Source organism: Trachemys scripta, chromosome 10, assembly GCF_013100865.1.
Source record: "Trachemys scripta elegans isolate TJP31775 chromosome 10, CAS_Tse_1.0, whole genome shotgun sequence".
Classification (NCBI taxonomy): Eukaryota; Metazoa; Chordata; order Testudines; family Emydidae; genus Trachemys; species Trachemys scripta.
In genome coordinates, this window is record NC_048307.1 from 17,351,177 (window position 1) to 17,422,484 (window position 71,308).

The 71,308-nt window shown below is 41.3% G+C and overlaps 3 protein-coding genes across 5 annotated transcripts; 2 read left to right on the top strand and 1 right to left on the bottom strand.

Annotated features, from left to right (window-relative positions):
- The first annotated feature begins 3,171 nt into the window (after positions 1–3,171).
- TMC7 (transmembrane channel like 7) lies at positions 3,172–27,644 on the top strand. 2 transcript variants are annotated; one of them, XM_034782881.1, is made up of 16 exons: positions 3,173–3,537; positions 6,768–7,023; positions 12,093–12,241; positions 13,394–13,564; positions 13,725–13,810; positions 14,331–14,476; positions 15,354–15,501; positions 17,532–17,705; positions 18,602–18,759; positions 19,843–19,957; positions 20,612–20,709; positions 21,041–21,224; positions 22,085–22,215; positions 23,237–23,392; positions 24,778–24,856; positions 26,263–27,644. In XM_034782881.1, the coding sequence occupies exons 1-16, from the start codon at positions 3,480–3,482 to the stop codon at positions 26,320–26,322; spliced, it is 2,169 nt and encodes a 722-aa protein (XP_034638772.1). In that variant the 5' UTR covers positions 3,173–3,479; the 3' UTR covers positions 26,323–27,644. The 2 variants fall into 2 exon arrangements, with proteins under 2 accessions (XP_034638771.1, XP_034638772.1); XM_034782880.1 differs by lacking the exon at positions 26,263–27,644 and having other exon boundaries at positions 3,172–3,537; positions 24,778–26,235.
- Positions 27,645–32,058: 4,414 nt separating this feature from the next.
- LOC117883532 lies at positions 32,059–49,489 on the bottom strand. 2 transcript variants are annotated; one of them, XM_034782884.1, is made up of 9 exons: positions 49,283–49,489; positions 47,305–47,395; positions 43,547–43,726; positions 43,126–43,175; positions 42,101–42,218; positions 39,117–39,274; positions 37,006–37,082; positions 34,542–35,950; positions 32,059–32,737 (listed from the first exon to the last, which is right to left on the bottom strand). In XM_034782884.1, exons 1-9 carry the CDS (start codon positions 49,375–49,377, stop codon positions 32,591–32,593), a joined length of 2,325 nt encoding a protein of 774 aa, XP_034638775.1. In that variant the 5' UTR covers positions 49,378–49,489; the 3' UTR covers positions 32,059–32,590. The 2 variants fall into 2 exon arrangements, with proteins under 2 accessions (XP_034638775.1, XP_034638773.1); XM_034782882.1 differs by having other exon boundaries at positions 37,006–37,106.
- A 2-nt stretch (positions 49,490–49,491) lies between these two features.
- COQ7 (coenzyme Q7, hydroxylase) lies at positions 49,492–57,492 on the top strand. The gene is made up of 6 exons (XM_034782885.1): positions 49,492–49,633; positions 50,672–50,871; positions 52,402–52,516; positions 52,600–52,739; positions 56,011–56,079; positions 56,879–57,492. The coding sequence occupies exons 1-6, from the start codon at positions 49,564–49,566 to the stop codon at positions 56,954–56,956; spliced, it is 672 nt and encodes a 223-aa protein (XP_034638776.1). The 5' UTR covers positions 49,492–49,563; the 3' UTR covers positions 56,957–57,492.
- The last annotated feature ends 13,816 nt before the right edge of the window (positions 57,493–71,308 follow it).

Genomic DNA, 71,308 nt, shown 5'->3' on the forward strand with positions numbered 1-71,308 from the left:
ACCTCATCATCCTGAAAGCCTATAGCATTACCCAGTGGTGACTCACTCATGTCTGCTACAGAGAATCAATCAGAAAGATGTGTTTAGCTATTAGAATGCAGTCAGTACAATTAGAAAGTCTCTGACTAGAATCTCTTTCACAAATGATATGGCGGGATTTAGCACAAGTTTCATTTTACTTTAAATTAATATATTTTTCTTTTCCTCTTCCAGGTAACTTTCGTAAATCTAATTATGAAGTATTCCAGAAAATAAGTCCTCTGTGCAAAGCTGAGCACAGGATTAAAGGAAAACTTTCAGGTCAAACATAATATAAACATTTCTTTACCTCTGCTACCAACTCTAGTTTACATTAAAGCTAAAAGATCAAATATTATTTTCAAGGTTTGTTTCCTTGTACCTTTCCATCAACTGAGACAGAAAAACTGTCTCACTTCTGTTTTATAAAGTTTTCACTCAGTTTCACAGACAGATACTTTTATTTAAACCCAATGCTGCACTGTTTCCATTGTAACTCTGCAGGAGAATACTTTAAAGGGTCCACCTGGTTAGAGTAAATTGTAGAATTAAGGACTCATTGTTTGATAAAATTTGACCTAGAATTTAGGGTTTGCAAGAATAAGTTTTACAAAACCTAAGATCAATACACTGAAAACACTGACTTCAATGGGGTTCTGTCTGGGTGCACAGACAGTCCACACTGACAGTCAAAGGATCTAGGCCTTTGTATTTGTTAGGTTGTGCTACTGCAGAATGAATTTTTTTTCTGCTCTTTGTTAAAAAATCTGTTTGGCCTATTCTAAGTTTAATGTTTATACTATCTGCTTCTTTGCAGTCATGAAAGCATAAATAGATCAGGTACAGTACACCCTTACTGAGACAGTGATCACAAGCATTTGCTAGTGCCTATAAAATACTAGACATTCTTTATAAACGCACAGCTGAACAAGAAGGAAGTTGTTACATCAGATTAATATTTAAAAATACAGTCTGTGGGGTTGTTACTGCTATACAAACATAAAAAAAGTTTTCAAGGACAAAAGTTTGCAGCTATCCCTGAATACTTTTCAGTGTCCAGGTTAATTTAGAACAATTCTGAAGTCAAGATAGTTCACTAGAGTTTAGTCATTATTTTTTCTTTCCTTATACTGTTAAAAGTTAATGCACTGGTACTGTTTATACAAGTCCAGGGGTCATAGAATCATAGAAAGGGGTTGAAAGGGACTTCAGGAGGTCATCTAGTCCAATCCACTGCTCAAAAGCAGGACCAATCCCCAACTAAATCATCCCAGCCAGGGTTTTATCAAGCCTGCTCTTAAAAACCTCTAAGGAAGGAGATTCCACCACCTCCCTAGGTAACACATTCCAGTGCTTCACCACCCTCCTAGTGAAAAAGTTTTTCCTAATATCCAACTTAAACCTCTCCCACTGCAACTTGAGACCATTACTCCTTGTTCTGTCAGTGTCCTTCACTATTAGGAACAATCTTCTTAAAACAGGCTATTTTGTCCAGTATAATAAATTAAATGAACGGTAACAAAATAAACAATTCCTTACAGTGCTTAGGATTCTCTAATCACATTTACCTATTCCTTAAGTCAGCTGGGTCAAGCCCCTTCCAGAGGCTTTTTGGGCCTTCCCCACAAATGTGTTCTCTGGATGATGTAATTTCATTGGCCGTTACTGGGGATTTTAATACCTTAGGTAGGTCCCAGAAACCACCTTTTTAAAGGTACACTGTCCTTATTTCCCTATAAGACAAAAATCATTAATAAAAACTCATCAGAGAAAAGCCTCTCATGTTCCAAAGCTTGAGTCAGTGAGTTTATTCCAGCTGTGTCCAGCTGGCAGCCCTAGTGAGCTAGCTACCTGGGGCCAGCTATCACTTTGTTGTTCCCCTGGATTTCTGGCAGGTCACTCCACTCTGCTGACTTCTAACTCCCTGCTCTGATGGGTTTTAGGAGCTGAAGGCCCACTATCCACCCTAACTATCCCTTATGTGAGCTGGCATGAGCTGGCTTTCTCTTTGGAGGAGAATATACCCAGAGAGAGACCCAAATTCTCAGAAGGAAAGAGAAAAAGAGAGAGAGAGCTGGAGATGAAATGCTGGAAGCTGAGTATCTCATGACACAGGCAAGATTCCTCCACTAGCACTAGACAGTGCTATGCTGCCCATTTAGGCATTACTGACCTCTGGGACAAGGGAAATAAGGGCTGAGATCTAATCCGCCTCCCTTCCTTCAAAAACCTCCACTCTGAGCTCCCTTAAGAGTCCCAAAGATCCATATTAGAGCCTCAGTTTTGACCCAGATAACTTTGTTTTCCCACCCATCCCCAATTCCAGCTGAACTCCTAACAAAACTCTTAGATCTCAAGATAAGGAAAGGTGCCAGATACTAGTCTGTTAAACAGGAAGGTTATGTTTGGTACAATGAATAGGAATTTGCTGGGAAAGGTACAGTTTGCTGCTCCAGTGACTATGGGATTTCCTTGTGACCTCTTCCAAGTAGGCAAGGCACTGCAGGAGAGAGTGAACTTTCTCTGGGTCTGAAGTAATTCAGTCCAGCCTGATTTTTCACATGGTTTTGAATTTCATAATTGGGCAGGGCGCCTCTCAGTCTGTACAGACAGACAGAGACTGTAGGGGCAGGACACCTCTCAGGCTGTACAGACAGACACACACTGGGCAGCATGAGCACGCTCCTCGGTCTGTACAGACAGACACACACTGTATGGGTAGCACACCCCTCGGTCTGTACAGACAGACACACACTGTATGGGTAGCACACCTCTTGGTCTGTACAGACAGACACACACTGCCTGGACAGGACGCCCCTCGGTCTGTACAGACAGACCCACACTGTATGGGCAGGATGCCCCTCAGGCTGTAGAGACAGACACGCTGCATGGGCAGGATGCCCCTTGGGCTGTACAGACAGACACACACTGTACGGGCAGGACGCCTCTCAGGCTGTACAGAGAGACACTCTGTGCGGGCAGCACGCCCCATGGTCTGTACAGACAGACACGTTGTACAGGTAGGACTCCCCTCCGTCTGTACAGACAGACAGACACACTGTATTGGCAGCACGCCCTTCGGTCTGTGCAGACTCAGAAATGAGAGACCCAGCGCACGGGGGGTGGGGGAAATGCAAGCCTAGGACTAGCTTTATTTCCTCTTCCTGCCTAGGGGCCCCCTACGCTGCACAGGTACCTCTTTCCAGCCTTGCCCGTGGAGGGGGGCCCTTGCTGGGGCAGCCCCTGCTGGGGGCCTGGCCGCCCGTGTAGACTAGGCAAGTGCCCTGCTGCTGAGGGGCGCGGGGGCGAGCGGGACGGGGCTCGTCCCTCCGCACTGACTGCACAATGCACTCGGCTGCGCGCGTCTCATTGGCTCTGTGACGGCCGGAAATTAGAACCCTGGCCCGGGCCGCGGCTCCTGCTTCTCCGGCGGCGGGCAGAGGGGCTGACCCCTGTCCAGCATGAGCGAGCCCCTGGGGCCGGGGGCCCGGGGGCCGCCCGACAGCCCCGACGATGAAGGTAAGCGGGTTGGCGGGGGGAGCCAGGCCGAGCGGGGGGACCCTGCAGCCAGGTGCCCGGCTGCGGCGCTGGGAGGGGAGTCGGGGGGACACCGGTCTCGGATCGTCGCCTGCCCGGAGCCGGGCGCGCCAGGCTGGCTGCGGAGCAGCCTGCGAGACCCGCGCCGCGGGGGCCTGGCGGGGCAGAGGCTGGGGCGGGCGGCGCCGCAGGGCCCGGGGATTGCGCTTGGCCGTGGGAACAGCTTGGGCCGGGCGCTCCCTGGCGGACGCTCAGCCTGACGGGCGAGGGTGAGAGCCGGGCTGGGACACGCGTGGACCGGTTAACGCTGGCCCCGGGCGGCCTCTCGGCTCCAGTCTCTCACGCTTCGGATTCTTCATTTAAGCAGCTTGAAAAGAGGGAGACTCCGAGCCGGGCAGGCGGGAGGAGAAGGATTATTCTGGGCAACACAGTGGGGCTGGGGCTTCTCCCACCTGTACCGCAGAGGGAAGTGGGTGTCAAGTGCAGCGGAGGGTGCGTTTGTACAGCGCCTAGCACCGCGGGGCCCTGGGCCAGGAGTGGGGCTCCTAGGTTCTGCGATACTGCTCTACAACCACTAATGAATCAGCATGGTGGTGTTTTACACCCCTGGGTGTTGTACTGGTGTGAAGGACTGCAGGCGGCAAGGAAGAGCCAGGTCCTTTGTTTCTTTCACTAGGACTCTGGAGGTGCCTCTTCGCCATGGAGAATATTTACGGAAATTCTCAATAAAAGGGAGTGTTCAAGGAGCCGTGATTGTCTGCTGTTTGTCGTGAAAGGTGCACGTGTAAATCTGAGAGCAGAATTTAACCTCAAGAAAGAGGGGACAGTCACAGTTCAGGGCAATTGCATCTCTATTCCCTCTCTGGTCTACCAGTGGCACCCATTTAAACGTTTCTGGCTCCCAGCTGTCACCTCTCTGGGGCAGAGACCGGCATCTCTCCTCCTCTTGCCAGGTTTATTTCCAGATTACATGGTCCCTTGCCCTACAGTTTCCTATCCCAAGGAAGCCAGACTGCCTAAACAAGCCAGTGTCTGCAGTGGCCTTTCTCTCCAGTGGCTATGAACATATTAATAGCTAGCGGTTGAAAGTTACCACACAGCTCATTCTAAGCAAACACCGTTATTCTTAAGGTGAAAAAAAACAGTACAGAGAAAACATAATGCAACAATAAATGCATGCAAAAAAGCTTACCGGAGATCACCCTTTCCCCCTCCCCCAGGTGTCAATCCTTCAAAACCCACAACTGGGTTTTCCCCAGGCTTACAAATTCATAGCTGTCTCCAGCAGAATCCAGACTGGGCAGATCAGCCTGTTTCTGTATAGAGCTCAGGCCAGTTATCTCCAGCCTCCAGGAGCTGGTAATCAGCAGACAATCACCCTCTCCTCAGGCTTAGCTTCAAAGGGCTGGGTTTTTGCATTACCAGAGGTGGGGAGTTTGCATTAACTTCTCCCTTGATATGCCCAGGAAATCCACTTCACATTTATTGTTTCAAAAGCCCACTCTTGTCTAGTACCATTTTAATATAGTCCTTTGAACTTCCAAGCTTTGCATCTCATCTGCCCCCTAGAGATGTTGCATACAATCCTGGCCCACAATATATAAACTTTGCAATTGATACACTAGGGCTTTTAAGGACATTGCAGGAAATTGCCATATCTGGTACACTGTCTACCCTATGGAAAGCTACCATGTTGCAGTCAAGTACAATACTGTTGCCTGGTCTGTTGGTTGATTGATTGATTAGAATCCCTAATTTAACATTTGGTGGTTTGGCAAGGTCTTGTCTCAAGATCAGAACCAGAGTTATTAGTTGGAAGCCTGATGTGCATGGAAGAGACACTCACACTTAGGAAAGGCCTTTTTAATTAGCAATAGTTTTATTAGCACAATTAACAAAATCACAAACACTCCAATCCAGCAAAGTAGATAGAAGTAATACAGAATGGTCCAGATGTTTGAGATCTAATTCATTTGTTTACGCAGACCATCCCTAATGTAAAAACCCAAAGTACTAGTCATCATTTACATCATCACCACCACCACCAGTGGTCATCACCCTGGCATCTCCCCCAGCATGCAGGCCAGGATACATCTTTTATATTGTGTTATGCTGACTCCCACTATGCCTAATGCAGGGGTAAGCAACCTATGGCACGCGTGCCGAAGGTGGCACGTGATGATTTTCAGTGGCACTCACACTGCCCGGGTCCTGGCCACCGGTCCGGGGGGCTCTGCATTTTAATTTAATTTTAAATGAAGCTTCTTAAATATTTTAAAAACCTTATTTACTTTACATACAACAATAGTTTAGTTATATATTATAGACTTATAGAAAGAGACCTTCTAAAAACGTTAAAGTGTATGACTGGCACACGAAACCTTAAATTAGAGTGAATAAATGAAGACTCGACACACCACTTCTGAAAGGTTGCCGACCCCTGGCCTAATGCATACCCAGTAGGGGTTTCAGCCCCTTTTCCTCATCTGTATTTCCTCACCCTGGGGTGCCCTTCTCCCGTTACTAGGCCTTTTACCTCAATCTTATCAGAGTATATGTCAGTTAGTTACCATGTCATTCTTGTGGTCAGACATCTGCTGATATCAGCTGGCATCTTGTGGTCCTGTCAACAATTTAATCCTATTTGTTTATTGCAGCATTCTAGCTTGTGATATCTTATGGTCTAGGGAGACTCCTGGTTAGCTACTTATGCTATGGCTTTTTGGGCCTTATGCCTCAATTAGTTTTGCTAAGCTATTGTCTTACAGGCGATGAGGTTTGTAGGCTTATTGTGTTGCTTCCTTAACTTATACTTACGCCTTACCTAGCAAATGCCTATATCTATAGGCTACAGACCAGTAGGTCCTGATGTGGCTAAAATACAGTTTGGTCTTGAAGTGTAGATGGGACCAAATTATGCTGCTGAATCTTGCTGTGGAGCTGGACTTTGCAGGGCTGTAGCATGATTTGTAGCATCCTTGCTCTTTTCAAACTCCTTGCACCAGCTGTACTTTCACTGTCTAGGGCATCCATTTAACACCTTTCCACCCTCATGACGCTGAAAGGATTTTTGTAATTCGCAGCAGTACTCTTTCTCCCTATGGGTTATTGTACGTTTCATACAAATTCCCTACCCCTGGTATCATCAGTTGTATTTTGACCATATTTTACATTTAAGTTCATTTGCTTCCTCTTTTTTTTTTTTTTGGCAGAAGTCTTCCTTCCTGATGCAAATTATACATTGCCATCTGTTACCTTTCTGCAAGAATTGCCTAGTTATCAGTCCATTTTGAGGCGGAGAACTTCTGCTGGAGGAACACAAGATAGACGACAAAACAATCATGGCTTTGCGAGACCCCCTGCTGCAGAGAAAAGAAATCTTGTAGAAAGAACAGAAGTGGAAAATGAGGCTGTGGTTCGATCAATAAGAGAGTATGCATTAACTATTCCGGAGAAGAGAAGACTAAGGTTGGATCAGTAGACTGTTTTGTTTTGTTTTTTTAAATGTTATTTTTTTCTAAATCTGTGCAGTGTACGTGCCAGGGAGAGCTGAAATGGTGTAAGACTCAAGTCCACTTCCTAGATTCTTGCACCATACCAAATATTGCATCAAAAAGGAGCTGTCCAGCCTTTTTTTTTTTTTTTTTTTTTTTTTTGCCAAAATGTAGTATATTCAAATCCATTCTATCAAATAGAAATTTGCAAAGATCACTGTGGGTCTAATTGTGAACTCCTGGCTTACTCTGGTGAGCAGTTATTCACAAGAGAAGTCCCAATGACTTCATTCTGGCCTGAGGTGAGGAATAATTGCAGGGAATTAAAGAAGGGGGTGGGTGAATCAAAGAGCAGGTTAACGATCATTACTGCTAAGTCTGGCTCCCCCTGCTCCATCTCATCAAACACAAAAATACTATTCTTAAGGCCCTTCATGGCTTATATCTATCCTGCCCATCATCTCTTATGCACTGTTGAGATGTTCACTCCCCGCTGCTCTGCCAACGGTATCAGTCTCAATTGCCACTTTATCACATTGTCCAATAAGCCCCTTTGTGCTTTCTCACATGCTGCCCCCTGTGCTTGTGGACAGAGCTCTCCATAAACATCTGCAAAGCCACCTCATTGTCTTCCTTCAAACCCCTCCTCAAACTCTACTCTGTGATGAAGCCTACAAAAAGCTTGGCAGCTGGTGGGAGGTGACGTTGCTTATCGTGCTGTTTGTAATCATTTCTTGTTTTCTTGTGTGTCCCCTCACCTCCGTTGTCTCTTGTCTTTCTATGTAGTTTGTAAGCTCTTTAGGTCAGGGACCACTTTTTTGTCATGTGCTTGTAAAGAACTGTCACCAGATGGCTGGCCATTTAAGGGGAGTTGCGCCCTTGTCCCATCTGTGACTAATTAATAAGCTGCTTCCCAGCTGAGGCTGAGAGACCAGGGATCAGCTGATAGATCCCTGATCCTCACAAAGACCAGCGAGAGCTACAGGGAGTAGGAAGGTTTTTGCAGGAGTCCCTAGACAGGACCTAGTTTAGATATGACTCTCAGGTGGCTGGCCTGCAGAGTGTGGGGAGCAGCCCAGGAAGTAGAAGGGAGCAGAGAGGTCCACCTTGACTCCCAGGTATTTGGCCTGTGGAGTGTAATTCTATAGGGAATAGGTAGGCCTCTGCAGGAGAGCCTGGGTTAAGGAGAAAAGGGCATGTGTGATGCTCTTCTCAAGGCTCTCAGAACCATAAGCCACAGTGTTACCCCTCTGCCTTAGCAAGAGTGAGCTTTGCTGGAGCTTAGAGTGTGTGTCTGCTGCCAGCCACATCAATCTGTCCATTTCACCAGCAAACTCCTCGAGACTCTGCTAGTCTTAACCTTGCCTCGCAGGTAACAATCAGTGCATCCCAGCTCCTGAGTTACCCAGAGATGTTTCTCTGTGGTGGTCAGTCCCTCTCACTGGACACACACAGAATTAAGTTTGCTGTCTCCAAAGAGACAGTGTACACGCAGCCTGTTACAGTCACCAAAGACTCACACTATACAGCAAAGTAACAGCACTGAGATAATTTATACTAAAACTAAGAATGTTTATTAATAAAGAACAGATTTAAGTGATACTAATCAAGAAAAAGAGAGACAGGTATAGTACAATAATATCGTATACGCTCATTTGATTCAATTGCTCATTCTTTGAGGTTCAGACCTCCTGTTCTCCCCCTAGGCACTTGTGCAATTTGTAGTTACATGTGATTGATATGGCAGAACAGCTGCCAAGCCAGGATGCTCAGTAATGATAAGTGATGTTCCTGTTGTTAAGTGCCCCAAAAAACTGGACATCAAACTTTCATAGTGTTGAGAACTGCATAGCCTCATCTCCATCTAAAATGGAGGCCAAACGTGGCCTATGTCATTTTCCAGAGTGCCTGTTGGAACGCTACTTGCTGGGGCCTGTAGTCTCTGCAAGCTGCCGTCCTTTGAGAGTAGCTGGAGCTACAGTTAGAGATGAGATCAGCTGTAGTCTATTCATTTAATGCAAGTTAGGTTCAGCTCTTGGTTTCCTGCCAAACTACCAATTCAGCTTCCAGCTGCGTAGAGCAAGGAAACTGTACTGACTACAGAACATGTGGGACTGTGTGTTGCTATCTTTGGTCTATAAAATCATGTACAGAGGTCTATAAAATCATGACTGGTGTGGAGGGAGTAAATAACACTTCCTTATATACTTTTTCTCATAACCCAAGAACTAGAGGTCACCAAATGAAATTAATGGGCAGCAGGTTTAAAACAAACAAAAGGCAGTATTTCTTCACACAATGCACAGTCAACTTGTGGAACTCCGTGCCAGAGTATGTTGTAAAGGCCAAGCAGGGCCGGCTTTAGGAAGTGCGGGGCCCGATTCGAACAGTTTCGACGGGGCCCCGGCAGGGATGACTAAAAAAAAAACCACGTAAAAAAAACACGTGGGGCTTGTACTTACCGGGCGGCGCTCCTAGTCTTCGGGTCTTTCACTCGCTCCGGGTCTTCGGCGGCACTGAAGGACCTGCTGCCGAAGACCCGGAGCGAGTGAAGGGCCCGCTGCCGAAGTGCCGCCGAAGACCCGGAGCGCCACCGGGTGAGTAAAAATTAAAAAGGAGCCTCTAGCCAGGGAAGGGATTCTCGGCCACTTCTTTCTCCCCTCCCCCCCGGCGGCCCTGCCACTGGGCGCGGGGCCCTCTTGGGCGCGGGGCCCGATTCGGGGGAATTGGTGGAATTGGCCTAAAGCCGGCCCTGAGGCCAAGACTATGACAGGGTTCAAAAAAGAAATACATACGTTCATGGAGGATAGGACCATCAATGGCTATTAGCCAGGATGGACAGGGGTGGTGTCCCTAGCCTCTGTTTGCCAGAAGCTAGATACGGGCAACGGGATGGATCACTTGGTGATTACCTGTTAAATTCACTCCCTCTGGGGCACCTGGCATTGGCCACTGTCGGCAGACAGGATACTGGGCTAGATGGACCTTTGGTCTGACCCAGCATGGCCGTTCTTATGACCCTGATACTACAAATGAGCCTGTGAGTAATTCAGTGGGGCTACTTGTGAACAAAGCCACTCACAAGCATATATATTTGGAAGCTCAGAGCCTTTATTTGCTACTCTTGCATAGCGTTCTTGTGAATGCTGTATGCTGCCTTTGCTCCATGAGAGCATAGGTTGAGGGGATACAAGGCTTTTGAATTTCAGTGGGGGGGGTTTGTGCCAAGCCTTAACTTTTTGTATTTAGGTTTCTTCATTGCCAGTTGTTGTGAATATATAAATGTATATTTTTTAAAAAATCATATCTCAATCCGTTACATTTAGAATGTTTTTCTTGCTGCTCAGAGTTCCCAATGCTCCAGCCATTGCTAGCCATGGTATTGTTCTGCCACGGCAAATTTTCACTTATGGTGCCAAAAGCTGAGTCTCTGAAAAAGGTTTAAATGTTATAGAATAGCTTGTGTATACTACTTGGTTTTGATACTGGGCTGGAGCATATAACTAGAGCTGGTCAGTTGTCCAGTGGAATAGTTTTCTGTTGGAAAATGCTGATTTGACAACTTCAAAATGTTGGGTGGAAATCAATCTTGTCCAAATTTTTGTGGGAAATTACTGAAGTATTTCATTTTGACTATTATATAATTTATGATAAAGTGAAAATATTTTGATCTCATTGAAAATAAATGTTTTTGGAATATTTCATTTGGCAAAAATAGCTTTGGGGTGGAGAGAACGTTCTCTTTTACTGACAGTAAGAAAGAGATCACTTGACCCTCTGAATTATTAACCCCCTGTACCAGCTCACTTGGTCACTAAATCTGGCACCAATATTTTTAAATTTTCAGTAATGCCTGAAGAGAGCTGCTGTCTTCAAATGGCAATCTCTCTTTGTTTACGCAACCCTGGGAAATGATTCCTCCTTCATGGCGCTTTCATTTCACTGTTAATTTAAAATTGTTTTGAGGTGAATGCAGTCCTAGAAGATGAATTACGAATATGCACTCTTTTCGACAGAGAGGCTACAGATGGCAGCCCTGATACTGTCTGTGTTAGGAAAACTGTTTCAACTAAACTGCTTTTAAGACTGGTTAGAGACACAGTTATACCAATTATTAAACAATATAAAGCGGCCTGACCCATTTTTACTGACTCCGATTTAAGATAGGTCATGACGGTCACTTAAAACCAAGTCCTCACGAGGGTTATGTCTACACGTCAGGCTGGAGGTGTAAATTCCAGCTTGAGGAGACATACTTGCACTAGCTCTGACTGAGCTAGTGTGCTAAAAATAGTATGTAGCTGTGGCAGTGGGAGGGACTAGCTGCGCTGAATATGATCCTGTCCAAGACTCTAGACATGTACTCAGGGCAGCTAGCCCTCATGCTGCCATGGCTACACTCCGTTTTTAGCACCCTAGTCAATCAGAGCTAGCATGGGTATGTCTCATTTGGGTGAAATTTAGGCTTCAGGCTTGAAGTGTAGATGTACCCTAAGTGTTCTAACCTGGTTTTGCAGAACCATTTTGAAACCGGTTTAGTAAAAACAGGATAGGCTGCCTTAAATTGTCTAATAATGGGTCTGTACTGTGGCTCTAACCAGTTTTAAAAGTGGTTAAAATATGTAGACAGGCCTCAAGTGGTATTAATGATGAGAAAGATTAAGAAGTCAGGTTGCTGGACCGTTGGAATGTTCCTACTCCAGTTATTTGCCCTGTCTCACAAGGTGGCACTAGTTGTCATTGGATTGTTCTATTTTTAGTTTACAGTAAGGGAGACAAATTATTCTGAAGCTGAACAGGAGAGATTTTTTTTAGCCATTTTTGTTTTATTTTAAATGAAGGGTACAGTACCAGAGCCTTTGGTTGGAACCTGACCTGTTCCAATATAGCTTAGGTGGGACCTGTGTACATTACTATTATTTATTTGTATTGTGGTGCTAGGGTGTGTGTGTGTGTGTGTGTGTGTGTGTATACACACTCCACCCACTCCCCAAAAGACTGTCTCTATGACTAGGAGTTTATTTTAATTTATATTTTTACTAGGGACATCCAGGAGGCTAATGTAAAATATTTATCTGGATGGGATCAGTGGAAGCAGACCAGGAATAAATCATGGAAAAAATTCCTAGATGAAACCAAGGAGCTGTCATCTTACTTGGAACTTTGGAGAAATGACATTCATAACATTGAGGGTATTACCCCTTTTATACTTCCATTTTCTGTTTTATCCTGCTATTAAGTGTGCAGTATTGTTAGTATGTAGATCAGTGTATGTAGATCATGTGTGCGTTTTGCTCAGAAAATAAGTTTGTATGTCCCGAAGACTGAAGTCTCCAGAATAGCTACATCATGGCACAATCGACATCAGTGCAAATGTCCCTACACTGCCCTGATAAGGTTTCTTAGCCTTGACTCCATGCCAATTCAAACCTTTGCACCTTACATGAGTCTAAGCTGGTGCAACTTTCACCTTCTACTGGCCCCCTTGGTGTAAATTATCCTGCCTGAGTCTTGCAACCCCTTACTGTCATTTATTGTGCACCTTTCCCTCACACATTACCTTTAAATTTGGCACATTGAGTTTGAGGGAGTAAATTACATGTTAAGGGACTGGAAGAGAGAGGTGTTAGGGTTGTACTAGGAAAAGCAAGTAATTGGGATAAGTTAAAGTTCCCCCTACCCTATTTACACCTCTGGATAGCTCCCTGGAGTGTAAATTAGTCTAAATTAGATTTCCATATGCTCACTCAGACTCAAGAGCATGTTCAGAAGTGATATGTAAGGGAATGTAAATGGCACCTCAGTAAGTGAGTGTGAGTCTGAATGGAAAAGAGTCTAAATTGTTGTAATTTTATGTTGACTGACCCAGAAGAATGTGTAAATGACACCAGTTTAGATTCCCTTAAATGTACGTGGATTTGAATTCAAATTCAAAGGGGAATCTGTGTTTGTCCCTTTTTTTTTTTTTTTTGTTTTTTGTGCAGGTTGCTGTGTTGTGTGGACACAGTTAATAGTTAAAGGTATAGAGTAACGTCTCTAGTCAGCCTTTTAAATATATATATATATATATATATATATATATATATACTAGTATTTATAAATTCCCTGACAGATCAGTAGAAATGTGTCAGATGAAAACTGGTTGAAAAGAGACACTGAGTCAGATTCTCATTTAATTTACATCATTGGAAATCTAGAGTAACAATACTAGCTTCAGTGGCATGCCTCCAGATTTCCCCTGGTGTAACTGAGATCAGATTCTGGACCCTTTGCCTTTAATGTTGTTTCATATTCACAGTGATTTTTTTCATTATGATTGGTGACATTTTCTTTTCTGTTCCCAGGGAAGTTTGGCACTGGTATCAAGTCCTATTTCTCCTTCCTGCGTTTCCTGGTCCTGTTAAATTTTATAATCTTTGTTCTGATGTTCAGTTTTATAACACTTCCAAGCATCATTTCTCAATACGGAGTTCTCAACAGTAGCTATGATAAACTGCTTCCTCCAAAAGGCATAGGTAAACATCCTTACAATAGTCTACTATTGGTTTATGTCAAACGTTTTAAAGGGGAGATAAGTGTTTGCCTGTAGAAGTTATGTCTGAACTACCTTGGTCTCAAGGTAAAGTGGAAAATTACTACTTTCCCAGTGACTTTTATTCTGTCTTCCTTTTGCAGAGCCGCAATGCACAATTTATACAATTAGTGATACTAAAGGACTCGTTTACTTCTATACTTACATAATAGATCTGCTGTCTGGCACGGTGAGTAATTAGATTGAATTGTTTTACTTTTCTAAATCCAAAGTTAACACATGTAAAATACAAAAGGGTTTTGCTAGGAGAGTAATTTTTCACATCTGTTTTGAAAATGATGCTGCATATTCACCAGTGGAGATAAAGTTTTAATCTTTGTATGCAACAAGCAGCTGCTTGCTGGTGGGTCGGGAGACCTGGCTGGTCACATGCTGCAGTCACTCATCCTCATTGCCAACTGCTATTTTGCACTGAATGAAGCTTTAAAAATATTACTTCTGCCATAATGGCTTACAGGAAGCTCCCAGCGGGCTGTATTGTGAGTGGAAGGGGAAGTGGGTCCATAAGATAGGTAATCTCTCTAACAAAACGTGGTTCACGCTGTGCAAAACCTTGGGAACCACAAACTTGTTGCAGCTTGTTTGGGGCCCTATATAGCAATCTTTGTTTCATTGTACTAAGCTCTTTGCAAAACCATGTTTACTAGCTGAGTGATTAATATTGTTATGTGCATTTCATCCTGTCACAGGGTTTCCTTGAAATGACGAGTCTGTTTTATGGATATTACAGAATAGATACGGTACTTTTCAATAACATTAGATACAATGTACCACTTGCATACTTGCTGACTACACTTGTGTATCTCTCATTAAGTCTTCTCTGGATAGTGAAAAGGTAAAGACAACTTTTGGTATCTTCTATTTACTGCTTGATATTGTACAGTTCACATTCTATCCCAGTATATAGGAAACACAGTGAATTATTCTTGGACTTCCATTGATATGGAAATGGTGTAGCATCAGCTAAATCCCTTCTGATAACTCATGGTGTTTTCTTCCTCCAAAAACTTATTGATACAGAGGAAGTGGAATAAAACATTAATTTTATTGGCTGCTTTCCAGGAGATCATTCAGCCTTTGATGGGGGCTGAAGCAAAAACTTTAGGTCTGTAATGCAGACCCAGGTAAACTAATAAAGCTGAATATTGGCTAGGCTTGAATAAATCTAGCTTCTGGGTCTATGATCTTACATGGAGGTCTTAAGTCCTTATCTGTGTAGTCTTGAGCTATTAGGATTTTTTTAAATATAATGCACTGGGAGCTAAGAATTTTTAATATTTTTAATAAAGTTGAAATAAGTTTTTGTGCAGAGGTAGTGTGAGTTAGAGAGGGAGGAAAACTGGCAAAACAGAAGACCTCATGGACACTATGTGACCGGAGTCTCAGTGTATTTCTGGAAGTATATGTGGTTGCTAAGAGTTGAGGGGACTCTGAAATCCATTTTTGAACTACACAAAACCTTAGTTTTCATGGGTTGCAATGACTTCGAGCTGATTTTTTTTTTCTTATCTTAGGCCTTACTGAGAGAGCTTGGATGAAAAAATTGGTAACAGATGCTTGTGCTGATTAATGTGTGTCAACTAGTAGAGATTTTGCTTTCTGCTATATAGATTTTGAAAGGGCAGAAAGAAAAAAATATAGAAATTGTGGTTGCTCAAGTTTTTGGTAACACTGTTAATGAATGAACAAGGGTCTATAATATGTTTTATTAGGTCCGTGGAAGGATTTAAACAAAGCTTTGTACGTGAGGAAGATCCATTTCAGAGTTATTGCAACAAAATCTTTGCAGGCTGGGACTTCTGCATTACAGACCTGAATGCTTCACAGCTAAAACATAATAGTTTAAAATATGAACTAAAAGTAAGTAACTGGTTTTTTTTTCTCCTTTGTATACTATTTCACCTTGCTGCACTTCAGGGTGGCTAATAAGATATGTATATAACTTTGCAGATATTTGGGATAGGGCTAGGAAGATTAAAGAAGCATGCACACAGTGTGTGTGTGTGTGTGTGTGTGTGTGTGTGTGTGTGTGTGTGTGTGTGAGAGAGAGATAGATAGATAGATAGATAGATAGATAGCCCACATCCTATTGCATGCTCTTCCGGACTACATAGGGGTCTGTTACAACGCTGGCAAGATCAGTACTGAGGTTCAGGGCCTTCCCCCATCCAGCCCATGCTTCTCTTGTCTTCTTGCTCACATTCCAGTCATTCTTCCTGTGCTAGTCTCTACTTAGCCCAACAGGAAAGCTATTGATTGTGGGGTTATAAGGTAGCAACACTGTAGGAAGCTGCTTGGTCAGAATAAAGAGCAGCAGCAGTTTCACCTTACAATTTATCTGCCAACTGTGACACTGCTGCTTTTAAATAACAACCCATTTTCAATCAGGTGTTTCAGTGACGCATGCACATGTGCAGAAAATAGGATTCAAACCTCCAAATAGGTTCTCAACAGTAGAAGAGGTTTTCTACAGACAACTGGGGGCTATCAGGCATTTCTGATTAAAATTAGTATTGTTCTGCCGTCTTCCCACACACATTTGCTGCTGACATTTGTGTGGTAAAATGACCTTTGGAGAGAAATCTACCACTTATCGCCTTACTCCTCCTCTTTCTTATCCATTTTGAATACTGAGACTGCGTGTGTAATGCCATTAAACAATAGCTATTGTTTGTCTGTACATCACAAAATATAACACCCATCTTTTTCGTCTCTTTTAAGACCAGATTAATGTGTTACCATAAATCCAGGGCCTCAATTAGTTTTATTCCAGTGTTGAGAAAATAAGATGGCTGCCACTCAGGTCACAAATCAAAGCTTCCTTCATCCTAATGGTGATGTAATTTCCAATGAAAGTCTTGATTCTAGTCTCGAACATATGAGGGTGCAATGTCACGTGTCTCTGCATGTTACCATTATTCCATCAGTCTAGCAGAGCACACAGTGTGAACAGAACCAGCCCCTCCCTTGCTTCCCATGTCCTGGGTCTCATGCTGAATGAGCCTGGTGGCTGGATTAACATCTCCCTTAGAGGTGGCCTTTTCAGATCATCCTTGATGTGCAATAATGGGATAATGTGTGAATGCCGTACTTGTTCTGGGGATGGAAAGTGAACTTCACTAAGGTTATCTGCCTTAAATTCCCTTTGAGTTTTAATATATTACATTAAGTATAAATGAAAATGTCCTTGTTAGGGTGAGTTATCTTTTATAGTCAGTACATGAGAATAACTCCCATTGATATTAACGGTGATAAGATTATTACTATGTTTGTTTTTGCAGTGCCCAAAAGTTTGCCAGGGGTTTTCATAGAACAAATTAAAAACCCAGTTCCTTGCCCCAAAGAGCTTACCATTTAATTATCTGATGAGATGGTGTAGATGAGTGTTTCACATCCAGTGGGTTCGGACCCCCAAGCGGGGTCACAAGGCATTGAAAATGTTATTGCAATCTAAAGCAAGGAATTTCATTCCCCCACTCTCCACACAGCCTGACTTTTAAAAGTCAAGTATTCTTGTCAACCTCTTGAAACCCACACAGAAATAAATTATATAGGCTTATCCTTGTTATCATTGGTACATATTTTACTCTTATAATAAATGTAAAAAGGTCACAAAGATTTTTGACTTTGAAGAAGGGGTTGCCAATCTGAAAAGGATGAAAAACACTGGGTTAGGGGATTTACATTGGGATATAGACCTGTTCAGAACCCGTTGAAGTCAATGGAAAAACTTCAATATGTTTTGGATCAGGCTGCAAATGTGTGCACCTCAAGAACAAGATATACCTCTTTGTCTTAATCAGATGTTCCAGGTGCTGATGACACATGGACACATTTCCCTCTGTATTAGAGGACTGTACATTTCAATATGAATTTTCTTTGATTTATAGATGGACTTGGAGGAAGAAAGACTAAGGCAAAAAAAAGCTTGCAGGACAACAGAAGAAAAGCTGCGCATCTACTGTCTAAGACTATTTTTAAATATCTTTGTTCTTGCACTTTTGTCAGGATGCTTTTACTCTATCTATAGAGCAACAATCTACTCACAAGACATTATTTCCAGTGTAAGTCTTAGACAGGACATGAGAATAAATCCTGGTAGTGTGCTGATGATCAAAGTATGCTTGGCAAATAAGGTGAAGAATTGTAAAGGAATGGAGTGGTTTGGTCTGATGCAACTTTCTCTTGTATGGCATCTTCCATACAAAGGGGATCCCCAAGCACTCTTCAGTTCATTGATTAGTTGGCAGCAAATGGGGAGCAGAATCAAGAGGTATATGCAAGAAAGAACAGCGATGTCTTCAAATGAGACAGTTACTAATGTGGGGAGATACAGGAAAGTTGTTCGAGGGGTGGGCACTCCACAGAGAAGAAAAAGGGTCTTGCACCAACAGTGGCCAGATTTTTTTTGACACGACAGAGAGAAGGCCAGTGCTCGACAAACCGGAAGAGGCGGGAAAGAGGGCCCATATAGACAAAAGGCCATGAAAGGTTTTAAATACAAAGGGTGAAATCCTGGCAGGAGTTTTGCCTTTGTCTTCATTAGGGCCAAGATTTCACCCAAGGAGTTCAGGATCCTAGAATGATTGGGAAGGCAGGGGAAGGGAAAGAGCTGAGACACAGCTGTGCTTTTTATGCATCAGTATAAAAGCTGGCAGTGGCATTCTGAATGTACTTGGATTTAGGGAGGCCTTGGGGGAGCAGTCATAGTGTTCCAAGTACGCAGGGATGACGGCTTGGATGCACATTTGGGAAGGGATGGGGACAAGGCAATGCTGTGTATTGACAGAGGTGCCAGTAGGCAAATTTGTAGTCCCAGGAGATGTGAGTGGAGAAAGAGAGATCAGGGTGAAAGATGATGCCAGAGTTCTGGACAGCTGAGGCCAATGGGAAGCCTGAGCAGAGAACTGGAACAGAGAAGTTTGTGTGTGTTACACTTCTCACCTCTCATCCCATGTAGGTCAGCAGCAAGATGACGTTTGAGGGTAATCTCTTCGTGCAATACTTGCCTTCTATGGTGATCACCCTGGCCAACTTTATTGCGCCTCTGTTTTTTTCATATCTAATCAGATTTGAAGAGTATTCACCAGCCTTTGAGATCAGGTTAACACTTATGCGGTAAGTGTGTTTGTTATTATCGTCACAAGCTTTTCTAAGGCGCTGATCGTGGTGGTACATGGGTGCTCTTTTCATAGGTTAAAATGGTCCCAAGCAGCCAGGGCCGGCTTTAGGGCGATTCAGCCGATTCCCCGGAATCGGGCCTCGCAAAGTCCCGAAGGAACTGCTGCTGAAGTCTCGCCGCTGTCTTCGGCGGCAGCTCCTTCGAATCGGGCCCCGCGGTGCCTAAAGCTGGCCCTGCGAGCAGCAACATCCCAAATCAGGGAGCAGCTATGTTGTGGCTCCCCACAGCAGCCAACCTGGCTTCCTTGGGAGGGCCCAGGATAGCAGAGAGCAGCCGCTGCTGGACTTCTATGACTGCATTTTTTCATTTCTGGAAACAATCCACGACTGTGTCTGTGGATGTAAGGACAATGTAGTCATTTCCTCATCTTACCTCCCCTCTTCCCCCCCCAGCTGGGTGGTCTGTGGCGGGATTGGTTCTGGGGGCTCACCCTGATATAAATGGGTGGTGGGACAAAGATACAGTCTTGGCACAGTTCTCAGTAGTGCAGGAGAAATGTTCACACTGTCCTTCTGTACAGCAGCTATTCCACAGGACAGCAACAGAGTGTGCAGTCATCAGCTTCACTTATGTTACTGTCTTGCATTAATAGAGCTAGAGCAGGACAAGGCCCAGCACAAAGTGGAAGTTAAGTACTTTGTGCCAAAAGATACTGCAGGATAAGCGCGCAAAGAGCTGGGAGTTGATGAAGCAGTTAGAGAGTGGCAGCCCTAGGACTGGCTGTCCCAAGCCTACATTTGAAATTACTGTGGTCTAGGACATAACGTAAGCAAAACACTGACATACTGTAATCTAAAGTGGGGAAGAGTCAAAGAAGCTTAATGTTACTGAAACTGAAATAAAACCTATGTTAACTCATTGGCTTATTCTTCAGTTAAAGCTGTGTGAAATGCTTTTGTATTAAGGGCCTGATCCAACACCCTGTTACACTTAATAGACTCCCATTGCCAGTTGGATCAGGCTCTTACACTTGTGACTTTTCTGAGGGGTTAGAGCATGAGGTTTTGTCATTTCTCCAGGTGTGTCTTTGTGCGGCTGGCCAACATTGGTGTTCTCTTGTTTTCACTGCGGAATCGAATCCTATGTGATAGGAAAAAGTGTGAGGCCTGTGGATACAATTACGAACTCTACCCAGTAAGCAGATTTTGCGTTTAATCAGTCGCAACGTCCAAATAAAGATACCTTTGTACATGCTTTGCTTGCGTGTCAGGTACTCAGAATTGATATTCACTTTGAGACATGCTTATTTTTAATGTCCTCCAAGAGAGGCATTAGTTTTCTTTGCTATATATCTCCTGCATCTACTGGGAGCTGACAATCGGCTGCCTCCTCTTTAGTTGTGGGCTGTGAATCAGGACTTGAGTTGCTGTGCAGGGTTGGGGGAGAGATACAGTTAGCACTACATATTCTTGCTCCATGTAAATCAGTGAAGTTCTTAAATCTGTGTATGGCTTGTTTTCCTTTTAGGGCAACATTGCGATTCCATTGGAGCCAGTGGGACAGATCCTCAGCTGGTGTAGATCTCTCATTGGAGCTATGAAAATTAACACCAGCTAAGGCTCAGACCCAACAGCATTATTGCGTTTGATACCAATGGGACCAAGGTTTGGTCCTTTAAAATGTTTATGGGTTATAGGGCAATAATAATAATAATAATAAAAAACATTGGAAACATGGCTAGGAGTTCACTATTATGGCAGTGATTTTGAAGTTAGTTGTGTTTTCTGACAGATTTCTGTAGTTGCTGTTTGTTCTTCTAATCCTGTTTTCCCTCGTAATTTTTTTCAGTGCTGGGAATCTCGAGTTGGGCAGGAGATGTATAAGCTGATGATTTTTGATTTCATAATAATTTTTGCTGTGGCAGTGTTTGTTGACTTTCCTAGAAAGTGAGTATTCGCTCCCATTGAGCATGCTTTTGAAGAACAATTTAAGATGTTCCCTTTTCCTGTTACTCCTGTTTCTCTACTTTTCTCACCAGCTTTTCCATTTTAAAATAAGTCCGCAATTATAAAATTACCAGATTGTGCAATTGAGCAGGTATTTTATTTAGCACTTGCCTGCCAATGGAATTCGGTTTCTTCAGACGTCATTGTGTTACAAGTTTTGTCTAATGCTTTTAATGTTACATTTCTCTTTACTCTGACTATATATTTAAAAGGTTGTGGAGTTCAATTCAGTCTCACTGCTTGAGAACTAGTGTTTTGTTTTGTTTTTTAGGTTGTTAGTTACCTATTGCTCTTATAAACCGATTCAGAGGTGCGGGCTGCAGAAATTTAAAATTCCTGAAAATGTACTGGAAATGGTATACGGGCAGACAATCTGCTGGATTGGAGCCTTTTATTCACCACTTCTTCCTGCTATAGCAACTGTAAAATATTTTATTGTCTTTTACATAAAAAAGGTAATGAAGGTTTGTGGTAAGCGGAAGTAAATTGTGTACTTCTCTGTGGCTTTTGTACTTACAGAAGATAGAAATAGTATTGATTTTTTTGATTACTAAGGGTGCAGCTTACTAGAAATGAAATAACATGGTGTCCTCTTTGGGGGGGTTTAAAAAAAAAGTAGATATTTAACTTTGAAAGGATCTAGAAAATGTCATGCTCATCAGTTAATTTGTCCATTTTATAAGAAACTGTTGCTTCGTGAGGCAGTTAATTTACACCTTCTTGTCAGTGGTTTATTTACCAAAATGAGACTTCAGAGCAAGGAAAGGATTTTGCCAAGATGGCATATATTCAGTTCAATCAACAAAATGGAAATCCAAGACTTTGCTTAAGAAGTGTCAGTTCTATGGGCCTTTTGTCTCAGAAGTTGTGAAATCTGACCAGACCAGTTTAGATTCATTCCTTTTGAGCAGCAAATCCCTGCTGGCATTTTAATATTTTGCAAAGGTTTATGTGACTTGTTGGGACTTTAGGATTCAAAACCTAAGGCCCCGATCCTGCAATATACTCCGCACAGGCAAAACTCCACTGCAGTCAGTGGGCCTGTATGCAGTCATAGGATTGGGGCCAAGGTCTAAAAGCAACTGTAGGGACTTCCTCTTGAGAAGATGCAAACCCAAGATGGTGGATGGTATTTGGCTTCTTCTGAAATGTAAAACATTCTGACCTCAGCTTCAGGGAGGGAGCAGGATTGAGCCCTTAATATTTGGGGCCAGAGGAGGGGGATGGGCTAGGCTAGGATAGACATCGACCTACTGGAAAAATAAAATGGTTGAGATCTGTTTCTCCCTCACCCCCCCCCCCACTTCTGCTCCAGATAAGTTTGATGCATACGTGTAAACCTTCAAAGAGGTCTGTCAGAGCATCAAGCTCTAATTTCTTCTTCCTGGTGGTGCTGTTGATTGGGCTTATATTGGCTTTTATTCCTTTGGGACTCAGCATGACACGGTAAATAATGGTTTAATATTTATAAAGTTTATTATTTTGCTTTAATTTAAAGGGATTTTTTTAACTCGAGTAGGGATGCCTCAAGTGGTGGGTCTGGTTTTCATAAAACAAGTCACGGTTGCTTGATCTCTCTCCTTCCCTCCCTTCAGGGGAGAGGGGACGAGAAGGAGAAGAGTAAAAGTTTAATTTGTCCTCCCCTGTGCTGGGAAAGGACATGCACCCAAACATTCCAAACACAAATACCCCGAAGTCAAAATTCAGGTTTCCCAGCCTGGCTTCCAGTCCTCCAAGGTTTAGCCTCAACTCAGGAAACTTAACTGTGCCAGAACTTGGGTTCAGGAGGCGGGTAGCTTTTAGTGTTTGAATTACACCCCTTTCTCCCAAACCACAAGAGAGCTTTTTAAAAAATGTTTTGGCTTTTGTCTGGTTCTGATTGGCCGCAGAAGCTGCTTTCCTCAAGAAGCTTCACTGGCCTTTCAGGATTAAATTAGGGCAATTAGCCCCCTGGCTTTTCTGACTTCTTGTTAAGACAATCCAACCACTGCCCTGTGTCAGCACTCTCTTTACTGCTCATTTGATCGTGAAAAGGAAGTGAGAAAGGAACTGCTGCTGCATAGAAATAAATAAAGCTGAGGGAAGAAAGATGTGTAAGGGGGGAGGAAGATCTTTCTTCCCTCAGCTTTATTTAAGATGATCTTTCATTCATTCACTTAATCATACCACATGCAACATAATGAGTTTTCTAGATCACCAAAACCTCTCCGAACATATTCATCCTACAAAGCACCAGACCATCCTGTCACCAACCATTTTGGAAATATAAGTTAGAAGAAAATATACCTGAATAGAATTAAAAAGTAATTAATTACTTGTGCACCAGTAACTTTTTTTTGTTTTAAAATAATTCATTTTAATATAAACAAGGGCACTTTGACTTATGGAAACAAATAAGAATGGGATTCCCTGTTGCCTTGTTATATCTTTCTGTGTGACATCTCTTTTATGTTGCTTTTTTCAATAGCATCCCCTCCTCTAAAGCATGTGGGCCATTCGTTAATTTTAACAATTCGTGGGATGTTGTTCCACATACAATACGAGGGTTTCCAACAGCTCTGCAGAAGGTCCTTAATGGTATAGCTTCAGAAGCATTTGCAGTGCCTTTCCTTATGGTTATCTGGTGAGTGTTGCTGAGTTTGGTGGTGCCCTTTAAGTTTTGTTGTCCTCCATGTAGTTGTATGATTTAGTTCTCTGTTAATTAAACGGATGTGAAACATTTTTTATACCCAATTTTCTTTGCCCAGGGAGGCGGTAGGCTTCAGATCTTGTATTAGAACCTTCAGCTTTTGTATCTTTTCATTATTTGCATTCTTCTCTCATCTCCTAATTGTCCAGATGACCAACATCGCAGCTTTCTATCTCTCTTCCCAAAACATTAGCTGCTAGCCATTCCGAAAACTGGCATGTTGTAAGAAGAGGGCAGTTTTCCCCCCCAGAATATCACCTGTGTAACGCGTCTGGCCTTCCAGTTTAGGAAACTGAAGTCCCAGGATTGCTACTTGGTCTCCAGATAGGCCAGTCCATAAAGTAGAGTTTAATTTTATGTCACTGTTTCATTGATCTGAGAGGCTTGTGCCCTGGGGTTCTATATAGCTTGTGCACTTGTTCACCCCAGGCTCTGATTCTTGAAGGTTTAATTTTAAGCACATGCTTAAGAGCTTTCCTGAATTGGGTCTGCAGTTTTGTACCCCCAAGACTTCAAGTCTTATTTTTCATGTCCTTAATACTCACAGAATACATGGTCATTAACTCCCTATGACATGTTTGCTAGTAGGTGGTGGTCATAAATTTTAATTATTTGGAAGAAAAACTATTTCAGTTCTCAGATAGGCAAGCAGTTTCAGCATCCAGTTTCCTGCTACCTCCTTTGCTCCTTTCACAGCGTGAATCTCATTCTGAGTCATTTGCAAGGGCAGTATCTATAGTAAGCCCACAGGAATTAATATACAATTGATGTGACTACAGATCAAGGGCTAAAAACTGGAGAAGAGGGAAATTAGAGAACTACTTGTTTAAACTCAGCTTCTCAGGGAGCATCCCCTCAGGGCACGGAAGGGTGCTGATAGTCCATGGAGGGGACAGAGGCCCTCTAACCACACAGAAGTGTGGGGGGGGGGGGGGCAATACAGATCTCAGAACAGCTTCAAGAGGCCCCGCCTTCCATGCAGCCTGAGTGCCTCTTCCTGCTGACAGGAGAAATCTCTCAACAGCTCTCTTGCCACAGGCTGCTTCAGTCATGGCTGTCCCCTACCCATCCCAGCTGTATGTTGATTCTTCAGTAGTTTGGGTTTTCCATCACAATGCTTAGTTCATAGGTGCTGAAACTAGGGGTGCTGCTGACTTGAAGTGGTTTCTATTCTATACAGGGTTTACAGTTTGGTTCAATGGATCTCAGCACCCCCGGCTTAGTTTGGTGTACACTGTAACTGTCTTTTTTTCTGAATAGTTTTCTGTATGTTGGCATGTGTACGATGGTAACATATTATACAAATTTCCTGTTTGCAGCCTCATTATGGTCTATTTCATTGCCTTGGCTGGAGCACATAAACGAGTTGTTGATCAACTCAGGGAACAATTGGTTATGGTAAGATCTAATACAATGTCTCCATTTCTACCTCCCCTCCCCGCAAGTTTTTCAGTTGTGTTGCACTAGAAATCAAGCATGCAGAGATTTATTTCTCTCTTATATAGCCAGGTATAATGAGAACAACAGTGTATAAGTAGTACCCTGTATTTTCTCCCTGTGAAGGTAAAGGGCTCTTTAATCTTGCAAGAGTTTAAAGGAATAATAGGAACCAATTGCTAGAATCTGAAGCTAGACAAATTCATATTAGAAATAAGGCAACTCCCCCCCCCTAAATTTAGCATCTCTTTATGTCTTCAAATCAAGACTGAATGCCTCTCTGGCAGAGATGCTTTACTCAGACACAGGGTGTTGTGTGCAATATAGGGGTAACTGGGTGAAATTCTATGGCCCGTGTGATACAGTATATCAGACTAGGTGATCTAATGATCCCTTCTGATCTTCAATTATTAATCTCTGAAAACAGAAAAATAGGAGGTGTCAAGTGACTGACCCCATCTTAGGCAGAATATTTGCTTTGAGGATTTTATAAATGTTCTTGCTAAGAATGTTTCCTAGCCACAAGCTGAGAATAAATCTGATTGCCATATATATATTGCATTCTATTTAATATCACTACTCTTTGCAAGTACTATGTATGCAAAAATTACTGTGATATCTGACTTTGAGCAGAGTTTCCAAATCTGTGTTTACTAATACAGCTCCATATGCCTATATATTATATTATTATTATGCGTCTGTATTACAATAGCATGAAATTGGGCCCTGTTCCACTAGGAATAGTTTTAAAATAACTAACTTGAGAAACTACTGATGAGTAGGGCTCAGACATTCCACATAGAATCAACCCATGCCCAGAGCTTTGAGGATTTGCAACATTTGAACATAGCATCCACACGTACATATAGTAACGCACTCTTTGGAGATTAGCATTATCCTGACTGAAGCAAGGTTTTCTCTTGGAGAGTGCAAGCAGAGCTTGAGTCAATGACTATTAAACTTTGTAGTGCATGCCCCTGCGTGTGTATTTAAGGATGGACTCCAGCTTCTGGTATTTAGACTTTGATTGTGTCTGAGAAGGGCATGTGTGTTAATGTATATTGGGGGTGGAATTTTCAAAAGCCCCTGAGTGATTGAGGAGCACACGTGTCATTGAAAGTCAATAGGATTTGTGCTCCTAAGTCACATACATGCTTTTGAAAAGGAAACAGTGCTAACTCATGTTAAAATTACAATTGTCTTGTGTTTACTAGGATTATACCATGTGGTAGTTACCATGTAGTAACAACCCACCTTTTTTCCTAGTGAAGACCAAGTGAGCGTGACTTATACGTATAGATATATTGGAAAAACAGAATGTCGTTTTCAAATATATTAATTGTGTTTTATTTTAACTGTCTTTTTAGGAGAGTCGTGACAAACAATTCCTAATCAGAAAGCTAGCAGAAGCTCAGAAGCATAGTTGAAAAACCTCCAAAAGGAAATTATGTATGAGATGGGTTTTGACTTCTTGAGACTTTACAGAACCACTTGATATAGCAGGAACAAACATAACAATCTGTAGGACTTTGAAAACTGAATCACTAACTAGGGTCCTGATCTTTCAAACAATTTTGTGCATGCTTAATTTTAAGAACACAAGTAATCCTACAGCTTCAATGGGATTACTTGTGCTTAAAGTTAAGAATATGCACAGATTTTTTCAGGATTGTGGCCTTAACCTGTTTGTACCATATTAACTCTGCACAGAAACTCTCTGGTAGGACTATTTATGCTGGGAGGGTTTAAGATTGTCAGTGTTTACATTAAACCCCTATTTTCAGGGGTTTTTAGATTGCTCTAAAAATGTGCTCTGAGCTGAAACTGTGCCCATGAAGTGTCTTTGCCCAGAAACCATTTGAAATATCAGTTTATCTGTTTATAAATTATGCTATTGTAGTAGAGGGGTCGGGGGAGAATAGGAATTGCTAGTTTTACACTTTTCCAAGTAACTTCTCTTTTAAAACGGAAGTGTTGGAGGCATCTAGGTTGCCATGCTGAATTAGCGCATTGGGGGGAACAAAAAATCTGTATTCATTTAAGTAGATTTCCTCAATATTTTTAATATGTAGACTTAATGCTTTTGTCTGTCTTGTCTATGATGCACTGGAAATTTGGCCCTAAGAGTTTCAGAAGCAAAATACAAAGAAAGGAATTTTGAACAAACACTGGGGACAGATCCTCAGTTGGTGTAAATCAGTGTAGTGAAACTGAAGTAAATGGAGCTAAGCCAATTTACATAAACTGGGGATTTGGCCCTTATTTTATGCCTGTAATGTACTGTTGTTCAGAACAAAATCTGAGTAAGTTTTGAATGTTCTGGTGCCTTTCTGACTTAACTCTCAGGTGTACATATTTTAAAGCAAATAAGTAGCAACTTTGCAATACATTTGGAAACTTTTATACTCTTATATGCCAGTACCTCTTAAATGCACTACTTATTTAAAAAAAAAAACAAAAAACAAAAAAAAAATTGAACTATATTTTTATGAAAGAATAATTTCCAAATACTCTACCAGATTTCATTATTTGAAGAATGTGCTTCCGTTGCTTAGAGTTTTCTATAGTGCATTGTATGTATGTATGTGTGTGTTACTTGAACTCTGTAGAGGATAATTTGGAACATATTACACAATAGCAATAAGTATTTATGCAAGCCTCTGGTGTACTGTTAATCTTTATGACTGTATATCTTGGAATGTTTCAGTTTTAAAAAACTAACATGCATTAAACAACTCTGAATCTTGTATAGTGTATGAACATTTTTAAAAAATAGTTAATTTTATTGAACATTTTTAAGGCCAATTTACACCAGCTTAGATCCCGTCCCTTTATTATTTCTTAAGCTTTTAAAATATACTTTGCTTTAAATAAATTGAATATGCTACATATTTTGTGAAGAAGTTAAAAAAAATATTCCCTAACGGCTGGCTCTGCAAACTCACAGGATCTGAGGGTATGTCTGCATTGGAGTTGGAAGTTGTAAATTTAGTCTTGAGGAGACCTATCCATGCTAGTTCTGATCAAACTAGCATGCTAAACATAGCAATGTAGCCACAGCTGTGGAGGGGCTTAGTGACCTGAGTATGATCCCATCCGAGACCATCAGTCTTAGTTATGAAATCCTCCCCAAATTTATGTAATAATAGGTTTTGTCCTGATGCAAACTAAATTACTAGTTATTTTTATAATCAACGGCAGCACGGTATTTAAAGTTATTTTTTAAAAGACTCAATTACTAAAACTTTTTAAAAACTTGTTTAAAATGCTGTTTTTCTATGATAAAGTAACACTGAAAATAAGTTGAGTTCACAAAACACTTCTTTAAACTGCTTAGGCTTATATTAAATACTGCCTGTTCTTGTCATAAGGAATTGCTCTTTTTCACCATTTCAGAATTATACTAATAAGGCTGCAAAACTTAAGCACAAGGTTTACTTGCCAAATCTGCTTTAAATCTAAAGCTAAAAATAAAATCTTTACCATATTTAAATGTTTGTTCACTTTGTGAGAAAAGAGTCAAACCATGTTAAAATGTTACCAGAATTGAATATCACCATTTCCAAGTCAGTTTCAGCTCTGAAGAAACTAACAGAAGGATTGATCCTGTACAAATAAAGGCAATGTGAGTTTTACCACAGGCTTCAGGGCCAGGGCCTAATTGGATCTGGATTACTCTTGTGTTCAGTGAATCTCACTTAGGATACACACTTTTACTAAATGCTTGGCTTTTAGTGGTAACAAGTTTGAAAATCTGGGTCACATTTAAGGCAACATGATGTTATTGTGTCACTTCCATTGGGCTGGCTTCCATAGGCATCATTAGCATCTATAGGGAAGTCAATCTGCACTGCTGAAGCCTCATTGCTGTCTAGAGCTAACTGTATTGAGACTGAGCAACAGCTTTGACATCTGTTCTAAAAATTAAAAAAATGCATCATATTTATATTCAGTTGAGAACAAAGTAACTGTCTTGGAAGGGAATTAAGAGCATTTCTGCCTTTCTAGTTTATCTCCACTTCATGTGGTGCTAGGAAATATCCTATCTGACTGCTGGACCCTTTCCCACAGTGGTATAAAAATAACAGTCTTTCCTTGGAGCTCTTTTATCACTTTAAAAAATCCAATTGACTAGTAGGAAATATTTTTACTATAAATTACAAATATATTGGGCTTTTTAATATACTGATGATCAAAGAGACAATAAATTTACAGTAATTTACAGGCCAACACAATACTTAGTAGTAATATAATTCTGACAGTAATTTTCTTTCAAAACAGGAAATTACATTGAAAGAATGTATTTCACAAAAGGTAAAAATGAATAATTGTGACCACAGTCCTGCAAAGCCCTGCTTAGCTTGACATGGTGTGAGCTGTCCCACTAAAGGCAGGGGACAATTCAATGCACAAAGTTAAGTATGCTAGTACTAGTAGTCATGGTAGTAAAGTTAAGCACATAGGTAAGTCTTTGCAAGCTCAGGCTCTGTGGGCCTAATCATGCAAGCTCTCTGAATGTGGAACTCCCCGTGAAATCAATGGGACTTTTGATTTTTTTTTAATACGCTTTTACTCCTGGGGGAGTTCTGCGTGGGCACAGAATTCAGGTCCCTCTGCAGATTTCTTTGCTTCTCAGCAGAAAGTGATGGGGAAGCAAAGGGAATCTGCATAAGTGGTCATGCGCCCACGTGGTTTCTGGTGGGCGTAGTTTGGGGAGACATTGGCCCCCCAAACAGAGGTGAGATGGGGGGGAGCATGTGGGGTCATATGTGACCCCCCATTTCTGTGAGCGCAGAGCTGCCTGGCGGAAGGAGGGTTCAGCTCCGGCTTCTGACTCTGCAGCTGGAGGTCACCTCCTGTGTCCTCATGCTGGTCATGCTCCTCTTGTGTGTGTTGGGAGCCTTCCTGTTTTCTGTACAAGGGGGAGTGCCTGTGGTGGGGCATGGCAGAGGTGGGAGGAAGAGGCAATTAGGGAGAGGGATGTAGGAGTGAGGGGAGGGAGGCAGGGGACAGTGGGGAGAGGAAGTGGGAGGGGATGAGGTGGGGACAGTGGGGAGGGGGAAGGGAGAGAATGGGTAAGAGAAGGATAATGGGGTGGGGAGGTGTGAGAGCCTGGCATGTGGTGTCCCCTTGGTGGCAGCGGTGGCAGCAGCTGGGGCTCCCCTGTTAAGCAAGCCCATCGAACGCCTCCTGCACCTGGACCACCCTGACAAGCCCCCCCACACTGGACCCCCACCCCACTGAGTCCCAACCAGCTGCACCCAGATCCCTGCCCCACTAAGCCCCACTCCCCAAGCACCCAGACCCCTCCCCATTGAGCCTCCCTCCCCATTGAGCCTCCCTCCACATGGACCCACCCATTAAGCTCCAACCACCTTCACCTGGACCCCCCTGCAGAATCCCATTGCCCCTGCACCCAACCTTTCCCCCCCATAATGAGCCTTTGTGCATCCAGATCCCCCAATGAGCTGCCTGCACCCAGGTTACCCCACACAGAAACCTCTCACCCCACACCTGGATCTCCTCACACTAAGCCCCTCCACACTTGGATCCTGCCAGGCTGAGCCTGCCTGCCCACACCTGGTGCAGAGGGGCAGGGCCTGGCCCTTGCCCTTGCCCTTTGTCAGGGTTGGGTGCAGCCCCACCGTTGAATCTGTGTCCCGGGGGGACTGCAGGGTGATCTCCCACCTCGATGCAGCCAGTGGCCTATGCTCCCCACTCCCATGATGGAGCCTCCACATTTATTTATTGACAAATAAAATTTGCAGAATTTTAAAATGTGCACAGAATTTTTAGGTTTTTGGTACAAAATTCCCTCGGGGTAACACTTTGTGTAGGTGTGTGTATCACAAATATTACACTATTAAAGTAAATACTATTTAGACCCCCCAGTCCTGTAAGCTGAGCTAAGCGTGCAAACCCTTAAACCTGCACAAAGCCCTAGTGAAGTCAGTGAAGCTCTGCATGGGTGCAGAGGTTTGCTCACGTCTCATCTTGCATGACTGGGTTTTTAGTTGCACATCATAATAGCTTTCAAAAGGAGTTGGCAGGATTTGCAGTTGTCCTAATTTAGCTGGCAATATGTAACTTAATTCAGTAGAAATCAGCATAGCTGTATGTGGTGCACTTTAATTTTAAAAGCATTATCAATTATTCATTACAGCTTAAATTAACGTAGGACTTGATTCTGGTCACAACAGGAATATGGGCGCTCTGTCAAAGTCCCTTGGGTGCTGGACCAGCCCCTTGATGAAGTTTTGCAACAAAACAGAGTCGTTAAACATAACTGAGGTGGGTTGTGTGTGATGGCAAAAAGTGAGAAGAATCATAAGTAGTTTACAAAAGGAAAAGTCATGACACGCAGGAAGAAATGCTGGCCCCATTGAAGTCAAAGGCAAAACTTCATTGACTTGAATGAGACCTGGATATCACCCACTGTGATAATTAAGAAGTTATGGGAAGTTGAATAAATATCCTTTATTTTTCAATCATTGTTTTTTTTAATGTAGTAATATTTAATGGTTTAAAGACATTTAAAAATCCCAGAGTCCACTACACTAGCCATTAAATGTATGGAGGCTTGCTTGGTAGCAGCTGACTGGGGAGATCAAAAACATGATTTTTTTTGTGAGAAGTCATGTTTTTTGTCATGAAAGTGAGAAGAAATATGCCTTAACTAGTGCAATCTGTGATGCTAGAAAGCAACAGATACCATTACATACCTACTAACACAGAGAAGGAAACACCATAATATTTGTATATGGTATCAGTTCTGGCTCTGGCATCTTAAGTTTGATTTTAAGCATTTTTTATTCTAACAGTTTACTACTGACCTGATACATTATGTACTAACATAATGTGGAAAATGACAGAAATACAGTACTTGACTTGTATTGACACTCTTAAGTGCATGATCCATATTTGCTCTCCCTTCTTCATCTGTAGAACTGTATGAAAATCAGTGACATCAGATTTAATTCATCATAGTACTGCCTGACAGAGACTGATGCATCGATATGAGCTGAGCAGACTTAGGGCTTGTCTACATTACCCGCTGGATCGATGGACAGCAATCAATCCAGCGGGGGTTGATCTATCATGTCTAGTCTAGACGCGATAAATCGACCGCCGAGCGCTCTCCCATCGACTTGCTGCAGTGAAGACACCGCGGTAAGTAGATCTAAATACGTCAACTTCAGCTATGTTATTCACATAGCTGAAATTGCGTAACTTAGATTGATTCTTCCTCCTCCTCCCCCATCCCAGTGTAGACCAGGCCTGAGATTCAGCCCAGACAAGACCGAGATAGTGCCTATACGGAGGGAGAAGCAAACTGAGGAAATGGCAGAAATTATATCAGTATCTTTGATTAATGGCATGTCTTGGTTTGGTTGGGGAATTTGTTGTATCCTGAGGGGTTTCTGTATGTCCAGATAGCAATTTAGATTGTAAGTGCCTTGGGGCGGAATAAGTAATACTCATTCTTATCTTGCACTTAAGAGGGATCTTACATTCTCTCTTATGAATTTGAACCATCCCATTGTTATCCATGATTTTACCATCAGGTGAGACTACTGCAGTGCTATAAAAAGGAAGGCATCATCAGGTCCCCAATATTTAATACCAACTCAAAGATGTGGATCCCTGAAATGGAAACTAAAAGCCTATTCTGGTTCTTTTCAGGTAGAATAAATATTAATACCTGAAATGGAAAGAGTTTGTCTGAGAGAGCCTCTCCGAGGTGCTAATCTTCTGCATTTCCTCTAGAACTCTTTCATCAAGGTGGCCTATGCTGGAGTCAGAGTTTTCCTCCTCTTTTCGGTCAACACAAATGTTTTCTTCCTAGGACGAAAAAAATGGGATGATACCTGTTAAAGATTTTCCTCCTTGAAATGTTTGTTTTAAATTAGACTTGATGGGCTGTCATGGCAATTGTTATAATTTCACATTGTCCAGGACAGTTGCATTGTCATCATTTGGGTTCTGTTGTAATAATGGGCCTAACATTTTACTCTACCTGTGAGCTCAACTGTAAAAACTATGTGAAAGTTCATAAGATGTCACAATAACCTATAATAAATGTTGATGGGAAAAGGTACAACAAGGAGACAGAAAAACTAAATTAGCCTGAACAAAAGGGCCTACTGATATGATTCAAGGACTGTTAAAATCAAGCTTGGTAAAAACAGAAGATGTGAAACCAGAAATTAATTAACCAAAATTGGTGTGGGAGATATTAGGCCTAAATTAAGGTCCTTAAAAATACTTTAAGCATAACATGGAAGAACAGACAGAGGCTACTGGAGTGAGCTTTACCATATGGCAGCCACCTCCACCATCTCCTGGGATCCCAAACCTTCTTTGTCCTAATCCTGAGAGATGGCCTGACCAGACTGGGCCAAAGAGAGAGACTCCGATACCATCGCTACCTCTACTGGCTCCAGCTGAATCCCAAACGCTACGTGGGATGAAATGGGATCAGATTTTGACAAAAGCAGCTCCAGCTCATCACCACTAACTTCTCTTTTACACAAAAGGACAGTTATTACCATCTCTAATACCATCTAAGAGACTGTGAGAAAGGGGGAGTTTCCTTCTAAACCGTTCTCCAGCTAAAGTGAAAGGGAACAAGAAATGTTGTTAAAATGAAAGCCTTGTTTAATATTTTACATTTCAAATGCTTTAACTGCTTTTCTTTCTTTGCTATATCTTTAATAAAAGATTGAAAAGATTTTTAATGGTGTATTTGCCATGGTACAAAGCAGGCTGAGGTCTCTGTATACCAATCCCTGAACCTGTTTAATGTTGAGCAGTGACTGAGTTATGTTAACACCTTTTAGCCCATATATTCCTCTACTTTAATACATCAGTTCGTAAGTCCTCTGGATGCACTACGGTGCCAATGAAATATTATTTCATTGAATTATGTCAACAGAAGTGCATGGGACTACATAAGGTTACTGGTTTCTTTGGACAGGAGATACTGTTTGCTGAAATTGTATCTGCCATTCAGAGTAAGAGTGCTGTGTGAGCACTTCCTCCAATTTTTCTGGGTGGATTTTATGCTAAGAGCACTAATTAGGGCAGGTGCTGGTCAATCTTTGACACACATGATTTGAAAATTAAGCTCTAGTCCTGAATGGTGACACCTCTATTATTCCAATCCTAAACCCTTGCAGCAGACTGTCACTCATTCTGAATTATGTTGTTTGAGATTTGTCCCGTCTCCATGGTGTGTGTATACTAGGAAACCTTGTAGCCAGAATTGACTACCTTGGCAGCAACAGTGAAAGCTGTTATGAGGATAGGACTCAGGGGTTTTTACTACTGTATCACCTGACCCTAGGATGTACTGGTGGTGAATTAAGGCTATAGAGTTTGCAAGTGTAGACAGGCTGTAGAAACTAGTGTGGGAAACTTTTTCTGAATCCCTCACTAATTTAAGTATTTTCAAAGATGTTTAAAGGCTGTTTTTACATCCAGGCTGTTAATTTGACATGTCACGTTTGGTCTAATATGATTTAAGCAGCCAATTTACAACTTTTTTTTTAAAGGGTGTTTCAAATGGAAACAGAAACTGCTGCCTACTTAAAAAAGCACTTAAGAGTTTTGTTACATTAATAACATAATTTCATCAAGCTCTTACCATTTGTTCATGCACATCATATAATGATCCAAGACTCAGGCTATCAGATACAGATGATATAGTGAACTCCTCTTCTGACTGTTGGTTTTCTAATGCACCTAAAATACTTGTTACTGTCACAGATGAATCTGAGAAACTGTCTTGTTCTTCATCAGATGTTTCAGATATAAAGTTGCGTTGTTCTTCTGAACAGGTGCAACAACACTGAGCCTTCTGTGGGATATGTGCCATTTGCCAATCACATGGGTCTGTTAAAATAATGTTACTTGTATGTACATTGCTGATAGTATCCTGAACCTTCGTGTCTCCTGTGGATTCATTAAGGATGAAATGCTGGTTACATAATTGTTGTATACTTTTGTTTTCTAAACTGCTGTCCAGATCTTTAGGCTCAGATGCAGTTGAAGTAGGTGATGCATCTTGCTCCATTGCCAGGAAAACTTGATGTAGAAAGGAAGGTGCTCCAAGTGTGACCCTAGAAAGGTGTTCTTCATTTTCCTTCTCTGGAAGATGTGTCACAGTCCCTAAAGATTTACTTTCTGAAGCAATGGTTTGAATTCCATAGTAATTTGTTATGTTACAACTATTCAAGTTTACACAGTTACATTTCTGTTCAGTATTTCTGGAAAACTGCAATGGACCTTGGAAACGGACCTTATGGGATTTGGTGTTTTTTCCTGTAGCTAATTCACACAAATCTTTCTTCTTTTTTTGGTGCTGGTTACTTTGAGGTCTCTGATGAAGGCTGTTACATGTGATATTTTGGCTGTGGTGAATGCCACATTTAAGAGCCACAACAGAAGCTGTTTGTTCTCCCGTGTTTTCATTTATGATTGGGGCTTGTGCATTTGTGGAAATAGTATGAATTATTTTCTCATTTAATTCCCTGTTTCCTTCACTATTTTTTCTTTCTTTTTGATGTAGTGGCATATTCCTGGAGTTCTCCATTGGCCTTCTCTGTGAAAGCTTGCTAGACTTACTAACTCTGATGCCTGAATGCTTTCTACTAGGCATTTGGGGTGACTTTTGCCTTTTGAATTCAGATGTCTTACAGAGCCACCCAGAGAGGCATTCATTTTTCTGAGAATGAGCAAAACTTGTCAAGCCTGATATACGGCCAGTACTTGGCTCTGTATCTTGGCATTCAGACATCACTGAAGAGCTGCGCAAGGCAGAGGACTCCCCTTCATTAAGCACATTTTTTTTAGGACCTTTACTTCTGCCAGTTCCTTGTGCATATGGAGATATGGTACTTAAGTACAATGAATTTAAATCAGTTGCTCTTGTTGAAGTTTTAGAAAGTACACTCCTATGTTTAGACGAGTTACTGGAAACGTTAGATGATCTCTCAACTCTGAACTGTCCATTTACATTTATAATGTTTTTTTCTTTCTTGCCTTTCTTCGTATCTAAAGTAGACACCATATTTTTAATGACTAATTTTAATATTTATTTAACAAAAAATCCCTCATCCCCTGGCACTTTACTATTATTTTAAAACACAACAATAAAATGGATCAAACAAATATAGTCTACTAAAAGCGAATAGGAAAAGTCAAGAGGGAAAAGGACAAGTTGTAAAGTAGATAATTAGAAGTCATGACAAGAAAGGACAAAGTGTTTGTCAGAGAGAAATCAAGACGAGAATGAACTTTCAGAAGAGATTTGAAGAAAATATGATGTAAAAGAATGAATCAGAAGAGGGAGCAGTACAAAGGAGCAGAGCACATATTAGGAAGTAACAGACCAGGAAAAGAATCTCTTGCAATATGTTCTTTGGATAATATGATGATAGACCAAGGTGTGTGTGAGTCTGTTAGAAGTTTGGCAACAAAGGTTATATCTACACAGCAGCTGGGATGGCACTTCCCAGTGTGGGTAGTCAGACGCACACTGGCTCTGGTTGAGCTAGCACCCTAAAAATAGCAGTGTGGCCACAGCGGCACAGGCTGGGGCTAGCTACCTGAATACGTACCCAGGGGGTTGCGCAGGATTGAACTCCAGTAACTAGTCCGAGCTGCTGCCCATGCTACCCTGGCCACATTGCTGTTTCGTAACACACTAGCTCAAACAGAGCTAGCGTGTTTACCCGCATTGGGAAGCACACTCCCAGCTGCTGTGTAGATACACCCCAAAATAAAAAATAAGTTCATTTCCTCTCCTGCTTATCTGAGATGGATTCTGCACCTCCAATGTTACTGTTTTAACAGTAAAGGTGTAAAAAGAATACCTGGAAAATGTAACTTAATCATTTGCAAACTTGCAATTGTGTTTAGAAACAATTTCAGTACCTTCTAAGACCAACTGCTACAATAATTTAGCCCTGCTAACAATCCAGGAATCAGCCGTGCATTCTCAAATGGCTTACTTGGTTATTCTTTAAGAGATTTTTCATTGCAGGCAACAGCATGTTTTCTAAGACATGGTGAAAAGGATTGAAAAGTATATTAAGAATGTAACTTACTTTTCCCATAATCATTCCTTGAATTTTCTTGGATAAAGTCAGCATTTGATTCTTCTAATTTGTTCATTTCCCGTGTACTTTTAAAACAGAATACATCAATGCTATGAGAAGTATAAAATAACTGTTTCAAAACAAAATCAAGACGACTTGTCATACTTAATGAGATTTATAGTCTTGTTCATTATTTTTCCTGTCTTTTCTAATGTACCTATTCTCTGTATCAGATTGTTTCTCCTCATACAGTACTGTACACTGATTCCCAATCAATGACTTATAGAAAAGTCTTTTACTGCTTTGCATGATAGCTATAATACACAGCATAACAAAAATAAGCAATTTGGCGTGTTAATTATTTCTCAATCTCTGGAAAGGAACAATAAGTCCCTTAATGTTAGAAGGGCAAGCTTCGAAAAGAAACCTGTTTTCCTAAAATCAAAAGCTCATTTAATTGTAAGGATTTTGTTTTTATGCAATCAGACTAGACTGACTTTGGTTTCTAAATATAACTAGGAATTACAATAGGATGAAAAGCGGTGATTGTTGAATTGATCATCTCTCTGCCACTGCCAAAGAGAAAAGAGAGTGAATTCTAATATAGGACTCAGGTTAGATGCCACACACCACAAGTTGCATACAAATACGATTTAGCCAAATTATCTGGGGACCTGAGAGTATGTCAGTAAATGGGCGTTTGGACAGTGAGGGACTCTTTACATTATGGGAAAGGTCCTTTTTAATTTTTCCCCAGATAATCAGGGTTTTGATAATCTAGGTTTGACTGTACTATGGTAGTAAATGTCCTTCTGATTAACTGAATAATTTAATAATCCCAGTGATCTCTGTACATCCCAACTACTGTATAAACATATCCACTCATACAGCATATGAGATCACAGCAGGCATGCACAGCTTTGTCCCACATATGGATGGGACCTATATTAAGTATAACTTGTTTAATATCAATTATTTAATGTTACACAGCCTGCTTCTCCTCTCTTTATCCCAGTATAAAACAGGCCTAGTTTCAAGGAAGTCCGTGGATTTACATTAGTTTACAATTGGTCAAAATGAAAGGAAAATCAAATCAGTAATGACCATTTTTAAAAGAAATGGAAATAGGTGGACATTTACTACTAAAATACCGAGGTATGTGAAATATAGGGCCTACAGAACGTGAGCAAGCTCTTTTAAAACACCTATTGGTGTCTAATCCCATGCCGAAGTTTTTTAGTTGATATGCCCCAGCACAATAAAACCTAAAAACTTTTCATTCAAACAGTTCATCATAACCCTGTTTCTGGTGCCTAGGTTCCTCCATTTTTTCTGCACGACTTGCTGTAAATTAAAGTGCACCATTGTGCTGTGTGCAACCACAAGGATTTGATCAATATGTGGTCACTGCCTCAGGGCCTGATTTGTTATCAAGTTATTTTGGTATTTGTGATCTGAAGTTAGAATGTCAGACAGTCTTTTAGAAAGAGGAAAGATCTGTTTTGCTTTTGCTTAGGGTCAGACACTGAGCATTCGAAACTTCTATTAATAAAAGCTTCTCTGAAAAATGAGATGTGCTAATGTAGAAGTTACCTAGTTTCAAATGGGAGACAGTGGGGACTATATAAAGATTCTCTTTTATATACATTTCATATAAAAAAATCTGGGCTCTAAAACTTTCAATAAAAGACCAGTCCTCCACATTACATTTGACATGATCTACCATGCTTGGAAAGACTTATGATTGTGAGAAGTCTCTCTCAGTAATGCTGCCTTTCTACAGCTGGCCTCTTTATTATTTATAGGATATCTTGTGGATTAAATACTCCAAACATATTTCCTCTTATTGTTTTGATAAAGTTTGGGTGGGACAAATGTCAATAAATCTGATAACACAAATAGGATAATTTAACAGAAAAGGTTCAGCTAACTTTAAAAATTAGAAAGCTATAAAGAAATCCTACTCTAACATCTGATACAAATTTCCAATCTGATCCTCTAAAATGTGAAAGTGCTGTAAATGTTTAAAACAGCATCAAAAGGTACAGAGTATAACATTATAGGCTATCATCATTTCACTCAGCTGTGCTGCTGAAAATCTCTCTGAATTTTTTTCACACCTCTTAGCTTCATATTCATGGGGATCTCGAGAGATCACAAGAGGAGGTGCACGCTGCTTGTAGTAATGGTCCAATCTTTGACTATTTTTAGCTTCTTTCCTCTTCTGGGGTGAGGCACAGTCTGGCTTCTTTATTTCCTCCGAAGAGATTTCACAAGTCTGAGAAGAAGATAAGTGTCATTATATTAATAGAAATCTTTACAAATTGAGTTTGCTACAGATAAGCTATTAGTTCATAAACAATTCTCCATTAATTTTGTAGTCAGCATGAGCAATAATAGTTTTAACCACTTTTCCTCTTCCAAGGCTTACATGTTATCTATTGAATCCTCACAGTATTCTTGTGAGATAGGGCAGCGTTATTCTCACTTTCACAAGGGGGAACTTGTAGAGGCAGAGAGAGAGTATGTCTTGCTTACTGTCTTAGCAGGAATCTGTGTCACAGCCAGGATTAGAACTGAGGAAATCCTGGCTCCCAGGCATGTGCTCAGGCCCACACACTAACATTCCAAGCTTGATTCTCCTTTAAAGTGGGTGCAGGTAATTTACACTCACTTACATTTTAAGGCCACTTTACACTGTCAGAGTACTGCAAAGTGTCATAGAGACAGAGTTTGAGGCCAGAAGGGACCACCATATCATCTAGTCTGATTGCCTGTATATCACAGGCCACCACCACCCATCCACGCACTAAACTCAACAACTGAAATTAGACCAATGTAGTACAGCCCATAGGAGACTAGACTATTAGGGGAATAAGGACAACCCAGGAAATTAATAGAGCAAATAATCAGTCAATTTGCAAACAACTAGAAGTTAATAAAGGATAAATAACAGTCAACATGGATTTGTCAACAACAGATCATATCAAACAAACCTAATACCCTTTTTTGACAGGGTAACAAGCCTTATAGATAGGGGGAAGTGGTAGATGTTGTATATCTTGACTTTAGTAAGGCTTTTGATACTGTCTCACATTACCTTCTTGTAAACAAATTAGGGAAACATAACTTAGAAGGAGCTGCAATAAGGTGGGTGCATAACTGGTTGGAAAACCGTTCCCAGAGAGTAGTTATCAATGGTTCACAGTCAAGCTGGAAGGGCATATCACGTGCGGTCCTGCAGGGATCAGTTCTAGGGCCAGTTCTGTTCAATATCTTTATCAGTGATTTAGATAATGGCATGGAGAGTACACTTATAAAGTTTGCGGACGATACCAAGCTGGGAGGGGTTGCAAGTGCTTTGGAGGATAGGATTAAAATTCAAAATGATCTGGAGAAATGGTCTGTAGTAAACAGGATGAAATTCAATAAGGACAAATGCAAAGTACTCCACTTAGGAAGGAACAATCAATTGCACACGTACAAAATGGGAAGTGACTGCCTAGGAAGGAGTAGTGTGGAAAGGAGTCAGGGGGTCATAGTGGATCACCAACTAAATGTGAATCAACAGTATAATACTGTTGCAAAAAAAGTGAACATCATTCTAGGATGTATCAGCAGGAGTGTTGTACGCAAGACACAAGAAGTAATTCTTCCGCTCTACTCTGCACTGATAAGGCCTCAACTGGGGTATTGTGTCCAGTTCTGGGAGCCACATTTCAGGAAAGATGTGGACAAATTGGAGAAAGTCCAGAGGACAGCAACAAAAATGATGGAAAGGTCTAGTGACCTATGAGGAAAGACTGAAAAAATTGGGTTTTTTTAGTCTGCAGAAGAGAAGACTGAGGGGGAACATGATAATAGTTTTCAATTACATAAAAGGTTGTTACAAGGAGGAGGGAGAAACACTGTTCTCCTTAAACTCTGAGGATCGGACAAGAAGCAATGGGCTTAAATTGTAGCAAGGAAGGTTTAGGTTGGACATTGGGAAAAACTTCCTAAATGTCAAGGTAGTTAAGCACTGGAACAAACTGCCTGGGGAGGCTGTGGAATCTCCGTCACTGGAGGTTTTTAGGAATCGGTTAAAACACCTGTTTGGAGTGGTCTAGTTATTACTTAGTCCTGCCTGGAGTGCAGGGGACTGGACTAGATGACCTATTGAGCATCCTTCCAGTCCTATAATTCTATGTGCCACAGGCAGAGAATAGGAGGGACCATGGTGCACCAGTGCCTGAGGCCCCCGCAGTGGCTGGGAAATGATTAAGTGAGATATCCTAGCAAGTGACTTGCTACATATATACAAAATATTCTACGTTGGTCAGTCTGTTTGATGGGAACATGTGTTATGGTCAAAAGTTTCACATACGGATGAAATTAATTAATTGATTGATGAGGTGCTGGCTTCAAATGTCAGCACCTCTGAAAATCAGGTCACTTATTTCGATACTTAAATTCATACTTACTGGCCTGATCCAGAATCCGTTAAATCAACTGAAAAACTCAGATTCATTTAAACAGGCTTTTATCAAATCCTATGTTTGAAAAGTGGTTTTGCTTTTGTTGTAGTATAAATGTAGAAGCCAGTATGTTGTCCTTGACTTTATTTGAAATAAATACTGTACAGAGACAAAAGAACTGATATAATTGTATAGTGTTTTTCAAATAAGCTGAGGATCAGGGAAGGTGAGGTTTATTTACTATAAAAGAGTCTCTCCCTGGGCAGCTGTGTATATTAAAGTTTTGGGGGGATTTCTTCATTCTGATGCAAGCTGACCATGCCTTTTTCCCCTTGATAGGATAGCCCCTGTCCAACAAGTCTGTTTCACTGCAGAGAGCAGAAGGTCGTGGGTATTTTCAACTGGAGGTGGTGTGATATGATTTTATGGAGTAGCAAAAGACTTTGGCTAAATTCTGCTCTCAGGAACATGGTTGTATATCCACAATAACTATTAAAGTCAAAGCAATTACTGTGGATTTACAGTCAGAGTGCAAAATTTGATCCTTTATCATTGCAATTTATGGGGAACTTGTTGTTCAAGTGCAACAGTGGAAAATGTTCTGTTACCTCTTTAATGATTAAAGTAGCATGACCTGTATTACTTACCGCCGCAACAATTAGCTTTGAAGCTGATGAAATGAGCCTCATGACTTCTTCTTGTGATGTGTATGGGGGAGGAGGAAATTGAGATAGTCTGGAAGGGAAGCTGTGCAACTTCTTTGTTCTAGTTAAACATGAAAGAATATATTTTAATCCATGTTGAAAGAAAATTCTATACATATCAATAACATATAATGTACCACAGGTGTGTGTGAATGTCAGGAATGTAAATAAATTGCCATGATTTCAAAGCTGGCAGATTGCTGTCAATATGGTGAAATTTATGACACTATTCTATGAGCTGCAAAAGTTTGTATGTGGGACATTTTGAAGCTGTGGTATAAAATCAACTAACATCTCAATAGTTTCTGTTTTATTAACTGAATTACAGTCATGGAAAAGATTATTTTACCTGAAGTTATAAACTGGATTTCTGTGCTATGTTTTCAGAGATTATTTTAACGTTTCTGTTTCTGTTGGGAAAAGGATAGGGAGAGCCCAGTACTTGATTGGATCCTTATGGAGAGAGGTCTGTTTTGTATTTCTATACATGATGATCCATGTCTCCTCTTCCTGTCCTTTTACGCAGAGATTGCCAGCACCCTTCCTGCTTGGGGCTGTTTATTGGAGTTTAGGTTCATGAGTGAATTATGCTCCATAAAGCAATGCCAGTCTAAAGGCTCCTCCATGCAATTTTCAGATTTTCTCCCACCCAGTTATTCTATGCTCACCATTTCCTTCATACATACACTTCTCAAACTTCCCCTCAGCCACCACTACAATATTCCTCTTCCAGCAAAGAAGGTTAAGTCAGTGGCACTTCTACTCCGTCTATAGGTGAGAGAGCTCCATCTGGAGAGTGGAAACTCATCAACCTGACTTTCTTAAGATACAGTTACTCCCATAACTCAAGCTCCAGTGGCTTAGGAGTCATACCTGGGTCTGCTGTGTAGCAGTATATTGCACTGCTGATGTATGTGGCCTGGCACAAGACAAATGCTTAGTAGAATTTACTGTGATTTATACATTACCTTTTTGTACTCCTTACTAAGACCGGGAAAGGTCTGTCAGTTACAACATCCTTCAAAACAAACAAACATATTATTGCATTTATTTAATGCAACTCTGACTGTAATTGTTATCTTCTTCAGAGAGACTTTAGTAAAGCAGCAAAATGGCTCGTGTCTCTCCTAATTATTTTCAGTTTTTTTTCTAAAATATTAAAACAGGAACTTTCTTTATCAAACTGCTTTTGTGCTTGTTCGTAACATTACTTTTTATTGCAGTGATTTTAGCAGGCCTATCTTCATAGCAGCTAGAGGCAATGTTAAAGTACTTTAATGACATAAAATTCTGATAGAAAGGGAAAATTAAAAGCAAAAATTAAACTTCTATGTTTGTATTTGAACAGGAAAATACTTTATGTGTATAAAGAAGAACATTAAGTGTTACTTGTGCCATTTTCTTTTTGATGATCTTCATTTCTTGTTGTCTTTCTGGGCTGCTCTGTAATTTTCTTTCACATTCTTCAGAATTTCCTGTATACATTCGAAGAGATGCTTCAAATTTACAATCTGTAAAATTATGCTTGAGACACTGATCATATTTTTGTTCAGCAATACTTCCAGGATGCTGTAATAAATAAAAATGGTAGAAAATTATGGGTAAAATATGGATATTTACAGAAGGAAAGTCAATCTTAATCCATGTAGATAATTACTTATTTAAGAAAGACATTCATGTTACATGGTACAGTAACACACAAAAATGCATACCTTAGTCACCAAACTCCTGATTCAGGAAATTACTTAATAACATGCTTAACACTGTGTATATGCTTAAGTCCTACGTACCTTAGTCCCTTATATTTACACACATATGCTTGTTATTTTCTGAACACGGATGCTCCCCTGAACCATCACACAAACTGTGTTTGTAGGACAGGTAAATCATAAAAATTAGTACTAAAACTACTCACTAAGGATTGCTCTATTTAAAAAAAAATCAGTAGTACAATAAAGGCTCTTGTTAAACCTTAGTATAGAAAGCATGTTGATGATATGATGCATAAAATATTAGATACATTCTACTTAGAAAGCAACCTTTCATCTAAGAATTTAAAAAATATTATACAAGCATTCATTCATTAATTGACTTTCCCAAGGGCAAAACAGTGAGTCAATGGCAGAACTGGCAATAGAATTCCATAGTCCTGATTTTTACTCATGCTTGAGTCATCATATCACTGTTCCCTGGCATTATCTTGGGTCCAGTCGTGCAAATGAACACTTTCACATGTCAGTAACTTTATATCGGCAATTCATTCTGTTGCACTCAGTGGAAGTACTTGTGTACATACTCATGCCCATGAACGTAAGGGTTTGCGAGATCTGTGCCTGCCTTTGTGTTACTGCATAGCTGATGGGAGATTAATGCAGGTAATTCACATTAACACAAAATGTGCATGTAAATTTCTATGCAGCAGTGGGAAAATAAATGTCACTCTACAAAAGTATTTCTATACATTTTCACAGGAAAAGTTATACATTTTTCCTCTGGCTTGTTAGAGATTTCCTCAATGTGCAGCAGAGAGGGTGTGACAAACTAACAAGTAATTCAGTGTGCAAAGTACACTTCCTCATTAAAATAAAATACAGTGAAAAACCTGTTCTTCCAACTTACCAGGTCTCTAAGTAGCATCAATTTACAAACTGGCAAATTATGATGATTAGTTGTTCTATTTGTTTAAAGACTCTAAGAAAAGTTTTATATAACCTAGCAAACCTGCAGCATGAGATGTAACCCAAAGGGAAAAAAACCTTCTCAATAAGGAAGTCAGTTTCCAAAGCGAATCTGGAATTGTGGATTCCTTAAAATTTCCAACCATTCCACTAGCAGTGCAGTTTCATCAGAGATAGTAATGGTGGTGTGGAGGGGGGCTGGCTACTGGTGTTTTAACTGGCTACTGTGTTATCTTACCCAGCTCAGCAGAGGTCTCTGAGACATGGTGGTTCAAATGCCAGTAGCAACCTTTACCCTGTCTATTCTAATCACTGTTGCTACCACTGATAGAGCTACGCTAGTGCTAGCAATAGAAAATATTAAGAAAAATATTAGTGTGGACAAGACCTGGGATTTCTGAATTTTATATTGTTGAACAGCAAATACCATGCTTTCCATTTGGTCTTGGTTTTATTTTGGTCTTAACTTTTATTCACAAAAGTTATTTATTTTGTGTTTGTTTCTTTGTTTTTGAAAAGGCAAATATGTTATGAAGTGTCCAACTTTGGGGCAGAGAGTTGGGGTCAGAGTACTGATACTAAGAAGAGCTAGGAATTTTCTGATACAAATGTTCTTTTTGCCCTGGTGGAAATAAAACATGATAAATATTGTGATGATCTGAGTGGTGAGCTAAAGAAGGCATGCACCACTTCTGGTAGGGATCAGTACTTGGGCCCTGATTAAGGAAAGCTATTAAGTACATGTTTAAGTTCCAGTGATGCCAAGGGGACTTAAACACAAGCTTAAAGTCAAGTATATGCTCGGGGTGCTTTCCTGGATCGGAACCTTGGTTAGCTCCAGATTCCGTATAGGATCCCTTGATAGCTGAAATATCAGATATACATACAGCTTTGATAAGCTACTACAGTATCTGCAGATAATTTATGACCCTGGTAATTTAGTCTGTCCAAATGTCTGATATCTTCTACAGGTACAGCCAAAAGCAGCATATGCTTGCTCCTCAGAATACAATACATACATACTACAGCTCAAATTCTGCTTAGATTTAGATTCCTTGCAACTTCACTGAAGTCATTAGGGATGCATCTAACCCAGTCTTTAGTATTAAAAGGACTTCAAAACATGACTCTCTGGACCTTAGGTAAGAATAGGTAATTGGTGCATAAGAAGGTTCCACTTTTTATTTGTTTTTATAAGAACATAAGAATGGCCATACTGGTCAGACCAATGGTCCATCTAACCCAGTATCCTGTCATCCAACAGCAACCAGTGTCAGATGCTTCAGGGGGAATGAACAGAACAGGGCAATTATTGAGTAATCCATCCCCTATCATACAGTCCCAGCTTCTGGCAGTCAGAGGTTTAAGGACACCCAGAGCAAGGTTGCATCCCTGACCATCTTGGCTAATAGCTACTGATGGACCTATCCTCCATGAACGTATCTAATTCTTTTATGAAACCAGTTATACTTTTGGCCTTCACAGCATTCTCTGGTAACAAATTTAATAGGTGGACTGTGCATTGTGTGAAGAGGTAGTTCTTTACGTTTGATTTAACCCTGCTGCCTGTTAAATTTAATTAGGTGACTCCTGGTTTGTGTGTTAAATGAATGGATAATTAACACTTCCCTATTCACTTTCTTCACACCATTCATGATTCTATAGACCACTATATCATATCTCCCCTTAATCATCTCTTTTCTAAGAATAACAGTCTAAGCTTATTCAGTAATATTGTGAATATTTCTAAGGCTAAATAAAATATTCAGTTCTCTCACGTGTGTATGAGTTAAATAATCAATCACCAATTGCAGTATCTAGTATATCCTCTAGCAAGGGACTATATTCTGGTCTTGCAGGGAGAAGGATTTGATGATGTGGTAGTTTTTTTTTTCCCATCATAAACTACCACAACCGAAAAGAAAAGCATACATCTTCTAGTAACCTTTCAGAGTAGCAGCCGTGTTAGTCTGTATCCGCAAAAAGAAGAACAGGAGTACTTGTGGCACCTTAGAGACTAACAAATTTATTAGAGCATAAGCTTTCGTGGACTACAGCCCACTTCTTCGGATGCATATTAGTGGGCTGTAGTCCACGAAAGCTTATGCTCTAATAAATTTGTTAGTCTCTAAGGTGCCACAAGTACTCCTGTTCTTCTAGTAACCTTAACGGTCCTCAATTTCAGTTGCTTTCAATCAGATTTTAAAGGAAGAAACATAGCAACAGTAACTAGGTCAGACTTATTTTTTCAGCATTTCTTGGGCTTCATTAGTTCATGCAGATCCTGTACTGACATTCACTCAGGCAGACCCTTGTGTCTGCACAGAGCCCCACTGATGTTATGTTGCATCTTATGTTGACTTCAGTGGGAGTCTGCATGCACTCAGGGATCCATCAAGGCACAGTGCGGTGCAGGATTGGAGCCTATTAGCCCTTTTAAAAACAATATGCATTTCAGAAAATACTTACCATATAGAAACTGGAACTTTCAGCCTCATTCCTGCTAGCTCCTGATAAATCAAAACTATCTTCTTTTCTTTGTACATCAATGTAATATTTTCTAGACAAAACATATTTTCCAGTTTCAGTAAAAGAAAAATAGAAAGTAGGATAGGCAAACTTTTTGGAGTTTGGGATCTTGTGAATCTCTTGCCTATTTCTTAGAGTTGTAAATCTAGTTCATGTTATCTGACTATTTCAGGTCTAATTTAAGTTCATCTTTCCACCTTCATCCCCAAGAGTTATTCCATTTAAAAACAAAAATCTAGTTTTCTAGCAAAAAAGAAGCCTGTGCTATTTATTAGAGTCAGAAGTACTCACTTCCTTAAGGGATTCCTCAGCACCCGACAAAAAATTAGGCTTGCATGAACAGGAGCTTCTGTATACAGTATATACAGAGAGGCTGTATTAGTAGTAGTATTGGATTCTTATACTCTGTTCCCCTTTTCAACTGCTCCCTAAGCAAAATGTTAACCCAGTAACATTTTACTTTGAGCTGAACTATCGAACAGTACTAGAGACAATTTGACCTATTTCTAACACTAATCCATAGCCATTTACTCCCCGCATCTCTGTTCACCCCTCTCCCAGTCACCACTCACTGTCTGTCTTCTACCATGCACTAACCACCCATTCCCACTCACTTGTCCCCCTTGTACTCATGCACAACACCCGTATGCACTTCCCTTACATACAGTGATGAGCTCACAAAATCCTAAGAACCGGTTCCCTACCAGGTCCTCGGTGGCACTTCGGCGGCAGCGGGGTCTTCACTCACTCCAGGTTTTCAGCGGCAGGTTCTTCACCCAGAGCAAGTGAAGGACCCGCCGCCGAAGACCCGGTAGGGAACCGTGCAGTGAATACAAGCCCCATGTCATATATATCTATACATCCCCCATGTACTCCATGTTCATGCACAAACCCCATACCTATACACTGTTCATCCAAATACACACCCTCAGATATCCATATACCGCTCATGCACCAACTGTAACGAGGCATCCCCACATTCCTGAGTAACCACACGGTCCTCATGCCTATAATGCAACTAGGGTGACCAGATGATAACTCGAAAATGTCGGGACCGCCGCAGGGGGAGCGCCTTTTCAATTGTTACACTCACCCGGCACGTCTGGGTCTTCGGAGGCACTTCTTTCTTTGGCGGCAAGGTTTATTACCCGCTGCCGAAATGCCGCCGAAGACCGTCAGCGACTGAAGAACCCGCCGCCGAAGACCCGGACGTGCCGGGTGACTGTAACAATTGAAAAGGCGTTCCCCCTGCCTGTCACTGCCACCTAAGCAAAAAGGAAAAGAAAGAAGAAGAAAAAAAAGGGCCGCCACACCCGAAACAAAATATCGGGAAAAATGGCGTCCCGACCGTACTTCGGTCGGGACGTAGGACAAACTGCTTGATATTCGGACAGTCCCGATTTTATTGGGACGTCTGTTCACCCTAAATGCGACCATCATACTCATATGCCTGAAATCCCATCCCCATGTATCCCTGGGCAACCCCATATCCACTCATCACCCTATCCTATGCACCACCCTATTCTGATACACTCACCATACACCCCTAAACTCATGCTCCCTCCATGTGCCCCCTATACTCCTGCAATATCCATGTGTAACCCACACAGCTTCTGGCTGTGGTGTTCTGTCCCATCTAGTGGTGCCAAGACCACTTAGCGAGAGAGATTAATGAGTTTGCTCTACAGCCTGAGCTAACAAGCAGTTGGCTTTTAGCTCATGAGGACCAGGGTCTGCCGGCGTTACACATGCATATTGTAACCCGCAATCCTCTATTCCCAGTCCCACCCCATATACATGTCCCCACCCCTCACCATACCCAGGCGCTCTCCTGCACTCCCCATCCCCCTGGAGCCCCGCTCACCAACGCACCCGCCACCCTGCTCCCCATATGCACTCGTTCCTCTCCCCCGCTTACAGTCTATGAGCCACGGAGCGGGTGAGGCCCCTGGTGGAGACCCGCCCCGGCATATCCCCGCAGCAGGCAGCACAGTCCCGCATTCTGGTTGTCATGGCAGCCAGAGGGACGCTCGCCTGTGACTGACAGTACTTCTCTCCAATGGGGAGGAAGCCATAGAGGCCGAGGAGACAATCGGAGCGGCACAGGGGCTGGAAGGCTGTACGCCATTTTGAGCGAGCCTTCTGGATACGTCATCACTCCGCGCCGAGGTGAGGCGGTTCCAGGCCCGGGTCAGGGCTATGGAGGCAGCTGTGGCTCCGGCCGTGAGGGGGCTGCGCGCGGGCTGCCAGCGTCTCCGCTACGGGGCAGGTACGGGGGCCACAACTTTCCCCTCTCATGGCAAAAGTGGGGTACCCGCTTCCCGCGTGACTGCCCCTAGCGCCCACCCCCTCCTTGGGGTATCCCCTTTTCCCCGTCACGTTCCGGGTCATTCCATCTCTGCCACTCTCTGGGGTCACGCCCCCCCAATGTCCTCTCCCGTCCCTGGGTTCACCCCTTCCTCCAATATGTTATTGCCTTCTGGGGTCACTCGTCCATCCTCTTCTTGGGGTCACTGAATGAAATTAATAGGCAGCAGGTTTAAAACAAATAAAAGGAAGTATTTTTTCACACAACACACAGTCAACCCGTGGAACTCCTTGCCAGAGGATGTTGTGAAGGACAAGACTATAACAGGGTTAAAAAAAGTACTATATAAATTCATGGAGGATAGGTCCATCAATGGTTATTAGCCAGGATGGGCAAGGATGGTGTGCCTAGCCTCTGTTTCCCAGAAGCTGGGAATGTGTGACAGGGAATGGATCAGTGGATGATTACCTGTTCATTCCCTCTGGGGCACCTGGCATTGGCCACTGTCGGAAGACAGGATACTGGGCTAGGTGGACCTTTGGTCTGACCCAGTATGGCCGTTCTTATGGGGTCACCCCTTCCTGTCATACTCTGTCCCCTTGCAGGTTTACAGTTATCTCCACCCTCTCTTATCCCCACCCTGGAGTCATCTCCCACCAGCTCATCCCGTTCCAGGGTCATCCATCACCCCTGTGCTTCATCCCTACTCCTGGGGTCATCTGAGCCTCTTTGAGGCTAATCTCCCATATCCCACTTTCACCCTAAGGTCACCTGTCATCTGTTCCCCTTCTCCCCATTTTCCATTCCTGACTCAGAATCCCGCCCCCCGCATCACACTGGAGTCATGTATCACAAAGGGGTAAGTAAGTAGGTACAACATGAGTAAATGGTGTGTGCATTCCGTGTTAAGTGTTTGTATGGATATTTTATTAAGACTTCCCTCACTTTCAGTGGTGGTAGAGAATTATAGCTCACATAAGTTGTATCTCTGTTTGACAGGTTCTGAAAGAAAATGGAGTTTGCAGTCAAAACAGACTTCTTTCAGATTTTGTAGTACTGGAATGACCTTGGACAACATCAACAAGCCAACCATAGATCGCATAATCAGGGTGGATCATGCAGGGGAGTATGGGGCAAATCGTATTTATGCTGGGCAAATGGCTGTGCTAGGTAGAAGTACTGTAGGGCCAGTCATTCAGGTTAGTATGTGTGGTCTAACTTCATCTTATCGTTATGCTTCTTATATACTCAAAGACCTATTCTTTAGCTGAAGTACAATAAAATAAATTACAAGGCTATAATTTAAGGTTTGCAATATTTACTTTAAAACAACTGGTCTTACAAAAGCTCTTCCTATGGTAAAATATAAGTATGACACATAACATAGTGATCGGATTGGCTGATGAGTAGGGTCATACCAAATTCATGGTCCATTTTGGTCAATTTCACGGTCATAGGGTTTTTAAAATCATAAATGTCATGATTTCAGCTATTTAAATCTGAAATGTCATGGTGTTGTAAATGACCCAAAAAGGAATTGTGGCAGGGTCACAAGGTTATTGTATGTGCGGGTTGCGGTACTTCTATCCTTCTGTGCTGCTGCTGGTGGCAGCGCTGCCTTCAGAGCTGGGCAACTGGAGAGCGGCAGCTGCTAGCTGGGATCCCAGCTCTGAAGGCAGAGCTGCTGCTAGCAGCAGCAGCAGCACAGAAGTTAGGATCACATGGTATGATATTGCCACCCTTACTTCTGTGCTGCTGCCTGTAGAGCTGGGTCCTCAGTCAGGAGCAGCCACTTTCCAGCCTCCCAGCTCTGGTATGATATTGCCATCCTTACTTCTGCACTGCTGCTGGTAGGGCGCTGCTTTCAAGCTGGGCAACCAGGCAACAGCCGCCGCTCTCCAGCCGCGCAGCTCTGAAGGCAGTGCAGAAGTAAGGGTGATGATACCACAATTCTCCTAAAATAAACTTGCAGCTCCTCTTCAACTCCCTTTTGGGTCAGGACTCCCAGTTTGAGAAGTGCTGGTCTCCCCTGTGAAATCTGTATAGTATGGGGTAAAAGCACACAAAAGACCAGATTTCACAGGAGGGGACCAGATTTCACGGTCCGTGACGTGTTTTTCATGGTGGTGAATTTGGTAGGGCCCAACTGCTGAGTGAATCATAGACATGCAGTTGTTGCAGTGTGTGATAAAGGGTTCGTTATGTTTTAGGTGTCAAGATTCTTGTAAAATAAAACTCATTTTATATGTAAAAAAGGAATGAGGGAAAGCTGTGAAATAATGGTTCATATTCCCTTTTCCCAAAATGTTAACTAATTACTGACTACAAATAGGTTTTAACAAAACCTAATAGTAAAGTTTTAACAAATCTGACCAACGAATTCCTCTTAATTCGTCAACTTTCATTCTTGCTTCTTCTGTTGTCATCATTTCCTAATTTTTCAGTCCTCATAGAGTTTTCTATGTTAGACAGGACCTGAATTTCTAATGTAAAAGCAAGCAAGAGGGAGGGAAAAGACACACAACCTATCCCTACCTGCGCACCTTTCAGGCCCTGTTTATGTATTCCAGAGAAAAAGCAGTCACAAGCCAATTTAATTTATTTTGTTGCTCACCTTTACAAATCAAATTAGCATGAGTGAAGTTAACATCCATTGAATTTTTTCTCTACATTTATAGTTAATGCTTATTTTCTATTATGTTTTTTCTGTAATTTTATTTCTGTTGCAGCAAATGTGGGATCAAGAAAAGGACCATCTGAAAAAGTTTAATGAGTTAATGGTCACATTTAGAGTTCGACCTACTGTTTTATTGCCTTTTTGGAATGTTGCAGGGTTTGCTTTAGGTGAGTGCATAGTCCTATTGATGTTGTTGTTAATAATGTAGGTTGGAATGTTTTGTTTGAATTAATTTGTTTGATAATTACAGGTGCTGGAACTGCTTTACTTGGAAAAGAAGGTGCAATGGCTTGCACTGTGGCAGTGGAAGAGAGCATATCAGATCATTATAACAGCCAGATCAGAACACTAATGGAGGAGGATCCAGAAAAATACAAAGAATTATTACAGGTATGTGAATAGCAACAGAGGGTCCTGTGGCACCTTTGAGACTAACAGAAGTATTGGGAGCATAAGCTTTCGTGGGTAGTCTCAAAGATGCCACAGGACCCTCTGTTGCTTTTTACAGATTCAGACTAACACGGCTAACCCTCTCATACTTGACAGGTATGTGAATGTAGTTTAAAGGTATTTCACATATTCTCTGAACAGTATATTGAGACAGTATTTTTCAAATGACATAAATATGGCATTTGGGTTTGCAGCAGATTATTTTCTCACTGCTAGTTCAGAACACTAAAGGCAGTGAAACACTCAAAATGAAAAGTGTTATGTTTCAATTAGCTGTTGGATTAAATGTAAATATCTGAGACCACAGCTACAGAGCCCATTTCTAGTAGTTGCAATCTGTTTTTTGATGGGGACAGAAGAGGCAGCCTATGGTTCCCAAACATTTTAATTTAATGGGAGGGACTAGAGAAAAAGAAAATGTACAAATTATTATAATGTACCATGTGGCATGCTTTGGTTATACTGGGTATGACAATATCATTGCAACTCCAGATATCTTGCAGACTTTGAGAGCAGCTGATCTCTCACCTTCACTTGGATTAGGAACCACTTTCCTAGTCTTTTAAAATTTAATACCTTTGGGCCACAATCCTGAATTGAGCTCTTAATGGGCAGACAACTGTGCATGTGCAAAACCCTGTTGATTTCAATAGGAGGTCTACCTGTGAGGAGCTTGTTACAAATGAGTTCTTAGGCCCTCACCTTATAACAACCCATTGACCACTACTGCCTAGTCAGTTATACATGGGCTGACCTGCAGTGGAGGTTGGGCTGCTCCAGATCCCAGTCTCATAGGCTCAAGACTGGGATTTGAAGTAGCCCAAATTCTGTTGTTGATTAGCATCTGCAAGACTGGGTGAGAGATGAGCTGTGAGCACAAAGGTATCATGTTAAAAAAAGCTGGTCTGTGTACCAGTAAAAATACAAGACAAAACAATGACACTGAATGCAAGAGCAGGATAGAGAGAATATCAAGAACTCAAATTGTCCAGCAGAGTAAGATGTTCTACCTTTGATGTCTGGAGACCGTGAGCACGTCTTTGGCAAAAGTGTATTTTATTTTTCTTTTGATTTATACAAATATAAAAAGAGGAGCCTATGCAAAGCCCTACGTGAGGAAAACTGTCATGTATGATAGAAAAATCTCACACCATTAGTTCACATGTTTTGCTTGAAGGTATTTGGTTTAATAATTTCTGCAATCTGTACTTCACAAAGAAGAAAATTTTGTATTTTATATTCAGCTCATAGCTTGAATCCTAGATCTTTCTCTTCTAGGCTTTGATCCTGAAAGTTGTTCCATACAGGGGGAAACTTGAATCCACTGGAGCCTCATGGACTTGCGCGATTAAAAAATAGAATATAATTTATTTAAATATTTTTGAATGTTTTCTACATTTTCAAATATTTTTATTTCAATTACCACACAGAATACAAAGTGTACAGTGCTCACTTTGTATTTATTTTTATTACAAGTATTTGCACTGTAAAAAAACAAAAGAAATAGTATTTTTCAATTCACCTAATACAAGTACTGTAGTACAATCTCTTTATCATGAAAGTTGAACTTACAAATGTAGAATTATGTACAAAAAATAACTGCATTCAAAAATAAAAATGTCAAACTTTAGAGCCTATAAGTCCACTTAGTCCTATGTCTTATTCAGCCAATTGCTCAGACAAAGAAGTTTGTTTACATTTGCAGGAGATAATGCTGCCTGCTTCTTGTTCACTATGTCACCTGAAAGTGAAAACAGGCATTCCCATGGCACTGTTGTAGCCAGCGTTGTAAGATATTTGCGTGCCAGATGTGCTGAAGATTAATATGTCCCTTCATGCTCCAACCACCATTCCAGGGAACATTTGTCCATGTTGATGACAGGTTGTGCTCGATAACAATCCAAAGCAGTATGGACTGATGCATGTTCATTTTCATCATCTGAGTCAGATGAAACCAGCAAAAGGTTGATTTTTCTTTTTTGGTGTTTTGGGTTCTGAGTTTCCGCATCTGAGTGTTGCTCTTTTAAGACTTCTGAAAGCATGCTCCATGCCTCGTCCCTCTCAGATTTTGAAAGGCACTCCAGATTCTTAAACCGTAGGTCAAGTGCTGTAGCTATCTTTAGAAATCTCACATTGGTACCTTCTTTGCCTTTTGTCAAATCTGCAGTGAAAATGTTCTTAAAATGAACAACATGTGCTGGGTCATCATCCGAGACTGCTATAGCACGAAATATATGGCAGAATGCAGGTAAAGCAAGAGCAGGGGACATACAATTCTCCCCCAAGGAGTTCAGTCACAAATTTTATTAATGCATTATTTTTTTAACAAGCATCATCAACATGGAAGCATGTCTTCCGGAATGGTGGCCGAAGAATGAAGGGACATATGTATGTTTGGTATATATGCCTCATAAATACTTTGCAATGCCAGCTACAAAAGTGCCATGCAAATGCCTGTTCTCACTTTCTGGTGACATGGTAATAAGAAGAGGGCAGCATTATCGCCTGCAAATGTAAACAAACTTGTTTGTCTTAGCGATTGGCTGAACAAGAAGTAGGACTGAGTGGACTTATAGGCTCTGAAGTTTCACGTTGTTTTGTTTCTGAGTACAGTTATGTAACAAAAAAAAAATCTACATTTGGAAGTTGCACTTTCACGACAAAGAGATTGCACAACAGTACTTGTATGAGGTGAATTGAAAAATAATATTTCTTTAATCATTTTTATAGTGCAAATATTTATAATAAAAAATAATATACACTTTGATTTCAATTACAACACATAATACAATCTATATGAAAATGTAGAAAAACATCCAAAATATTTAATAAATTTCAGTTGTATTCTATTGTTTAGCAGTGAGATTAAAACTGCCATTAATGGTGATAAAAAAATTTTTTTAGTTAATCGTGTGAGTTAACTGCGATTAATTGACAGCCCTATTTTCTGTATAGTTCCAAAAACCTAGTATGAGCTTCTTTATTTCAGAAGTTGTTTCCTCATACACCATAGCTATAGGTTCTTCTAACTGGAAATTGTGGGGAGGGGATTTTTCAAAAGCATTCAGTTTCCTGCAGGTCTTGATCTCAGATATTGTCCCTCGAGTGATGATGTGGCCAGAAGTATGTGGTTTATGTTCAGTTTTGTCATCTGGATGATTGATGTGTAGGTGAAAACTGTTACTAATCTGCTACCATTTCTTTTAAAAAGATAATAAAGAAGTTCCGAGATGATGAGCTGGAGCACCATGATGTAGGGCTTGACCACAATGCAGAATTGGTAGGCATAGAGCATTTATTCATTGCTGTTGATCATTGCTACGCATCCAGTTGTGATGGTCTCTCCTTCTCTTTGTGCAAATGAATGTATAGCGCGTGGGTGGGAAAATAACAGTGCAATAATAATTCTTTATTCTTTCTCGGGAGGCAGGTATAAGATAACATTGAAGGTGCCTTCACCAGAATCTGAAATGATGCTGAATTTTTTTCCAGCAACTGAGTAGCATCCCGTTATGCTGCTGTTAAAACTAGTTCTTTGTTCCTAGCTAACTAGTTCAATTCTGCTTTTGTTTTTTCAAATCGTGGCTTAATTTGAGTTTTCTTAAAAGATCAGATTAGTAAGTGAGCCTTTTGTCAGATAGAGTAATCTATCCCTTTCAGTCTTGGGAATCCAGATATCACCTTGATATACCAAACACAATTTACCATATTGGTTTAGGATGAAACTCTGGACCAAATTCTTCCTTCTCGTAATGCCTCGTGAGCTCACTGTAGTCCCTCTACTGTTTTCCCACCTCTATGTGGGGGACCTGAAAGAGTTCTGTTATGTGGAGGGAAGGGGCATATTTTTCTAACATACGATATATTTCAGTGCAAGGTAAGGCTCTTTAATTAATAAAAAAAAAAAAAAAAGGCTATTTTTCCTGTTCTAAGAGAGCAATATTGTTTGTCTAATGTAGATGAAAACAAATCTTCACATATTTCATTTTTTTTTTAAATTAATGCATGCCTTGTTTCCACAAATCTATTTTTTTAAATTAAGACTTCATCCAATGACTAATTATCTTTCTCTTTTATAGGCACCAGCTTATTCGCTTTTGAAGACTGCTATACAAATTGGATGTAAAGCTGCAATATTTTTATCAGAGCGAATTTAGCACTCTATTTTTCAATAATATAAAAGATTATGGTATTAAATTAAGACTTAACCAGTGCACTTGTGAAACTAGATATTTTTTACAGTAACTGACTTTTTTTCTTCTTTGTATAAAGGATCTGATTCTGCCACTCTTACTTATGCTAAGTAGTATCTTGCTCAACAGGTATTTTCATCGAAATTAGTGGGGCTACATGTGGAGTAATATACTTACAATGTGAGTATGGATGGTAGAATTGGGTTCTTATTGACTAAATTAAAAGGCTGTTTTTTAACCAAAAAAAATCTGTTGTTTTTGCAAGTATTCACAAGGTGGCAGTAAAGCGTGTGTCTATGTAATAGTATATAGCTTTAGTATTAGTCTTCTGTACTTCTACAGACTTTTAAAAATGAGCTAATCCTACAATTTAATTTAAAACAATACATTTAGCACGGATTATTTTATGAGTTTTATTTTCAGGGAAAGTAAATCAAGTTCTGGTAACAATATTTCCCTCATGTCTCAAATAAAGGTCTGTTATATCAATGAAATAGACCCCTGTAATGACTTTCAACTTTGTATTCTTGGGCCTAATTCTGAAGTTTAGTCAAAAATTCCCTTTGTCCTGAATGTGTACAGAAAAAGTCGGCCCTATATACCTGATTTAAAGCAGAAGGAGACAGATACTAGCTGCAATTAGCAACAGTGTTTCTTTTTATGAGTTTTAGCTCTTCCTATCCTATCTCTTCCCAGGTCTTCTATGGCATTGATTGGATAGAGACATACCAGCTTTCACAGTGCAAGGGAATAGGGTTCCCCAAACCTCTTAAAAGCACCCTTGCATGAGAGCAGTTGAAATAAACCAGACAAAATTCTGACTGCATCTTTCACAAGAAGTGCATACTGTCAATGCCTGGTGATGACCGAGAAACACAGACTACACTGTGCAATAATGCAGTTGGTATATCTTTAAACTGGAGGGATCGCTACCAGTTAATACGGCAGAAGTACAGATTTTACAAAACTCTTTTCTAGAGCCCTGGGATGGAGACAGTTAATGGCCTTAAGCTGCCAAAGAATAGGATTGGGATGTGAATTTCCTCATGCTTCACTTCCAGATGAGACTGGTACAGCTTGTTTAGTAGGGAACTACTCACACAATAAAGGAGATGGACAGGATCTTGGGCCAGGTACTGTCCAATGTTCCTTCTGCCTAAAGCACCTCCTGCTCATTCTTCCATTGTCACTGCCTCCTAGGGAAGGTGTGATCAAAAAGAAAACTTTAAAGGGAATTCGGCACAGTTTTTTCACACACACAGATTCCTTTTTAACATTTTATAGTTTAATAATGAGTCAGGCCAATTTAATGCTACTTATGGCAAAGACTGAAACGCTTCCATTATTTTCACAGTGACCTCTGCAGTGTTTAAGCAAAATCACTTCCGGAATGTATGCCAGTTAGATGTGCTGACCTATTACTATTAAGTCATTTGAGGTCACTGTTAAATTTGTGTTAAAGTGCAAGTTTGAAGCTGGGATATGTATTGATTTTGGTTGTCTGTTGGAGACAGGCTTTCACTTCTATCAACGGTGTTGTATGAAGATGACAAGGAATGTAAAAGTCTTTCCTCTTAAATCATGGAAACAAAAAGTTAGGGTTTTGGGTGGAGGGAGTGTGTCCTGTTCCAACCTTACCTGCTACTAAACATAGTTCTTGTTCGCTAATCTAGTTTTCATCCGTTCTGTTGAATGGAGAGCATTTAGCTTGTTTGCCAGATTAGAAATAGAATCATTTTGTTGTTCATGATTAAAAGTTGTAGCATTTCAAGCCATGTTTCTTACAGACAAACCGAACAGTGGTGGTGAAGTGATTGAAAAGCTGGCTCACGAGTGTTGGGGGGTAGCATTTTTTCGTGACTTGTTTGCAAAGGAGGGAATCACAAGGTGAGAAACAGAGTATCTCGGAGGTTCTGCTCATGCCACTATTGTTGAAGTGTTGTTAGCATTACCAATATAAAACCTCTTTTACAGGGGGCTTATAATGCATCTGTAAAAATTCATTCCTAGCTAAAACTTGGCATTTAAGGTTTCTGCAAGAGGATGATTTCCCTACCCCCTTAAATTTGGTCAGGAAAGGTAGATCTTCAAATAGAAACTTTTTGTATGCTCCCTATCACTAGTCACAATGGCTCTTTATATAAACAGCAACAACAAAACCATCTAATTGGACAGGCAGTGAAATAAATTCTGTTCTCAGCTAACCAGTATGGATCTGGAGAAACTCCATTCACTTCTAATGAGTTGAAGTGGACATCACTGAAGTCATTTACATTGTTTAAATGAAGTATAATTTGGTCACAGTCCTTAGTCTCTTCACTCCCACACTGGACCCACTCGACCCATTGGCTTTAACTCCTCTAAATCACTGAGTTGATGGGGAGTGGGAGTACAAGGAAGTAAACTCTTCCAAGAGACTTCCTGTCTGAACCCCAGGAAGCTGTGACCAGCACAGATGTGACTTACATTAGTATTGAGCTAATGGTGTTCTCTCCCCTGGTTAATGCATTCATTTGATGTAAATGTTTGCCTACAGTGGAATCTAGATCTCCTGGTTCTATTCTCTATCCACTAGCTCATTCTGCCTCCCTTTTACTTCGTGTGCTCATCTGCTCAGTAGGGAGAGGATTTTTTTAAACACTTGCTCATCGGCAGACCTGTTGGATCTGTAAAGCAGCATGGGGCAATGGGTGTTTTTGACATGTTCCATATTGTACCCTGTACATGACACGCACATTCTGCAGGAATATTGCACACATCATCAAGTTGTTTTTCTTAAGATTCTTAGCTAAGGCTTACCTATACTTGGAAATTTACTAAAATAACTATTGTGGAATCATTATTTTGGTGTAAGGCCCTGGAATAAGAGTGCTTTTTTCTGATTTAGCTTAATCCATTATAATCCTTTTCCCATTACAGCCTGATTAGTTCAAAACCTGTTAGTATTTAAGATGTCTGTGAAGTCACAAAGCAGAACACTTACATGTGGATTTTAGGACACGGGAAATGCATAGGCATCATTCATCATAAAAACATCAACCCTGTAGGCTAATAGTCTAATTTTGAAGAGCCTGGAAGACCGGGCTTCCCAGCAATTTGTGGAAATTTTTGATTTAGCAGAAAGTGACTTTTCCATTGGAAAATCATTCTGATAGAAGAGTCCCAACCAGCGGTAGAAATTGCCTTTTTGGCTGTTAGATGATCATTATAAGCAAGTCCATGAAACAGTGATATTCCCCAATCTGGTATAGGTAGCTGTTAAATCTGCCTTTTGCCATCATAGATAGTTCTAACAGGTGTTTTGGTGCTAAGGAGTTAAATTATTATTGGCTTATTAGTACTCCAGCAAGCTGTATCATTCTTTACTTCTAGGCATGTGTCACTTTTATAGGTGCAGAGTTCTTTATTGCTTGTCAAAACTTCAAAGATCATTGCAAGAGTAATCTCCAATTTGATCCTCACAGCTGAAAGCCCCACTGTTCATTGTAAGGGATGGATAATCACATCAGTCAATAGGAACTGGCTGCTGGGATTGCTGCATTTTTCATGGCTGCCCTGTGGTAGTTGGCTCTACTCAGAGGCAGGCAGGCATACATTGGGTCTGGTGTTTAGCTAGTGAGTAGAGATTATAATTTTAGCTTGGAATGTTGATTTTAGATGGGAGTGCTGTTTAAGAGATTTTAATTATTCAAAAAACAAAACAAAACCCTATATTTTTTTAAGATGTAAGATTGTTCTGTAAAGTGTTCTTTGCAATGATCCACCATATACCACAACCTGGATAATTCTTAGACAGATGCAGGGTCACCAGCCACCCAATTGTTTTATTGGGGCAAGAATCCTGTTTTGATGGTTCACTCTGTAAGGATTGATGGAATAAAATGAGCTGCCAGGCAGCTTTGAGGGAGAACATTGGTCAACTGACTGATCACTATTGCCAGCTTGGTAGGATTTCATAATGGTGCTCTCAGCTACTGGTAATGGCATTACAACACACTTCCCTCTGGCTTCATCCTCACAGGTCACTTTAGTTTACTAATGACATGTGAGAGGTGAAGCGGGAGGGGAAGTGGCTAGAGCACAAGTGACAGAAATCTTGGTCTGAGCCTCAGCAATTGTGTCATAAATGTTTGAAGTCTTATGATGTGACTGTGCTTATGGCAAATGTAGTGGTTTTTTTCCCCCCATCTCCTCTTGATGAGATGAGTATGACCTTCTTTATCTGGTGCTGACCTTGCTGGGCTTATCCACAAATGTATCACTTCGAGATTAGACTATTGTAATGTGCTGTACCTGGGGCTACATGGTGAAACTATCTAGTTACTGAAGCTAATGCAGAACCTGGCCACTCACCTACTAGATGTGTTAGCAGCGAAAACATCACCAGGACACTGTAGTCATGTTGGCTGTCAGTAAGCTTCCAGGTGGAGTTAGAGGCCGTTGGCTTTAACCTGTAAAGGTTTACATGGTTTGCGATGTGATTACCCTAAGGGACAGCCTGCCTCCCTAAGTGAAACTGCTGCAGGCACTATCAGTGAAGATCTTTGAATTGGAGCCCTCTTGTCTTGAAAGAGAGGAGGCAGCTGGCAGAGCATTTGTTGTGAAGTGTCCTCAACTTCAGAATTGACAGCCTCCTGGTTGATAAAACCCAGACTTTTTAATCATTTGGACGTGTTGCAAAGCCCATCTTTTCTCTTGGCCGTTTGGGAAAGAGGCAAGTTAATGTGATGGGGTATGTTGGGTGTGGGTGGGACTTGTCAATAAGCTTCTCATAGACTTGTAAAAGGTTGTTGTGACGGGTTGGATCACAGAAACCCCCTTGGGAGCTGCCAACTGATGTGCCAAGACTACCCCTGTTCCTATTTTCCCTGCCAGCTCACAACTCCAGCACCCTGTCTTGCTGAGCCAGACACTCCCGTCTGCTCCAACACCGACCCAGGTTCTGAATTACTTGCCCCAAAGCTGCAGGTTTACCTGAAAACAGCTCACAGAAGTGTGCTTGTCTTTAGCACTCAGCTGCCCAACTCCCAATGGGGTCTAAACCCAAATAAATCAGTTTTACCCTGCATAAAGTTTATACAGGGTAAACTCATAAATTGTTTGCCATCTATAACACTGATAGAGAGAGATGCACAGTTGTTTGCTCCTCCAGGTATTAATACATACTCTGACAGGTTTCAGAGTAGCAACCGTGTTAGTCTGTATCCGCAAAAAGAACAGGAGTACAGTGGGCTGTAGTCCACGAAAGCTTATGCTCTAATAAATTTGTTAGTCTCTAAGGTGCCACAAGTACTCCTGTTCTTTTTACATACTCTGAGTTAACTTTTTACTTATTAATTATTTTATTAAATACAGAAAGTAGGATTTAAGTGGTTCCAAGTAGTAACAGAATAAGTCACCAAGCAAAATAAAATACAATGGGCAAATCTATGTCTAATCGAACTAAATACAGATAATCTCACCCTTAGAGATGCTTCAGTAAGTTTTTTCCTCAGACTGGACACCTTCCAGGCCTGGGCACAATTCTTTCCCCTGGTACAGCTCTTGTTCCAGCTTAGGTGGTAGCTAGGGATTCTTCATGATGGCTCCTCTCCTCCCTTTGTTCTGTTCCACCCCTTCATATAGCTTTTGCATAAGGCGGGAACCCTTTGTCCCTCTGGGTTCCTCCCTCTTCCCCCTCACAGTGGAAAAGCACTAGGTTAAAGATGGATTCCAATTCAGGTGACATGATCACATGTCACTGCAAGACTTCATTGCCCACTTGCCAGCACACACATATATAGGAAGACTCACAGGCAAAACACAGCCATCTGCAGACAATGGTCCTGGTTAATGGGAGTCATCAAGATTCCAAACCACCATTAATGGCCCACACTTTGCATAATTACAATAGGCCCTCAGAGTTATATTTTATATTTCTAGTTTTAGATACAAGAGTGGTACATTTATACAAATAGGATGACCACACTCAGTAGATTATAAGTTTTGTAATGATACCTTACAAGAGACCTTTTGCATGAAGCATATCCCAGTTACATTATATTCACTTATCATGTTTTTATAAAACCATATAGACTGCACAACATCACAGTTGTTTTAAATACTATTTTAAAATTGTGATGTACCTAGAGTTTGGGTTAGGAACTGATTAAAATAAAATGTTGGAAAGTGAGATTGGATCCATGTGACTAAATGGTTGCTAACGTCATCAGTGAGAGAAGTAAAATTCTACTGTACTATAAGATGCCCTGTCCTTGCTTTTAAAGATTATTTGTTCAAAATAAGATATTTAAAGCATGACTTCATCACTCTTGTAATAGATCATTCACTATAAAATAAGATTACAAAGTACATTTGCTAAAATGTAAAACCAAAAACATACCTGTACATATCTCAAGAATTCCAGAGCAAGAGACTTATAGTATCACAACATATGCATCCACTTATCTATGTAAGAAAACAAAACAACTTTTAAAAAATGGTCACCACGTTGAATGCTCTATTCTAAAAGCCTATAAATACTGGATATTAAGGCCTTTATGTTATTTAGAAATTGCTGCAGGAAAATAATGACAAATATACAATCAAAGTTAGGAATTTACAAAAGTTTATTATTAGTATAAAAGTGATAACTCCCCTGAGTCAGACAATCTCCTGGTCCCCCAGCCATTATGTCAGGACTTAAAGCTAGACAAGGCATGGTGTAGTGCTTTCATAGGGATTATTCTTTTCTAAGACCAATATTCTCAAAGAAACAGGTTTGTACAGAGAGTCTCTGAACCTATTTGTGTTATAAAGTGGTCATGGAATTTGCTTCTGAATTATACAGACAGCCTGGTGTTCTGGTCGTGCTTGAGATGTGGGTGGCCTCTGAGGACATTGCACTCTGCACCCTTACAGCAAAAACATGTCAGAGACAAAACACTTTTTTTAACACATTTGGGTTGACTGAGGGATGGAAACATCAAAGGACAGGAAACCTCAGCGCAAAGCCAATCTCTTTGCCCATGTCTATACTAACAGTGGAAGAATTCACACCAAATACACTGTCACAAATGGCTGAAAACAATATACTACATTCAGTTTAATAGAGTGCATTAAAGTACATCCCTGTCTAGGTTGTCAGACAGTAAAATCATTTCTCTAGCAGTGAGTTTGAATAGTAAACATAGCTCAGAGTGTATGTAATGTGTTAGGTGAATAACTGCTGCTTTATGTACCATAGCAGGATTTCTTACTTCCATGTCTTTAGAGTGGAGCATTTGCACCAGTACATTTAATATTATGGGCCTGATTCAGCTCTCTTTCACACTGGTTTTCACACCGTGTGCATCCCCATTTATTTCAGTGGAATGACTTCTGATTCTCACTAGCGTAAGTGAGAGAAGAACCATACCTGATTTTTAGACTTTTGTTATTAAAAACCTGCGTGGGGGATTGTAACATGGCTGTACAAAAGGTTAGGGATGGTGCAAAGGGAAATACTGTAGAGGGGTACTCAGATACATTTAATTTGATCTGTGCCTCAGCTTGGATTTTGTGATGATTATACAGATGCCATGAGGCTGTGGTATTTTCTTCTTTATGCTTTTCAGCCATTAGCATTAGTCAATTTCTGATAGCTGTTCAGCCTTCAACGGCAGGCAGAGGGCAAAGAGATTTCTAAGCCCTCGTGTGCTGTGTAGTCCTGTTATACCGTTTATGCACAAATGGACTCTGTGGTCAGGCTCATCTTTTGTTTAACAGAGCAAAACGGATTGGATTAGTGCAGATGCCTCACAAACATCTGAAAAACGGAGTGGGATTGTTTCTAGGAAGTAGCTTGGCTGACTGGCCACTGTTTCACTTCATGTGGCTACTTTCAACTCTCTCTTGAGTCACAGAATATACACCTCCTTGGCTCTTGTAATAAAATTATAAGGACCTATGCAAACGTGCCATGGGATCCAAACCCTTGCATTTAAAATACAAATGGTTTCCATGAGGACAAGGCAACTCAACACTCATAATTTAGGGCCTGATCATCATTCTCCCCTCAAATGGGAAGGGTTTCTCATCCTTCAGTGGGGAGAAGGGGCATAGTTTACAAAACCTTGACTGCACAGCATGCATGGGTTCGTGCAGCTTAGCCGCTGCTCTCCTTACCTGCTCCCAGCTCAGTTTCTGCCAGCCTTTGCTGCTTTCCACCATCCTCACTGGGAGCGGATATCTGGCCGCCATTTTTGAAAGGTGCGCCACAAACCAGGAGCTTAATTAGTACCACCAGTGCGGGAGCTAATTACAGACCCCAGTGTTGCTGTTGTGGTGACAAGTATTCTGATGTGTCCTGCTCCAAAGCTGTCAAAATATGCCCTTGCTGCAGCCACTGCTGTTCACGCTGCAGGAGGAAGACCAAGCCGAGGAAAGCAAACAGGCAATTCTGAGCTGAGTATTGTATATCGGGAAGGATGATTTTTAAGAACTTAAAACAGCTTCTGGGCCTTATCTTGCCTCAGAAGCAAATCCAAACACGTTATGTATAGGGCCCGTAGGATGCCCGTAGGTCCAGTAGTTTGTCTTATCATATGCAAGGCTGGGAAGATAACATGGTTATTTGAGATACTAGCTTGATGTCTGTGATTTTTGTCATCTAAGATAAAACTGATTGATATATAAGGGGCCCAATTCTCAGCTGGTGTAAGTTGGCTTCGTTCCCTTGACCTCAGTGGAGCTGAAGTTTATATCAGCTGAGGTAGAATTTACCGTGTGCAATATTTAAAATACGGTGGTAATTGCTCACATACTATCAAAGCTGTAGGTACTCACTCTCTGAGCAAAGCTATGCCTGTTGCAATAGCCTTTTGTCTGCAGACCAGCCTCCTATTTTCAATTTATTACACTCCATAAATGACCTCCGAACTTATTGAGCACAAAATTGGCCAAAATGTGCCCAACAAATATCTTGAAAGAAATCTTGTCTAGTAGGTCTCTGATGAAAACTCCATAGCTGTAATTTAAAACACTATTGCACTGTTGGTGGCAACAGTTATATAGCTTCACCTAGGGAATATCTTGCTCTCATTCTAATTTATATTTCTTGTGATCTTTCTTTTCTTCTGTCAGTCTTATGTAGATATATCTAATTTATATATCCCATGCTTATCACCATAGTAACTTAATCAGTAGGAGTCTTGCCATTGGTTTTAACAGTAACAAGCCTAGGCCTTATGGTTTGTGTATGTATTTGTATTTTCTCAAAGTATTTAGAAAATCATGTGCTATAGGACCAAATTCTACACTGACTATGGGCAAAACTCCCATTAGCCTCCTGTGAGATGTAAGTCAGGGTAGAATGTTAGGAAAATTTGACCCATGTAGTTCATTGCTTATTTACTGTACTGTTTGTATGATACTAGTGTTTGACTTGGCCAGTTAAGACGGATAGGGGTCTCCGGTTTGTCTGACATTTCTACATTGGAACTTGTAGTCAGTGTGCCCAAAGGGTTGGAGAAAAATAATCTCCTAGTAAAAAGAACAGGAGTACTTGTGGCATCTTAGAGACTAACAAATTTATTAGAGCATAAGCTTTTGTGGGCTACAGCCCACTTCTTCGGATGCATATAGAATGGAACATATATTGAGGATATATATATATATATATATATATACACACACACACACACACACACACACATAGTACTGGTATATACACACACACATACAGAGAGCATGAACAGGTGGGAGTTGCCTTACCAACTCTGAGAGGCCAATTAAGTAAGAGAAAAAAAACTTTTGAAGTGATAATCAAGATAGCCCAGTACAGACAGTTTGATAAGAAGTGTGAGAATACTTACAAGGGGAGATAGATTCAATGTTTGTAATGGCTCAGCCATTCCCAGTCCTTATTCAATCCTAAGTTGATTGTATCTAGTTTGCATTTCAATTCCAGCTCAGCAGTCTCTCGATGGAGTCTGTTTTTGAAGTTTTTCTGTTGTAAGATAGCCACCCGCAGGTCTGTCATTGAATGTCCAGACAGGTTAAAGTGTTCTCCCACTGGTTTTTTAATATTATGATTCCTGATGTCAGATTTGTGTCCATTAATTCTTTTGCTTAGAGACTGTCCTGTTTGGCCAATGTACCTGGCAGAGGGGCATTGCTGGCACATGATGGCATATATCACATTGGTAGATGTGCGGGTGAACGAGCCCCTGATGGTATGGCTGGTGTGATTAGGTCCTATGATGATGTCACTTGAATAGATATGTGGACAGAGTTGGCATTGGGCTTTGTTACAAGGATAGGTTCCTGGGTCAGTGATGTGTGGTTGCTGGTGAGTATTTGCTTTAGGTTGGGGGGTTGTCTGTAAGCGAGGACAGGTCTGTCTCCCAAGATCTGTGAGAGTGAGGGATCATCTTTTAGGATCGGTTGTAGATCTTTGATGATGCGCTGGAGAGGTTTTAGTTGGGGACTGAAGGTGACAGCTAGTGGTGTTCTGTTATTTTCTTTGTTGGGCCTGTCTTGTAGGAGGTGACTTCTGGGTACTCATCTGGCTCCGTCAATCTGTTTCTTCACTTCAGCAGGTGGGTATTGTAGTTTTAAGAATGCTTGATAGAGATCTTGTAGGTGCTTGTCTCTGTCTGAGGGATTGGAGCAAATGCGGTTATATCTTAGAGCTTGGCTGTAGACAATGGGTCGTGTGGTGTGTCCTGGATGGAAGCTGGAGGCATGTAGGTAAGTGTAGCGGTCAGTAGGTTTCTGGTATAGGGTGGTATTCATGTGACCATTGCTTATTAGCACAGTAGTGTCCAGGAAATGGATTGCTTGTGTGGATTGATCTAGGCTGAGTTTGATGGTGGGATGGAAATTATTGAAATCATGGTGGAATTCCTCAAGGGCTTCTTTTCCATGGGTCCAGATGATGAAGATGTCATCAATGTAGCGCAAGTAGAATAGGGGCGTTAGGGGACGAGAGCTAAGGAAGCGTTGTTCTAAGTCAGCCATAAAAATGTTGGCATACTGTGGGGCCATGTGGGTACCCATAGCAGTGCCGCTGACTTGAAGGTATATATTGTCCCCAAATGTGAAATAGTTGTGGGTGAGGACAAAGTCACAAAGTTCAGCCACCAGGTTAGCTGTGACATTATCGGGGATACTGTTCCTGATAGCTTGTAGTCCATCTTTGTGTGGAATATTGGTGTAGAGGGCTTCTACGTCCATAGTGGCCAGGATGGTGTTTTCTGGAAGATCACCGATGGATTGTAGTTTCCTCAGGAAGTCAGTGGTGTCTCGAAGATAGCTGGGAGTGCTGGTAGCGTAGGGCCTGAGGAGAGAGTCCACATAACCAGACAAGCCTAATGTTAGGGGGCCAATGCCTGAGATGATGGGGTGTCTAGGATTTCCAGGTTTATGGATCTTGGGTAGCAAATAGAATACCCCTGGTCGGGGTTCTAGGCATGTGTCTGTACAGATTTGTTCCTGTGCTTTGTCAGGGAGTCTTTTTAGCAGATGGTGTAGTAAACACTTTTCCTGGGAGATGAGATTCTGTCCACTGTGCTCCTGTTGCAGGTTATTAACCAAATAGTGTGTTACCATGGTTGATTTTTCTGAGATAGGTGTATGAAGGGGGTTTTCATACATAACTGTATAGGGTCCCTCTACTGTCCTGGCCAAGGAAGGTTTGTAAACACAATGGAGATTTAAGGGCCATATTTTGGTTGGCCCCTGAATATGTGTGTGTGTGTGTGTGTGTGTGTGTGTGTGTGTGTGTGTGTGTGTGACACAAGGAGAGCGCAAAGAGTTTTCCCCTTCCTTATACCCTCTCACTATGACCAGCCATAATCACAGCCCCATTGTTCTCCTGAGTGCAGGCACTGCTCCCTGGTGGGACAAGGGGGCATGGGAAAGAGGCTAGGACGTAGCATCTTCTGTAATACTAGTAGGAGGAGTTGTGGAGGGCAGTATATGTACAATGGACACACTTCCCTATATGATGGGTTGGTCTAGGAGACGCAGTGTGAGCTGCGGACTGGAACCTAGAAAGCCCTGAGTTTTAATCCTGATTCTGCTACAGGTTGCTTTGTGGGCTTATGCAAGTCATGTGGAGCTGCACCATCCCATCAGAGGCACAGGACATGCCTCCCTGATCTCTCCAGCATGCAGGGAGCATGCAACTGCTACTTACACTCCTTTATGGTGCTGCAAACTCCTTGCAAGGCAGCCACTGAGAGCTTTAAATGTATGCCAACCATTTTTTGCCACTAGGTTCAGAGCTATGGCATTCAAGCCTACGTGAATTCCTCAGGCGTTTTCAGTTCATGTAAACAACAATGCCTAAAATGGAGGAGCCAAAAATAGAGACCAGTTCCAAGGAGAGACATGTGAGGGGTGTTCATTTAACAAACCGCAAAAGGGAGCCTTTAATTCAGTTTCTCTGCAGTGCATTAGAACCATAGTATGAAGTCAGGGTCAGAGAGTGCTGACAGCTTTACAGCAGCAGTTATATTTACAAGCAACCAGTCAGTTTAATGCTCTTCAGAGATTTTTATTTTTTGAGTTCTGCATTTAGAACTATGGTCCCAATCCAAAGTCCATTGATTGACGCCACTGGGTGTTGGAACAGGCTCGATAGGTGGGATTTTCAAAAGTGCCTAAGTAAGTTGGGAGCATAAATCCCAGTAGAGGTCTATAGAATTTGTGTTTCTAAGTCACTTAGGTGTTTTTGAAAATTCCATCTTCTATTACTGTCTTACAACAGAGGACCCATGTCGTCTTAGTAGCAAGGGTGGCATGGAAAATCTAAGCAGAGCAAGGAAATGTGTGTATCCATGTCCAATAATCCTGCTTACATGACATAATTTTGACTTCGTCAACATGCAGGGTAAAATTCAAGTACTGATTGTTGTTAATATTTAAATTAATTACCACTTAATATTATTTTTAGTACTAAATCTCTTCATTTTACAAATTAAGGCCCTGATCCCGCATATACTTGTGCTCAATACTTAACTTTAAGCACATAAGAGAGGGGCATTGTCTAATATCCTGGGACCGACAGAGCTACAACACCACTGCATATATTTAAGCACATGAGCATTCCCATGGAAGCTAACGATACTTAAAATTAAGCATGTTTGTGAGGCTTTGCAGGATCGAGGTCTAAGGCCTTGATCCTTCATATGGCTGTGTAGGGCTCTACCACTGCATTTTCCCCCATCATATCTAGTGGGACTTCTTGGATGTGTATCCCTTTGCAGTTCCAGGCCTACTGTACTAAGAGAAGGTCTTTGCCTGGAAAACTGTCTAAGCAAAACCAGGAGGCAATGCACACCTCCTGTTATGCCCAACTCCCCACTTGTGCACAATGAGACACTCCTTAATAATTTATGGTAGGGAGCAGTTTCAATTGAAATGAAGTGAGAAGTGCCACCCCCAAATCTATTACACTCCAAATGATTCCCAGGGTTTTCTAAGCTGAGTGCCCCCTCTTCCCAAATCAAACGTTTGATATTTGCTCCCCTTCACACTCCACTATTGTAGGCCATGTTCATGAGCTACAGGGGGTGGTGGCAGATTGATTTATGGGGGTGTGTGTGTGCGCCTTGTTTTTGATGGTCCATTAATTTTGTTTGTATTCCCTGCATTATGGCTGAGTAAACACTGAAGCCCAGATCAGCCCAGATGGATTTGCACATGGAGGGGACACTCTGCGCTTGGATCCTCACCTTCCTTTGGTGTGTGCGTGCATGTGCATGCTCTCTCCTCGATAGGGGCTGGGGACTTGGCCAGGCATAGAGTTGAGGGGAAGGGGCTGTTCTCCAGGGCAGCAAGCCTCTACTTCTGGATAAATCTATGTTATGGGTGTGTTCCCTCTCCCTAGCTATTACTTTTTCTGCCCAATGGCAGGGCAGCTCCTGCTGGTACTCTGCTGTGCTGCCAGAGATGAAGGGTCTGGCAGAGCCATGAGCTATGGCTGCAGGGTAGTTCCTGTTGCAGCACAGAGGCAAGGTTCCTGCAGCTTTCAAAATCCACAGCCCCCAAGTACCTCTCAACAGAGGGAACAAAGCAAGGGAAAGTTAGAGTTCTCCTCTTATGTCTTAGCCCTTCCTGTGGGTTTTTCTATGGAAGATAGCGATTAACCACATGTAAATAAGTATGTCACTGCCAGGGCACAAGGAGTTCTATACAATCACTGTAAGAAGCAAGCAGCTATTGAATAATAGAAGTGCCAACTCCAAACACTGTTGCTTCTTGAAACAATGGGCAATAGGACTTGTCCTATCCTCAGAGGTTAATGAGAACAATTTTTTCCCCTCCTCCTTGTAACAACCTTTTATGTAC

Bases quoted from the DNA above. Each gene is read 5' to 3' on its own strand.
- TMC7 (XM_034782880.1), top strand. From the start codon at position 3,480: ATGAGCGAGCCCCTGGGGCCGGGGGCCCGGGGGCCGCCCGACAGCCCC. The intron at 22,216-23,236 runs GTAAATAATGGT...TTTTTTCAATAG, and splicing joins TTGGGACTCAGCATGACACG to CATCCCCTCCTCTAAAGCAT. The intron at 23,393-24,777 runs GTGAGTGTTGCT...TCCTGTTTGCAG, and splicing joins CCTTTCCTTATGGTTATCTG to CCTCATTATGGTCTATTTCA.
- LOC117883532 (XM_034782882.1), bottom strand. From the start codon at position 49,377: ATGACAACCAGAATGCGGGACTGTGCTGCCTGCTGCGGGGATATGCCG. The intron at 39,275-42,100 runs GTAAGTAATACA...TCTTCTTCTCAG, and splicing joins CAAAGCTAATTGTTGCGGCG to ACTTGTGAAATCTCTTCGGA. The intron at 32,738-34,541 runs GTAAGAGCTTGA...TTTTCGTCCTAG, and splicing joins ATGATGTGCATGAACAAATG to GAAGAAAACATTTGTGTTGA.
- COQ7 (XM_034782885.1), top strand. From the start codon at position 49,564: ATGGAGGCAGCTGTGGCTCCGGCCGTGAGGGGGCTGCGCGCGGGCTGC. The intron at 52,517-52,599 runs GTGAGTGCATAG...TGATAATTACAG, and splicing joins TGTTGCAGGGTTTGCTTTAG to GTGCTGGAACTGCTTTACTT. The intron at 56,080-56,878 runs GTAGGCATAGAG...TCTCTTTTATAG, and splicing joins TTGACCACAATGCAGAATTG to GCACCAGCTTATTCGCTTTT.